This window comes from Oreochromis aureus, linkage group 13, assembly GCF_013358895.1.
Source record: "Oreochromis aureus strain Israel breed Guangdong linkage group 13, ZZ_aureus, whole genome shotgun sequence".
Taxonomy (NCBI): Eukaryota; Metazoa; Chordata; class Actinopteri; order Cichliformes; family Cichlidae; genus Oreochromis; species Oreochromis aureus.
The window spans coordinates 22,393,221-22,457,724 of record NC_052954.1 but is presented as its reverse complement, the minus strand read 5'-3'; the positions used below and the strand labels follow the sequence as shown (position 1 = coordinate 22,457,724).

Below are 64,504 nucleotides of genomic sequence, written 5' to 3'. Positions count from 1 at the left end.
TAGTATGTTGCTTTGTTTTTGTTTGTTTGTTTTTTTTTTTGCTTGTCTTCTCTTCTTTTCTCTCAACAGGTGATCCAGGATTTTTTTTTTTTTCTTTGTCTTTGTAAGTGCCCTTTCTCACTGTCTCTTTTCCTTCTGTTTTCTTTTCCTTCCTCTCTTTCTTTCTCCTTTCCTATCCCCCAGTCATGTCTGTCCCATCTGTAACAACTGAAAATAAAATAAATAATAACAGCAAAGTTTGATCAAATGGACCAATACGGCAATGCCATGATGATCCATTTGGCAAAATAAATCCATTTGGTATCCTTGTTGGTCTTCAGACAACAATTCTGACGACTAAAGAACCAAATGGGACAGACAAAAAAAAAAAAAAAAAAAAAAAAAAAATTTTGATTTTTTTTTTTTTTTTTTTTACCATAATGGATCATATGTCTCACATTATTTATTCCATATAATGCATATTTTCTTTTTAGTGTACTTTTAAAATAACACTCACTAAGCCAGATTAACAGAGCGACTCTGCAGACATCTCTGTAACATTTTAATGAGTCTTGAGGGTGTTATCATTGGAACAAGAACTATAAAATAACCCCACCTGTTCTGGGAAAAGAGCAAACACTTTTCAAATGTTCAAATACCTCTTTATGAGACAATGCGTATCATATTTTTTTATCTTAAAATTATTATCTGTGACTACAGTACAGAAAATCCGTCACACTCACACCTGATTCAACAGGACAAGGCACACTAGATTTTCTCAGTGGAGAGAACCATCATCAGGTCAAGTGTTTTACACTCCTGCTTTTATCTTTAACAAACACTGTGACAGCGTTAATGGGATAAGAAATTTTATTTGACCTTTCACTTCATGTAATGTTTATAACAGTGCGAAGGATTGTTCTTTTATTTGTCACTAATCTCAGACTAATACAGTATGTCTTTTCTAATATCACAGTCTCTGCAACATTCCTTTAAAATATCAAATAATTTTCAGTTCCATTCAGATATTTTTTTAAATAGTGCCTCAAGATGCTTTAAGCTACAACAATAGAAAGAAAATCCCAATAATCAGATGAACCCCTATGAGCAAGCACTTGGCAACAGTAGGAAGGAAAAACGTCTTTCTAACAAGCAGAACCAGACTCAAGGAGGTCCAGCTATCTGCTGCAACCATTTGGGGGTGAGGAGAAAGAGAAGAGACTCAAGGGAGACAGGACACGCTGTGGGAGACAAAGCCAGAGCTAAATAATGACACATGGAGAGTGAAAAGGAAGTAGAGAAGAAATGCTCAGTCCATCATAGCAGCCTAGGCCTATTGCGACATAACTATGGATGGTCTAACAGTAAGCTTTATTGTAAAGGAAAGTTTGGACTCTAATCTTAAGGTAGAGAGGGTGTCTGCCTCCTGAATCTGAACTGGAAGCTGGTTCCACAGCCGAGGGGCCTGAAAGCTGAAACTCTAGATCAACGAGTAAGCCAGCAGTCTGGGAGCAAAATGCTCTGTGAGGATAATATGATAATAAGATATGATGTGTCTTGATTATTGAAGACTTTGTATATGAGAGGGAGGATATTAAATTAAATTCTGAATTTAAAATGGAGCCAATGAAAAGAAGCCAGTAAGCTAGAAATTTGAGCTCTTTCTAGTCCCTGTCAGTGCTCTTGCAGCAGAATTTTGGGTTAACTGGAGGTATTGTTTTTTTTTTTCATGGCACAACCAATAATAATGAATTACAAACATCAAGCCTAGAAGTAATAAATCCATTAACTAGTTTTTCAGCATTGCACTCAGGCAGTAATGGCAGAAATCAGTCCCATATATTTGTTTAATGTGGACGTTAAATGACATATCCTGACCACACACACACACACACACACACACACACACACACACACACACACACACACACACATAACATACATATATATGTGCACACACTTACTGTATATAGTATGTGATGTGTTTTTATTCGAATCTTCAAATGCAATTTAACTTAACTTAATTAACTCCATGCCCTCCTGGGTTTTAAATGCACCTCACAACAGACATGCATCAACACTACATATGAGCGGGCGGAGGCAGGTTTGGAGTCTTCACACACCCCCATTCTCTGTTGCCTGTTGGGGCAGGGGGAGCTGGGAGGAGGAGTTGGCCGTCTGATTGGGGTCTGGAATGTGGGGCCTCCCTGCTGCTGCGGAGTCGGGGCGGTCTGCTTCTCTCCACCCCAGGGAAGAAGGTAACACCACCTGGGCCTGGGTGCAGTTTCCCCCCTCTAGGGGCAAGGGTACCCAGACCTGGGGTATAGAGTACGCTTGGGGAGTGTGATTGTGTGTACAGTGTCTATTTATGTCTGTCTCCATGTTGGGTGAGTGCTGACTATTTGCATATGAGAGCATGAGGGTGGAAATGGATTTTTGTATCTGTGTGTGCCTGTTTGTTTGTGTCTATATGTCAGGTCGGGTATCAGACGCCACCTCTCTAGGGTCATCTCAGGCCCTCCATGGTATGGAGGTCTATCTCCCCCCACCACTCCCCCTGCCAGTGGCAGACACCCTCAGACATCGGTGCAGATACCGTCCAGATACGCACCGGCTCACTCCTGGTGGCTGCTTGTCGGGGCCTGGAGCCTGGAGCTCCGCTGGCAGCCAGCTGTGCCAGAGTGACCGAGCCCCAGGCCCAGAGGCCAAGGGGTGGGCGCCCTTGGCTTCTGGGCCTGGGGCTCAGTCACTCTGGCACAGCTGGCTGCCAGCGGAGCTCACGGGCACGTCACTGCAACCCCCCCTGGCTTCTGCTCCGCGGGTGCTGAGTGACCCCTCATCTGGGGCTCTCCTCAGCTGTTTCCGGGAGAGTGGCGCGGCTGCCCCTCTGTTGGTCTTCCTTGGACGCTTGTTCTCTGGATGTCTGGAGCCTGGATCTCCTCCATACCTGCTTCATGCCCTGGAGGACAGGGCTATGGCCCCCCACACCCTCTAGCAGATCATTACATGAAGGAACCTTTTAAATACAAGTGCACCCTTTTTGGCTCCTACCTCAAAGCACACTGTGTGCTGTTGATCCTACGTGCTGCACAATAATATTCAGTATTTAGTATTTACTGTTATATTCACATAGATTATCGTGATGATGTTGTTTATTATATTACTCTCTTTCTTTTTGCTTGTTTTCTCTTTTTCTTTCTCAACAGGTGATCCAGGTGATTGATATATGGATTTTTTGTCTGTTTGTTTTGTTGGTTTTTGTTTTTTGCCCTTTATCACTGTTCCTCTTCCCCGCTGTTTTTCTTTCCCTACCTCTTTCTTTCTCCTGTTTCTTTCCCCCAGTCATGTCTGTCCCATGTGTAGTAAGTTAAAATAAAATAAAATAAACAATAAAAGCAAAGGTGAATCAAATAGACTAATACAGCAAGGCCGGGATGGTCCGTTTGGTAAAGTAAATCTGTTGGGCATCTTTCTTTGCCTTTAGATAATAATTCTGATGGCAAAAGAACCAAACGGGACAGGCAAAAAATGCAAAATGCAATTTAACTTTAATCTCTTAAACCCTGTTTAAAATTCTCATTTTAAAGTGAAAAACCCCTCCAGACTTTCTCAGCTCCTTCCCTTGAATCCAAATTTGAAAATAGTTACACCTTTATAACAGTTATTCAGCAAACACTGATGTTATTGAAGTTGATATTAGAAAAAAACTCAGCTTTATTATCAAGGTCCTGAAACTCTCATGTATATCTTAAGCAAATACATTAAAACATATCCTAAAACTAGACTGAAAAATATTTGCACACCTTTTATTATAATTAAACAAGTGTGTGGTTCTCATGGACAGGATTAATGGGTAATCTCATTAAACATTTGGTGATATCAGTAATTTTGTAGGTGCTAAAACAAAGTCTCTGAGTCGACTGTTGAGTATATAAGCTGCCATGCTCAGTACCTCTGACAAACTGGAAGGTGAACATACAAACATGTGGACTCTCTTGTTCCTTTGTGGTGTGCTCATCACACATCAAGTGCAAGGTACTTTCCATTCGTTTCTTATCATGCTTTTTTTCTTTTTGGATTTTCAAGCAAATTTGTTATTTTGTCATTTGATATTTTCAACAACATTTGCAAGTTGATGCCTTGTCGGTGCTGTCACATTTGTAGTCTAAAATTGATGTTATCTTTATGTCATTATCCATCAGGTGTAGATCGTGGCGACGCTGCTCGTTATTGGTGGACTACATGGGAAACTGCAACTCCTGGGGACCCTACAGCAGATTATTGGGAAACTGGGGACACTACAACAGATTATTGGGAAACTGTAACAGATGATTGGCAAACTACACCAGATTATTCAGGTAAAAGGAAAGATATATGGTGCTGTCTTTGTCTGCCTTTGTCTGTCTTAATATTGTTCATTTTTAATAGCTGTGGTCAACAGTTTACATCAAATAACAGTCATGAACAAAACAGAGTACTAGAGAGATTTTTTAAAATGGACATGAAAGCTAAATGTATAAAGGCTAATTTACACACTGAAACAGTTAATTTACACAAACTGACATAAATGTAACAGTGTAGCTGGAATTAAGAAATAAGTGCTACAAGTTAAAGTTTTTAAAACATGTTTAGCGCCATCTTTTCAGTACAGAACCTGAGTTGGTTGGTTGCAATCAACTGACTTACATTAGTTCATATACAGTGGCTTGCAAAAGTATTCGGCCCCCTTGAACTTTTCCACATTTTGTCACATTACAGCCACAAACATGAATCAATTCTATTGGAATTCCACGTGAAAGACCAATACAAAGTGGTGTACATGTGAGAAGTGGAACGAAAATCATACATGATTGGAAGCCAACTAATAACAGAACCAACTAAAAATCTGTTTTGTTGTAAACTGGTTGGATGTACTTGGGAGGAGAAAGATTATTTTATTGCGTAAAAAACACTGATAGCATCGGCTGATTCTGACTCCAGCTAGTAGATCCAGTGAACCACCTGTCACCTGACTCAAACAGGTTCTCCTCCACACTGGTCTCATTTATGAAGTGCTTTAGAAACCCGGAGATTACGGCTAACAGCTAGATTTTCCTGTGTCAGTGCAGCTAGCTAAACAACTAAGAGCCACTCACTGCTAAAGGTAATGAGACAACACCTACTTACAATTTTTTTAATGCACCCGTTGCAGATACAATATATGCAGATGGTGAAGTACATTCATCAAGTAAATTCTATGTACTAAAACAAATACTACAAAAAAAAGAAACATATGTTAGCTCATGATTCTGGCCCCATTTTTTTTGTTGAATTGGTATGACACATGCATATAAAGTTTATAAATAATATTATAGTTCTGAATATCTGTTTATGCTGTAGCAATTACAATCTCATACTTTAATACACTCAAACACATATAAAATGTTAAACTCACTGTCCACAAAACTTATTGTTAATTGATTAGCTTTTTAACATTTATTTAAGAGATTTTTTTTTAAATGATTCTGTGTTACTTCAGGCTGTGGTGGTTACCTGTATGGCAGCAGTGGCAGGTTTTACAGCCCCAACTATCCATACCAGTACCCAGACAATTCGGACTGTATATGGTACATCAGACCAGGCAGTCAGATTATTCAGCTGGAGCTGTTGGATGTAAGGTAAGCAAATATTTTTCCATACCTAGGATGAATGTGATCACTCTTTACCTTGGTTGTATTATGGTGACTTTTAATTCAAAGTTGTGTTCTTGTTTTGTGTTAATCACAGCACTGAGTGTGGATATGATTATGTTTACGTCTATGATGGCCCCAGTACTGGAAGCCGGCTTCTGGGAAAGACATGTAACAACACCGAAAACAACACTTTCTATTCCACCGGTTATTATTTGACTGTGCGCTTCAGGAGTGATAGCAGTGTAGGCCTCAAAGGATTTCATGCTTCTTACAGAGTTGTGTGTAAGTCACACCTGTTATGATACCTTTATAAATAAAGTTAGGTACCATGTCTCCAGTTTATTTATGGATTTTATTGTCAGTGAAAGAAAACAAACAAGCAAAAAAGAAGTAAAAATCATAATCTTGAGATTTTAATTAATGGGAATTTTTTTTGTCTTTTTTGTCTATCCTCCTTGAAGCTGGAGGTTCCTGCATTCACAACTGTGGTTACCAGGTTGGATATTGCTCTTGCTCTTCGAGCTGTGTGTACAGAGGGGACTGTTGTTATGACTACGAAGGTAAGCAATGCTGAAAAGTACCAAAATGCATTTATTCAGGGCCTGTATTTAATGACAATTTGCACAACTTGTACTTTATTTTGTGGAACAAGGTATACAAACTAAATAATTCATGAATAAGAAAATATAGTACCCAAGTATTTGAAAACAGCATGATCAGAGTATGTTTCTTTTTCTTCTTTCCTGACCCAACATGCCTGTTATGATACACACAAACATAAAAGAAACTAGATCTTAAAATCGAATCTCTTTATCCCACAGATCACTGCGGATCCACATCAGTAACAGATCCAACAGCAACAGCAGAAACAACAGGTAAATGAAAAGAATTAAGTAAAGATGCTGTTTAAAAAAAATTAGATTAAAAGCTATAAAGTAAATGTTCTCTTCCAGATCGGTACTCATGTCTTTACAACTGTGGCGCACACCTGGGAAGCTGTTCCTGTACTAGCTCTTGTGAATACTACGGCAACTGTTGTCATGACTACTACTGTAAGTATTCTGTCCTTCAAAGCTCAGCAGAAGGAGGCCCTGGTCACTATGATCACACTTTCCAATGAAAAGAATTTTTCCTCGCACTACAGGTGTGCTGCTACACTTCCAACAGTCTCACACTTACCCAGCCTATTAAACAATCACGCTTATTCAAAAACAAGGGGGCAAAGATGTTTGGAAAACTGTTTAGTTTTAATCTGTATGATTTGCTCCTTTGTTTCAGCTTACTGCCCAAGCACAGCAGATCCAGTCACAGGTATAAAAGTCTGTATGAGGAAACATTTTTAAAGCAGCAGCTCAGTAAAAGCCATCTTGTAGATTTTTTAAATACTTTGCTAAGACTGTATCTCTCTCTGTTTTTAAGATCAGCCATCATGTCGTTACAACTGTGGCGCGCACCTGGGAAGCTGTTCATGCAGAAGCTCTTGTCAATACAATGGTGACTGTTGCTATGACTACTATGGTAAGTGGCGAGTCTTACATATCAACGGTGTTAACAGTCTCTGCAGCCATCTCTTGCAGGAGCAAACAGTCTGTCAAATTCCAGTGTAATGGTTTTCTGAAAATGACACATGACATTGGGACTTTGTGTTTAAAGAGACAATTTTTCTTTGGCCTTCAGTGGGATTTACTCTATGCATCCAGATTGTTTTGGCTGCCCAGTTTTGGAGATATGTCTTCATGTTTTGAATATAATGAAACTAGATGGCATTTTCCTTGTCATTCTAAGAAAGCCAAATAAATGAGTAATAAACATAGTTTAAAAAAAGGAAAAGATCAGCCTTAATGTCTCTTTTCAGAAATTATGACTCATTATGCAATGCATCCACTAAACTTGTTATGAGCAGCTTTATCCACTGACCCATACCTGCTTGTGTCTGTGTGTGCATCCTGGTAGATCTGCTTTTCCTTCTGCAGAATGATATACTTGGTGGGTGCAATTTGGTAGAAGACAAACAAAAAAACCCAACAACAACCAACCGCTTACTCATTTTTGCTCATCTGAACTTGGGTTGCAGTGGCAACAACCTATGCGGGATATTCCAGACGTCCTTCTCCCCAGCCTCAATTTCCAATTCCTCCTGGGGGATCCTGAATCCAGGCCTTATTAGAAATATAATCTCTCCAACACATTCCCTGGGGTCTCTCCCAAGTTCAGTGTGCCCAGAACACCTCTGAAGATAGGCAGCTAGGAGTGATCCAAACCAGATCAGAATCACCTCAACTGGTTCCTTTTGACATGTTGGGGAAAAGAAAGTCCCTGCATGAAACTGCTCAAAACAAGGTTTTGGAATATTTCTTTGACAAACCTGGTCCTGATTTCTGAACAGAGACATTCCTGCTGAGTTTTCAAAAATATTTTAGTGCTTTACGCACCACAACACAATTACCATTTAGTTCCATTACATACTGTATAAGAGAAGGGAGACATCTGCACAGTTGACGTCTCCAAAACTGAACAATCCAGATAAATAAATGGCACTCCAGGCTGGAGGGAAAATGTGTGTTTGTAATTTTAAAGCTGCCCCCTTAAGACTGCAAAGCAACTATTTTTGTTATATTTTTTGGGGAGTGTGGGAATTATGTATGTAATTCCCACATCCACAATAATCCCCAATTATTTAAATACTATGTTTTATTTAGAAAACCTTTTCTTCTTTCTGTCAAATAGATTACTGCTCATCAACCACTACGTGGCCTGACGTTACAGGTGCAAACCCTTACTTAATTTAAAAAAAAAATCAATAGTTTGATATTTAATGATTTGCCTGTAGTCTCATGTCCCCATGTGTTTTCTAGCTCAGCCTTCGTGTCGATACAACTGTGGCTGGAACATGGGAAGCTGCTCCTGCTCAAGCTCTTGTGAATACTATGGAAATTGCTGTTATGACTACTACTGTAAGTGTTAAGCCCATCAAATTCATTAGTGCTCATATTAACATAATGTGAATAAGCAGTTTGTTAAACAAGCACATTAAAATAAGTAAGAAAAGGTTAAACTGGCAAAATGTCAAAATATTTTCTTTCCTCTGTCATGTAGCATACTGCCAAGGGACTACTGACATGCCCACTGCCGTTACAGGTATTAAAATCTCTCAACAGACTGAATGACAAAAAAGATTAAACATACCAATTATTCAAACACACTTTTACTCCCCACAGAACAGCCTTCATGTAGATACAACTGTGGCTGGAACATCGGAAACTGCTCCTGCTCAAGCTCTTGTCAATACTATGGAAACTGCTGCAATGACTACTACTGTAAGTAAAGCTCAGACGAGAATGTCACCGCAAATGGTCACACATCACAGTTCCTGCTTAACAGTATAGTGTATTGCTATAAAATTCACTGTATTCGCTGTATTATTTAAATCAGCTTACTATGATGCCCATGAAATAAGTAAATTGCTGACAGAAAGTAACTTGATCTAAGGTTGTAATTATTTTGTTCACTTCTTCTAGATTACTGCCAGTCTCCTGACTTTACCACAGGTACGAAAACCTCAGTGACCTCGAGTAAAACCAGAAACTGTTAATGCCTCTGGCGAGAAAGCTTACTGAAATGATTTCTGTGTCCCTCAGCTCAACCCTCATGTCGATACAACTGTGGCAGTTACATCGGAAGCTGTTCCTGCTCAAGCTCATGTGAATACTATGGCAACTGTTGTTATGACTACTACTGTGGGTATCTTGTCAAGCAATCTCAACATACATTGATTGCAATATTATCTAAAAAGAAAGTATCTAAAACCTTCATTTCTCCCTTTAAACAGCCTACTGCTTAGTCTCAACTAGGGAGCCAACAGGTAGGGTCCTCGATGTGCAGAATTAGTCTGGAGCAGTTTTGGTCATTGCAGTGACACTTTTTGCTATTTTATTAACATTCAACAGGGTCATGTGGAGGCAATCTGTTTGGCTCTGGCACCTTCTCTAGCCCTAACTATCCCAGCTACTATCACGACAATGCCTACTGCATGTGGCAACTAAGAGCTGCATACGACCAAAGAATCTTCCTGCAATTCACATTCCTGCAGTAAGTAAATAGAAAAATGAGCAGCATCGTTATGTGAGGCACAGATGGATCAATCATGCGAAGACCGAAGTTACATGCAGATCTTCTTTTTAAAAAAAATCTAGATCTATGTTTCAACTTTTAAGCTAATTTCTAATTTATGGCTTTTATTGTGTTTAAAAAAAACACAGGCTGCAAGACTGCTGTTCCTGTGACTACATTGAAATCTATGATGGGCCATATGTTTATTCACCATTTTTGGGCAAAGTCTGCAACAACAGTCTGAGCACTTTCTTCTCCACTTCCAACTATATGACTGTGGTCTTCCGGACTGATGGTGCTATGGTTGGTCGAGGTTTCAATGCCGAGTTCTCGAGCTCTTTGACACCAAGCTCAGGTATGCTTATTAGGAAGTAAAAGTCGGGCTATTTTGGCGTCTGCTTCTTTGATTATATCTTTTTTTAAAACATCATGCTTATCTGTACCAGTTTTCATACTGTGAAAAGTGGCTGTATAATAATTCAATAAGAACCAAAATGTGGGACCGACCAACCCTAAAAATAATTCAAGCTGCTGTACCAATCTTGTTAACAACATGCTATGTCAGGTCGAGTGGACTGCTCCTCAGACAACATGAACATCGTGATTGAGAGGTCTTACTTGAACTCTTTGGGTTATGATGGTCACAGCCTGTACCTGAATGACCCACACTGCAGACCCCAGATTTCCTATTACAATGTGGTCTTCAGTTTTCCTCTCAACACTTGTGGCAACATAAGAGAGGTAGGAACCCCCAAACCTTCTAAAAACAACAAAAAACCCCATTAACAACACACAGTATTTTATAATTTTCAAAACAACTGATCTTCTTCCCTGAACAGTTTGAGAATGGCAGAATTGTGTACACAAACAGTCTTCGTGCCTACAACTCCAACTACGGCGAGATCACACGCCAGTCTAACTTTAAGCTAAACGTCAACTGCCGAATGGAGCAAGACTCAGTATCTCAGATTTTATACGAGGTCCATGAACTAGACAACACCACCATAACAGGCACAGGCAGATACAATACCAGCATGGTTTTCTACCAATCCAGCAGCTTCTACTATCAGGTGTGTTTGGGCAGTAAAGGTTTGACTAGAGAGAAAACCCCTATCGTTATAGTTATATGATGCTGATAATTTTCTTTCACGCTCAGGTGACTGAATTTCCGTATGAGATAACACTAAACCAGAACTTGTTTATTGAAATCGATATGAGGAGAGGTGACAGCAGTCTGGTCCTCTTTATTGACACCTGTATAGCATCACCATCAGCCTTTGATTTCCAGTCGAGACCTTACTACTTGGTTCGCAATGGGTAAGATAATGAGTGGCCTCCACGGGTCAGATTAATTCGCTAACTACACTGGCTTTTTGTCCACATTGTCCACAATAAGAACAAAGGGATTTGTGTTGTAAATGCTAAAACTCCCAGTGAAAATAACTGAAAAATGTACAATATTTAATAAGCACTATAGTTTAGTATACTTTTGAGATATCTGTAGCTTATACTCCAGCTATGGTTACTTTAAATATTAGGATTTCACAGATACAATTTAAAAGATACAATGATCTCATAAAAAGACATTATTTTATAATAAATTGTTCCACCACTTTATCTAAACAATGGTCTCTTTTTGTAAACAAAAAACAAACCAGTAATGTGTGTATTTTCCGGTAACATCTCTTTCTTTATCATTCTCAGTTGTCCAGTAGATAACACCTACTATGCCTACACTACTGGCACCAGCCCGTTTGCTCGTTTCACATTTAAGGCCTTCCAGTTCTTGCGGGCCACAGAAGACGTGTACCTCCAGTGCAAGGTCCTAATATGTCCAGCCTCCGACTACAACTCCCGCTGCCGCCGCGGATGCACCAAGCGAGTGGCCAGAGACGTGGGGTCTGAACATGAGAGTGAAACTCTGGTTGTGGGTCCCATTCACCTCTTAGGTAAGTGTGACTTTGTACTTTGTTTTGAATTCTTGTGCTAGAAGAAAAAAAAGTGAACAAAGTATCTTACTTTTTTTAATTTCTAGCTCCTGAGACAAAGGAAGAGGCGACTGATGAGCAGAAAGAAACTTAAATCTTCTCTACTTCTTCTCCTTCTTCTTCACACTTTCACTCTAACACTGAATATTATCCACCCTTTTTTTCCTTTTCTTGCATTACATGAATAAAGGCATCATCAAAAGACAATATGTGTTTTTGTTCATTATGTCAGCTGTCATCGTCCTGTAATAAAAGGACAGTGGTTGATTTTTGTTCTTGAAAACAAAACAAATGAAAAAACAAAAAAACAAAAACAAGAAGACGTACCACAACTCAGTTAGAAAACACTTTACTTATAAATTAGTTAGATTAATCCATCTCACAATGATTCACCATCCCAGAGGGATGTCACCGCCAGAAGGCTTAAACATTCACGATTACCTACAAACCTACGACACAATGAGAGAACATAAGGCAGTCATTACTGGATGCCCCCATTACTGGTAAGTAAGGTAACAAGGTGGTCCTAAAAACAGATAACTATGTTCTTCACACATGTTGCTAAGCAACAGACAACAGTACCCAAGACACAGGACAATCTCGCTAAAGGAGCAGTCTTAACTGCGGCACGGTTTTGCTTGACACTGAACATCTATCCAACCATTCAGAATACAATACTCAGTAAATATTCAGAAAAATCACTGGGATCAATATGATGAATTGGAAATCTCAGCGTGTGTAAACACAGAGGCTAAAACGTGGCAACCCAGTGCTACGTGGCCATTCTGAATGTGTTCACATGAGACACAAGACTTTGTAATTCTGTCCTAAACATGGAGATACTGGATATTAAAGTGACTTCATACAATATTGAAAGGTCAGAAAGTGACATGATGCAGTTAAAAGGGTCCACAAAACCCTTCTGACAAAGTAAGTGGAGCTACTAGGATGGATTTCAGGAAACGGCACTGTTTGGAGGAACTTCAAAACAACACAACTTCAAATATGGTCTAGGTTGATAACTTAGCTGGCTGACCAAAAACCAGTGATACACAGTTTGGCCAGATTTTACTCTCAATGCCATCTTTATAGTACAGCTGGCACTGATTCTTACATTAGTTAGCAGCATTCATGTAGCAGAATTTTGGCAAAAAGTAAAAAATAAATCATGGCTACCATAGAAAACTACAATGGCCAAACGTTTTTTCCTAAGGTTCTGGGTCTGTTGGTTACAATAAGAAGAGACTAGTGTAACAATAAATGTATCCATCTTCAAAGTAACAGTCCTTTCTATCTACTCAAGAAAGTGACTATATCAGGCACTGCAAAGAAATTGTAAAAATGCACCAAGCACTGAAATAATTTCTACAAGGCGGCTTAACAAAGATACCTCAAGGCCAACAGTTTCACTCCTGAGTTAGTAATATTAGAGCAATACTTGGTTAAAGCTCCAGGAGTGTTGAGAATTTATTTGTGTGGAGTTTCTTTTTTACAACTTTCTAATTTTGGGAAAGGGACACGTTGTTAATGCAAATTTGATATTCTAGTAGACCTTCCCTCTTTCACTGTCTTGGCAAGCAAGCTAAAATTATGCAGTACTGTGTTTACAGAAATTTCAGTGAATACAACACTCATCCCCTCATCCTATAAGATGCATCTATGGCATCAATTTCAAGTTTTGAAACTTGACGTGCCACCATGACCTTAAGGTCAACGTCACTGGGATGGGAACTTGGATTTTTTGCAGATACACCCAATTTCAAAATCCTGTGTTGCCTCATTCTTGCAGTGTTTCACCTGTTCCATCCCCAAATGCAACATTAAAAGATGATCTACAAGAAACTGCCAAATAGCTGACAGTTATTCATTCAGCAGTCACTGGTTTTTATATAACTTGTAGAAAAAAATCTGATCTGTTTGCCTGTGGGGGAAGGTCCACTTTGAGCAAAGTCTTTTTTCTTTTATATACCAAAGGAAAAAGAAGAATTTAAACCAACATGGTAAATTTAGTAGCCTTAAATAAAGTGTCTTAGCTTGACTATGTAGTGAAATGTTTTTCCTGATCAATGACAGTAGGTGAATGTCACTGCAACTGATGTCACAAATAAATTCTCAACCTGTCAAAAACACTGACCATCCCTTTGTAATACACTTGAATGGGCACCTTTAACTATACAAAATTAATCTGAATGTTGATATTTTCCTGTTTAAGTACAACTTTCAAAGACAAGGCTACATAAAGGCCAAATGAAAGATAAATAAATAATATTACTATAGAAATAATAAAACATAGGAGTCCATTAAAAGTTCTTTTAAAGTTTTCCGCATTCATCCATTACTTGTGTTGCCCGCGTGCAAAGTGGCAGGCAAAGTCGTACTTGCTCTTGCACTTGTGGCCGCAGATGTTGCACTGGAATGGGTTCTCGTAGCCATGGCAGCCCATGTGAATGGTGTAAAGGATGTTGTCAGGGAAGTAGATATCACAGTGCTGGCAGTGATGCAGCATGTGGGGGTCCTGAAGTGGGGCGGACAGGCCGGGAGCTGGCGTACTGGGCTGGCTGTTGGAGATACTAGGGGTGCTGGTGCGCCCACTGTGCTCGCTGCACGGTCCCACTCCAGGACTGCAATTACTGTGGGGAGGAGCCCGGGGTTCTGGGGTGATTGGGGATGAGGAAGAAGCATGGGCCATATTGGCTGTGACAGCAACAGGAGCCGTGGCAGGGTGTGGCTGCTGGATGAGGAATGGCTTTTCATCAACGATAGACTCTGCTCCTGGAGACATCGAAGGCTGAGTCTGGGCCTGGGACTCTGAGGGGAGACTGGCCAACTGGCCTGCCAGAGTAGACAACTGGTTGAGGGGGTTATCCACGACCATATCATGATGATGGTGATTTTGGTTTGCGGAGAGAGCGTCCTCGCCTGCTCGACTTTGATTATCATAGGTTTCCTGGCGTAAGTGGGGCAACTCATGGGAGAAGTCGTTCACATTGTCAGCCTTGTGCACCACCATAGAAGGGGGGCTGAAATTGATAAGGAGCCTGCGGCCATAGCCCAACGAACTGGCTTTTTTCTGTAAAACACTCAGCATCTTCTTATGGGACAGTGAGCGGGCGCCTTTCATTGGCAGGAGTTTGTGACGTCTCCGGCGATGGTGTGACAAGTTGCTACGATCGCTGCAGCGGAACGAGCACAGCTCACACTTGTAAGGCTTCTCGCCAGTGTGCGATCTCATGTGGGCCTCCAGGTGACGCTCGTAGGCCGAAGCAAATGGGCAGAGGTGGCAGCGGTGAGGTTTCTCTCCTGTTCAAAAGAAAACAAGCTAAGCACCAAAATCTCATCAGTGTTACCTCCTGGAGATGAGCCATTATACACTTACCTGTGTGAATTCGAATGTGTTCAATGAGCCGTGCTGTGCCTCTGGTAGCATAGTTGCAGTAGCGGCACTTGAGCTTGCCATCATAGGTCCTCTCGAAACCATCTACCAGGATCCCTGAGTTGTCCTCCAATGACATGTCCACTGAGGGGTGATCCAGTCCATTCTGACTGCAGTCTGTTTACAGGAAAATTAAAAGGATTTTTCACATAGACCAAAAATAAATAAATAAATAAATACAAAATAATAATAATAACTTCCTGACCCCTGTTTGCCTGCAGCAGTTGTGGCATTAGGGTTTGGGTTGGGGTAGGGGGTTAGGGTCTTGTATTGGACTTCTAGTGTCAACAGCATCTTGGCTTTGCAAGACTACTTGAAATCAATTACTAATCCATCATAGTTGTTTTACAGATTTTACATTGGTACTTGCTGAGTTTATATAATTTAAACTTGAATGGGAAGACTCGTCCTTGTGCAGTAGGTCTTGAAAAAAAAATTGATATCAACATAATTCAACAAAATGACCTTGTCAGTTATACAGCACCATCTGGAAACGCAAAGATTTTGTTCTACATGGATAGTAACATCTACTGGTATTTTTTCAATCTTTTGTGGTACCTGTCATATTTGCTCAAACTAGAATTAAATTGAATGAAAAGAACATTTTTTAAATCTTTGTGATTGTGATTTTCTTGTTAAAAAGTGTATGGAACTTTTCTTCCCATATTTTAACAAGGCCATACTTAACCATTTTTGATGTATCTGTTCAAAATTACAGATCAGGATTCACTTTTATGGTAAGAGAAATTTACAGGCTACTTCAAGTCAGTCGGCCATATAAAAAAAATCTTCAAAACTATTTAATAAATGAAGCTAAAATTTCACAGCAATAATTGTATATATCCAATCCTTGAACCATAAGGTTTTTAGGCATATCTGAGATGGTCGAGCAGAAGGCCTACGGGGATTTGAGATGGATTCATCCTGATTCAAACTGCACCACAAAGCACACAAAATTAATCGAGCGTTACAAACACAGCCTCTTGTTACCTGCTGGCAGCTCATCCGCCTCCTTGACACCGCTGACAGAGCCTGATATCATGTTGACATGTTGAGTCTGCTGGCTCAGATACTCCTGAAAATCCTTCACAAAGTCCAGCGTGTCCGGTTTTTCCTCCCCCATCGAAAGAATGTGCGAGTGATGCAAAGGTCCAACACTAAAAAGACGTTCAGACACGTGTTACTGACCAGCAAAGATGAAGACACGTGAGGTCGGAGGAACAATTTAATAAATTGTTTAAGTAAAAGATTACAGGAAAACAACCAGATTTGAAAAAAGTCAAAGCATGACCATCATCAGCTAGCGGATTTTAAAAGAAGCACACCCACCTCTTCAAAGCTAAAACAGCGACTTAAATGTTTCGATGGGTTTGATCTGAAATTCTGTTTTGTGATAATCCAGACACACAGACAAGATAACCCTGGGATAATATGATTGACAAGCAGGAAATCGCCGCTTTCCGACGTCTGCTCCGTCTCTCCTACACGGCGCTCCTCATTTTCGCGATGTTGTTACCAAAGCTACGCTACGCTACATTAGCCGAAAAGCTAACTTTAGCTTATCTTGAAGAAAGCATCTCTGTTAAACAGCTACCCCGGATTTCTGGTCATCATTCACGCTTAACTAGATCCTCAATAATACCGGAGCGATTAAATGTTTCCCTCTGTCGACAAACTAGTAATTATTCACGCGAAAAAGAAGCCTACTAAATCAAAACAATAGCCCATTTTAACGGGGTTAAAGTTCACTCTGTGTCCGTCCGCAAAAACACTCCTGCCACAGCTACAGTGTAAAACGAGAGTTCCTACGAATAAAGCTCTAACAAACCCAGGAACGCGTTTAAAAGACTGTGCTATGTTCGTTACAGATACAAAAAGGCCACCGTAGTTTCTTGTCGTCTTGTCGAGCTAGTTGTACTTTTAAAGGAGAAAACAGCTTACGGTTTGACCTGACGTGCAGGCAGTATGATTCTGGCTCTCTGAGAATTAAAAAAAAAAAACCTTGGAAAATGTGAAATGTGTTCAGTAATTTACTGAATTAAGAGCAAACAGACGGAATTTGAGTATATAAGGCAAAAACAGAGTTTGTACAATTCTAACGAATTCTTGAACGTCAATCTTGAAAGTCAATATTTGGTATGACTAACTTCTTTCTTCACCATAGCTTGAACTTTCTTAGACCAGCTTTCTTGTAGTTTCTTTAAGTAGTCTCCAGGAATAGTTCTCCAGATTTCCTAAAAGACATTAAAAGTCTGTCTTTGGAACTTGGTTGCCTTTTGTTTCTTTGTTTCATTTTCTATCAAGATCATCCTACACTGCTTCAGTAATGTCGAGGTCCAGGCTCTGGGGAGGCCAAACCATGACTGAAAGTGTTCTTTTGTGCATGTGTGTGTTTTTTCTATGTAGATATGCTTTTACTGCATTATCAGCGTGTTTTGAATCATTGCTATGAAATGAATCCATTGCCAATCAGACTCTTTATAAATTGCATTGAAAGCTGGATGAAAATCTTATGCCACTGTATTCATAATTCCATCAATTTTGAGAAGATGCTCCAGACCACTGGCTTAAATGCAGCCCCAAACCACGACAGAATCTCTAGCATGTTTTACAGATGTCTGGAGGCCCTTGGTTTTGAAGGACACACACCATGCTAAGATATGCCAGGAAATGACCTTTTTGGTAGAAAAATACTATCTTATGCTTGTCAAACTGTGTTATCTTTGGCCTTTTGATAGATTCAACTAAAGAAATAGAAACAAATTATATGTTTTTTTTAACACCTTGCTGGTAGTAAGTACCTAAAGATAAAATTTAAAACTGGGTCATTACTAAGTTGTCTGTTATGTGAAGACCCAATACTATATTATCCCTTGAGGTAAATGGATTTTTATGAATGACTCATAGATCCGTTAGGTGGCTTAAACAAAAAAAAATGTCTTACTCATTAAAGTCTGGAAACTTGGAAGACAAATAAAAAGAAACTGGAGGTCACTGAAGACTTTTGCACAGTACTATAATATCTTGTTTTAGATATCTTGATAGGTACTTAAAATGTGTAGGATTAAAAAAAAAAATCATATAATTGTGTTATTATTTCCCAGTACAGTTGTTATTCAAGTACACTGTCATGTTTATATGGATATGAAACACCCATCTCTTGCTATAGCTAAAAAAAAAAAGTTAAAAGATAGCCTGTCCATTCAAATCCATGTCAAAGCACATTTTCACATGCACAGCTTGCAGTTATGCGCAAGAGGCAAATGAGGCACAGCAACTGCAATACTGTCAAAAGCTATCGACTCATTCATGTTTCATCACAATCAATAATTTACTAGTACACACGTAATGAAGATCACATTCCCCCATTTGTGTCAAAGTTGTAGAAGAACCACTGAAGAGAAGATAATAAATGACCAAAGTAGAGTGAGACCACTGTATCCTTTTACCATGTTGAAACTACTGTCAGACCATTAGTACTGCAGCAGTAATGTAAACCTGTTGCTGGTGAACCCTTTGTAACATGAGTTGCTCAGTACTGTATTCTTTATAAGGAGTATAGTGTGTCTGTGAGTCACTTTAGAGAAGTAAGTGTATTTAAACACGCTAATATAATGGTTTTTGATGTGCATTTGGTTGCATGTGCTATTGCCTGGCAACATGTAAATACAGTTTAACAATCTGGACACTAGGTGGTGCACATGCCTCAGTGGTGAAATAAGTTCTTTCCATTCTCATTTAACCGCATGCAGGTTTTAAACATAAGTACTCCACGTGACGCAACATACAAAGCAAACACAGGACTTCATAAGTCCAGAGTTCATTTTATTCGCCATGTTTACGCAGGTTACAGCTAAAAGCTGTGCACAGGCACGGGAAGCTCAGTGTACAGTACCCTACAGTGTGCGTCAGCTCCCAGTCCCAGGGACAGCACGAACAGGACCAGCGGAAGACATGACAGTCGACCTCATCAGTTGAACCATGACCACCGGAGCAGCCAATTACATCACCTTCTAACAGCCTGTCCACACTAATGTTATTTTATTGCAATTTAATTATGCTCAGGTTTCCTCTGGGGCCTGATCCTGTTGAATAATTTACGCGCAGCCACAATGATTTGTCGCCACGAAAAGACAAAGTGCGCACTTCTCTGTGCTCTCATTTGTTTCAGTAGTTTTGTTTTTAATTCCTGCCATATCAATTACTAAAGCAATAATCTTGTGTTGTACTTCCTGCTAAACATTTCCTGAAGTTAGAACCAATGAGGCCTTTCAGTTTGAAGGTGTTATTTATTAAGTCTAAAAATACTTAAGGCTCAAACTTAATTTTGCATTAATGACATGTTCAACAGTGAGCAATGTATTATAAGACTGACAGCAGGTACTACTCTAATAGAGTTTATGTGGACTTACATTTACACATGGTATGTGACTTTATATGACTTTCCTATGTAAAAGGATGTGCTGAAGCTTACTGTTAAACATAATATAAACAGACACATGGATTCTACTTCAAAATCTTGGTCTATTTGAATCACAATCACTCATATACTTAACATTTTCTAAAGGTCTGTCTTGAACTCAAAGCCTTTACATGACTAATCTAATTTATATGAGTGAGTTTGAATATACACAGGCTGCCACATGTAAAATGAGCGCCGGGATAACACCTGCCTTTGAGAAGACTGCAGTGTTATCCACTTGCTCTGATTCACATTTAAAAGGCCTGAATGAAAAGGTTCCCTTCTCCTCTTAACCGCTTGATTTACAGGCTGTTTGTGGTTTAATGCCACACGGGACAATTAATTTGCTCTTCCTCTCCTGAAAGAAATTGGAATTTAATTTAGAGAAGGCCTTGACCAGTTTTTTAAGACTTGGTGTCATTTGTTGGGCTTGTGTAAGAGCTGCATTAGAGATCACCCTTCTGGAAAAGCTTTTTAATCCTAGACAAGTGCAGCCATAGTAACGGTAGACGGGAGCCTCTTGGAGGGAGAAAGGTGAAGGGGGACTTTGACGAGATTTATTCTTCTTCTACTGAGACTGTTTCTTTCTTGAGGTCTCCCGCTCCACGTGGAGCATTTGAAAAAGAACTAAGAGGTGGGGGATAGGATAAAGGAGGTATATATTAAGCTTTTCTTTCCTCTCACCACTTAATTTCCTTGCAGGCGCGCCTTGCGCTGTTGTAATGAATGTAATTGCCGCCTTTGATGAGAATGCTATTATCTGGATCACACTTTACATGGGCAAACAAGACTGCCTCTCCCTCCACCTCCACCGCCCCATTTAACTCAGCAGTGAGACCCCCCAATTATGCAGGGAACAAGTGGCTTTTCATAAAACCAGCGTGTCGCTCTTGATTGGTGAGGCTTGGAGCTAGCTACATGTGGACAAAGGATAGATTAGATTTGATATAGGCACACCAAAAACCCCATTTCCTTGATTAATTTCCTGCATGCCTCACAGAAAGGCCCCACTTTCTCCTCACTGAATTCTATCTCTCCTTTAAAGACAAACTTTCATCTTTTGATAGATGTGGCAACTCAATGGACAGACAGACACTTTATTGACCCAAGTTTGACCACAGCTGCCTGGGCTGCAGGAGAGAATATGAACAAAAAGAGAAATGTTTCAGTTCAGTGGGGAGGATGGGCTTATTTTTCTTACAAAACCTCCAAAATCTTTGTGATCCTACAGTATTTTCGCCTTGAGCTGGGATCAACTCACGTTTTGTGCCGATCCTTTTGTGTCTTAATGTCATCACCCACAGCTCGCAGACACAATTGAGGCCGTTCACTCATTCTGGTGTTCTCTCTTTCACACACCCACACACAGGCACACAAAAGCACACTAAACACCCATTTGATAATAGTGGCGAACAGATATGATGGGACTTTATGAGGCGATGCGTGATAAAGCCGCTGCCACCTTAGGAAGTCTAAGCGTGTTCTTCTGACTCCCTTATTACCGTATTAAAGCACCTCTCAACAAATTCACACACATCTTAGCCCGAATCTCACAAACTGGAGTGATTCTGTCCAATATTCCACCGAGCTGAAATATCCAGAACAATCAAATAGACTGTCACAAGTGACAAATTATACTATTACTCCTCAAAGATTGTCATCCTTGAAATGTATTCATAGCCATTTCTTCTTTATCGCTGAGTGATTATTCCTCTAAGCAAGCAATTCCCCCAATGATAAATTGGTAATCAATTCATTTGACTGTTGTGCTCAAAGAAAGGCTGCAAGGGACTGGCAGCATTGGTCAGTCTCATTCACTTGCATATGTATCCGGCACTAACTCATGGTGTTGTTGAGTATGATGGATGCCATCATACCCACCACCTCACTCTTAAAGGTTTATACCATCAGAAACAGGTTGTCATCCGGACCCAGTCACGAAAGAGAAAGAATTGGCCAATATTTTTGACTGAAGTGGCATTTTAGCAGTATTTATTTGATGGTCCCACTACCAAAACCGTGGACCACAAATAAAGAAGATGGTATAATAGCTTTTGACTGGCCAGCTAGCTCCCAACTTGAAATGAAGTGTCCAGTTGTGAGTTATCGTGGCCAAACGTCATTTGTACAGCCTGAAAAGTGGGGACATTTTTCTAACTTGTCACTCTCTTGCTATAGCTCATTGTCCTGAATGATGCCTCTGAACGCACAGTTGCCCTAATACGAGCGTTTCACTCTTGCTGCAAGAAGACTGATAATGGATTAGCCTGTCCATAGGAAGATAATATAGTGCATCCACTGGCACATCCTTAAATACCTATGGGTAACACACAGTGTCAACTCTCAGCATGCCAGATACACTGCTTAAAAAGAGATTTCAGTTAACCTACGTCTTTAGCAATTAGTCCGCTAATTGTTTTCTAAAGTAATTAGGATATGAATTAATTTTGCTGTATTTAAAATTGAACATGAATGTTTCCTATAACTCAAAGTAAAGTTTTCATATTGGTTGTTTGACCTGATTAGTCATCAAAAGCTCAACGACAGTTAGTGAATAAGTCACGCAGCATATCCTGCATGTTTGCTCTAGAAACTACTTAAAAGATTATCTGATATAAAAAAGTAGCTTTATTATTCTTCTTTCAATTGTCAGTTAAATGATTTCTGTTTGACTTTTAGTATTTATGTTCAGTTTTGTTAGTTTTACCTCTCAATTTACAAATTGATGCTATTTTTTACATTTTCTTTTAAATACTATATTCATGTTATTTACCCGTTTCATTTATCACGTCTTAATGCTATGAAAACCCTTTCATCTCTTTAAGTAGAACACAAAGTCCCAGTGTAATGAAAAATAAAACATAACAAGAAAAATTGTCCTCTTTTTAATTCTGAGTGTATAAATACATAAATCTAAGAGAAATATTTTTTTTCACCCATTTCTGTTGTCCAAAAAACAAACAAACCCAAAACTGAGTAATGCTCTGTTATTATTTATTTCGATATCAAGTTGTTAACAAAGCAGGTCCCAGTATTCCTGGATCTGAGTGGCTATTGAGTTTGAGTAAAGAGTTGTCTGAATTGGACAGTTGTGCTAATGTGAAGGAAGTTTTAGATTAATGAGGCTTCTGCCCTTTGAGGATATTGATCAAATGCAATCTGGCCAGAAACGATTTCCCATGCTCCCCTTCTGTAATATTAATAATGTATCAACGTCACGAACAAAACTGGCCACAGTTTTCCTTCGGGCACCTACAGGATAAAAATCCCAAAGATCCCAGAAAGGTGAGGGACACTTAAAATATCAACTGAGTTTTAATGTTTGTAGAGCTGCTTCCTTATCTCTGCTGTGTAGAGCTTTGAAATGGACATCTCTAATAGGAGAGGACGTCCTAGATTATAAAAACGGCTTCAGCCGTTTTAAGGCAGATCTGTGATATGCTTTTATTTTTTAAATCTCACAGATACATAGTTGACACATACTTGAAAATAATTAGTGTACAAAACTTTACTTCTTGAAGTTGTTCATTGGCTTAAATGAAATTAAAAAAATATTTGAATAAAACATATTCAAATATATCTTGAATATGCAGTATGAAGCTGCACTAAAACCTCAGAAAGAGTGACAGCTAACACTGACAATCATTATTTTCTGCAATTAAATGCTCACAGGAATGTTTCAGTACTGAGGCAAAGAAAAAGGACTGAAGAAGTTGCACTCGTGTGTGTTATGTAACAACTGACACCCTATACAAAACCAAACAGATTAAACAGACAATATCAAAGTTCAACAGAACACACTAAAGGAAATGTTATTTGTTTCAGAAACAAATCCAATTTTAATATATTTATAATTCAGAGCTGGAAAAACAGTAAAGATGCCAGGATAAGAGGTAAGATTTTTTTATTCACTTAATTTAAATTTACAGCCATTAGCTTTGACAGTGTTCATCATTACATAAAGTGTAACGTAATGAGCAGAGTCAATAGGCTTAAAATTATTGATTAAACCAGTCTGACCAGTTTCCCATGATCCCCTGCTGTTTACTTTGTTCTTTTTTGACATTAGCCAGAGGCCATCTGATGGGCTGACAGGACTGTCTTTTGCCTCACGGCGGTGGTACATATTCAGTGCTTTATGTGTGTTTTTCAGCAAGATTACACAAAAACCACAAAGATAAATTAAATTGGTGGCACAGTGAAGCATTGGAAAAGGAAAAACTCTCAAAATTCTTTAACAGTGGGGAAATAAATGAGACAAGGATCCCATGATTCAATAGAAGCCAAAGAGTATGGTCTTTTATTTTATTATTTTTTTTTAGCAATATTGTAGTTTTTCTGTGTCATGCACATAAAAAAAATCCCTCATATTTTCTCACATAACACATTTAACATAAAGGAAACTGCATTCACTATGCAAACATAATTATTCCTGCTACCAGAAAGAAGCATCTTGGACCTGTACTTCTTAGTAACATAACATAAAAACTTGCCAAACATGGTGAAGCTTTTTAACAGTGCTAACAAATCTCGCAGGCAGGAAGTTGAAACCAAACCATTCTCAGTTTGATGCTCCAAAAGCTGCTCTCTGCAGCGACTCCATCGCTGGACCTCCTCCAGGCATCGTTAGCCAGACGATGATGGGAGCTACCTTGGCCATAATGGGAGGGTTGACTGACCCCTGACCCCGTATCGATCTGCTGGCTGTGTCCAGCTGGGCCTCCCCAAACGCAGTCAGCTGGAGAGGTGTTTAAAATCTAACACCCCAGCTCCTATCCAATCCACTACACCCTCATTAATTACATAATTTACCTGTGACAGTGACAAACCTGCTCAGCCACACCGCAGTTTATTAAGGTCGCTGTATAAAGCCCAGGCCAAGCCCAGATCAAAAGTGTGTGTGTGTGTGTGTGTGTGCGCGCCTGTGCTCAATGGGGAGTGAAAGACCCCATCTCATACAGTATGGGATTATGAGTATAGATGCATGCTCCTAAGGAGAGTGTGACTGCTTTGTCCTGCCCTGTCGAGCTCCTTAGTGGGGAAGTTTATTTTGATTCATTTGATATGTTGAAAAACAAAGATTACCAATTTTCTTGTATAGACAAGAATATGAGTACAGATTACAGAAACACAGGGGAGAAAAACACAAACAAAACGCCCCGGTAAAGTTTATCATTGTAGACCTTGTAAAACACTGTGCTTGGAATAGTATTTGACATGTTTTTGGATGAAGTATAAAAACTCCGAGATTTAAGACCACTTTCTTTTTATGTCTTTTCTGGTTTTACTTTCTTCAGTTTGCTGACTCAGTTCTTGTCCGGTCTTTGTTGTCTTTGCTGCTCCAGAGCAGAGCAGCTGGGTGTTTGTGTGGCATTCATTCCTCAGCTTTCGCCTTTGCATTGCCTCTTATTTCTGCAGGTGTCTCCAATTCTATATCTGCCTAAAATCACCCCCCCGCCCCCCATCCCGCTCTTACCCCTCTATCGTTTCACCTCCTTCAGTATCCCCCTTCCTTTTCTCTTTGCTATAGCCCCCTACACAATAAAAGACTATTGGTTTCCTCTTGCCATACCTTTCCCACTACACACTGGTATTTCAATCTCGACTCAATCGAGAAGGCTGACCTGCAGACATAAAGAATTGGCTTTAAGGCTTTCAAAATGGAACTAAATCTGCTGCAGGTCACACTGGGGGAAAATAAGCGGCAAATGTAAGTAAGCATGAAATAGTTTTTCATAAATAATCCAAATGACAGCAGGCTTTCTAATGGTGCCAGGGGGCTGTAAAAGAATATGTTGCCAATTTCTCCCCTATTAAAGTGAAATAGAAAGCCAAATACATAACGTGCTGACGGAAAAGTTGCATACTTGGGCCCATTGGATGGGAGATTGAGGACACAGTTGGGTATTAGAGGTGGTTGTAGTTGGAGGTAAGGTAGTGGAGTGATTGCTAGCCTTACAGTCAAGGTTTTTCCACTGTGGGGAAAAAGAATGCCCCTCCTTCACATCAAATCAATTGGTCAATAACTGCCCCCTTTTTCCAGCGAGTGCACAGGTAGGCAGTTCTCATCTGTCCCTATGCAATGTTGATTTGATTTGCACTTATGTTTTTACAAATAATCAATGTTCCATTTTGACTGATACAAGGCGTAATGACTGTATACACTGTCAAAGAGAGAAAAAGGAAAGAAGTAAGAAATATATATTTGTAACTGAAAAAAAAGGGATCAGTGTGGGAGTGCTCAGCCAAGAGCCTAAAATAGCACAGATTCAGCAAACAGGTTACGCAATTCCTTCAGGCCAACGAATGTTGACGCAAGCATTATCTTTTACTTATGTAAATACACAAATACTAAAATAAAAAATACAAAGAGAAATTTTTTTTTCATGTATGTTATTTATGTGAATTTATGCAACAGTTATTAGCAAAATCTATTTAAACATCTGAAAAGTTCACATAATTCCCACTTTGTCTTTTAATATTTTATGTTTCTGATGCATTCATTGATGACAAAAATGCATTTAATAATAAAAATAAAAATAAAACATTTATATGGATAACGGAAGTGTGATTTCTGCCCAAGTATTTAAATAAATTTGTGCAGTTACATGAAAGTAAGCTTTGTATATCAACAGCTTTTTTTCTTGTTGTCAATTTGCTTTTATGCCTCCCATCCAAATAACAGAGTGCATGATATTTAGCAATACAGTGCGTATTATAAACATGTCTTGTGTTGTTGTGTGCATAAATGGAGAAAAGATGTGTATGCTCTTCTATCTCAGTCATAAAACATTTGATTGAATTTTTTGGTGTTAAGCAGCTATGTGAGGCTACTCATTGTGTGTATGTGTCTAACAGAGAAAGTGATTTGAAGTCCCCTTGAGTCAGACTCTGTTATTTATTGCTATTAAATGGTTAATTTTCCCGGGTGCCCTGAGGACTTTGGCATGCGTTAAGATGTGAGGAAGATAGAGTTGTCAAGGCTTGGTCTGAATGCTTGACATATGAAGAGAGCAATTTTGAGAGGCCCATTAAAGATTGGTATAGGAAAAATGCAAAATTCCATTATCTACATTATATGATGAACCTGTATATGTATATATATATATATATATATATATATATATATATATATATATATATATATATATATATATATATATATATATATATATGTATATGTCTGTCTTTGCATAGACACTAAAGCCCTTATTTATCAACCTGCAAAAATTCTGCTTTTTAAATAAAGCAAAAACATTTTATAACCACTTAAAACTTCTTAAAAATGTATTTTATTTTGAAAATAAAAATTCTAACATTTTAAAAATTAGCCTTAAAAGAGGTCCAATTGGCTAATATTTCATTTGAGATACAATACAACAACACATGAAAGTAAAACAAACCCTTTGAGACTCGAACTGAGTGCAGAAAACAAAAAGGTGTTATAATGACTAAGTTAACTTATATGTTATACTTTTTTTTCATTTTCAAATGTATTTATGTATTTATGCATTTCTAATGTAAATCCAAACATTAAATGAGGTCCTTTTGTAGCAAAAGACAAGGGTGTCCACATTAATAGATTTTTATTTATTGACTTAATACAAGAATAACTATGAGAAGAATATATTGAAAGTACATAAGCTTACTCTGCATATGTTTAAATTAGTATATGTGTATGTGCAGACCTCTCTTGTCTTTGTTAAAATTTCCTCTCATTAGACAGTCCTGAAAGCTGCTGTAAAAGGCAGAGGAGACATACTAATCAGATGACAGCAATAGCACTCGTTACCAACACATGACATGAGAGAGGGCAAACAAACACCAATTACTGTCTGTTGTGGGGAGGGGGAATTTTGTATTTGAGCTCTGTTCGTGATCATATACTCCTTGCTATACTCACAAACCAACCAAGAGGGTCAGCAAAGCTGCGCCCACAGGGAGGATATGAGCATTAGTGTCTAGTAGAAAAACACGTTTTTTTGTTCTTTGACCTGGAAAAGTGAGATTTTCGTTGAGTTTAACAGTCTTGCTCCTGTTCTGTTTTTGTTATTTCCCCAGTTATCCTCTTCAGTTTTGGAGCATCCATCCCCCTATGTGTCAGAGAGCTGCAGGTTTTCCACTAGAGCTGATGGAAAAGCAGAGACAAAGAGGCAGTTAAACTGCTGTTAGTTTTGATTGGTTAGTAATGGGCTTTTATTCATTACCCAATTTATTGATCCATCAGTAATCAATTCTGGCTCATTCCCAACCCATGAGCTGAATCTCAATCCATTTTCTGAAGTGCCTCCTTAATTCTACGAAGAAGCTCTGGCGAGTCTTTAATGCGGCGGTCTCTCTCATTACACTGGAGCGCACACATCAGTTACATGTATTTCTTACGGGCCACTGGCTTCTGTGGCAGTCTGACTGAAGTCGTGGGGAGATAGTCAGCTATCTCTGGCCTGTGAGTGCACCCTGTCTGTGTTTCTGGGCTCACTTGAGGTGGTTCCGCTGCTCTGCTTGTCGAGGTCTAAGGTGACACTTTCTCATCCCTGTCAGGATCACATCCTTGATACCAACAACTCTTCAATTATGCAGTGACACAGAGATCAGCTGTCTCTGTGGATGGGGACAAGATAATATGGTGACGCTGAGAGTGCATTACACAAGTTCCCTGGGTGTGTAGCCAAGCTCTTTAGAGGACAGTACAGCCAGTTAACCTTATCTGCATATGTCTCTGCTATCTGATGCTCACTGTAGAGGTAGGCTTTTTGAATTAAGCCACTGATTCACAGACTTCCAGAAAGCTACTCTTTCAGTAAATGACAAGGATAACTCAGTACAATTGCTTCAGTTAAGATTTTGCAGTAAAGGTTTGCGCTAGTATCTGCTGAATTACTCAATCGGTCTACTAATATTAAAAAGTTGCTGAACATATAGTCATCAGGCAGACTATGTGTACAAAATGCCCCATAACCTCCCAGTGACTGTATAAACTGGAAAAGTTTGGCATAACCTGCTCCAAATTTCTTTAGATTACATCTGAAGCTGGAGCAAGAAGCAAATCCTTCTCCTTACATTCAACATCTTGAATAATCAGGCCCATCTTATCTTGAAGAACGAATAGTACCAGATGATCCCAACAGAGCACTCTCTGACTACTGGTTTACTTGTGGTTCCAGTAGAGTATTTAAAAGTAGAATGGGAGGCAGAGTCTTCACCTTTCAGGTCCCTCTGCTGTGGAACCAGCAGGGGGACACCCTCTCTGCTTTCAAGATTAGCCTTAAACCTTCTTTTCTGATAAAGCTTATAGTTAGGCCTGGATTAAGTAACAGTGAATCAGTCTTTAGTTGGAGTGTTTCTTTTTCCCTCACTATGTGTTTACACGCCACTGTGCATTTAATCATTAGTTATTATTCATCTCTGGCTCTCCTCCAAAGTGTCGCTTTTGACCCTCCTTCATCCCCTCACCCACAACCGGTCGGGAGATGGCGACCCCTCCCTGTGCCTGGTTCTGTTAAATGTTTCTTTGTGTTAAAAGGGAGTTTTTTCTTCCCACTGTCGCCAAGTGGTTGCTCAAAGGAGGTCAGTTTGGCTGTTGGGGGTTTCTCTCTATTATAGCAGGGTCTTTACCTTACAATATAAAACATCTTGAGGTTCTTGAAATGGTTGTTGTTGTGATTTGGTATGTAATTAAAATATAAAATGTAAATAAAACTAAATTGAACTGAAACTGTTCATATTTACTCCACAACAAAATTACAGTTAATTAGTTTTACTGGAGATCAAACTATGTCTAGTCAGGAAATAGCAAATTACTGAAGCCTCATGGAGCAGTTAACAAATATGTTTTACTGAATTATATAGATTCCCACAAATTTCCTTTTTCTTTTTAGGTGTTGAGCATTTTCAATGTAATCTGTTTTATGAATTTTAGAGGGTTTTTGTTTTAACCTTTGGAGAAAGCCAGCCTAGCTTTTTCTCTGTGTTCTCTTGCAGACACGCGAGTGTTGCATAAATGCTTTTTTATTGAACTCTCAGCAAGAATGTAAAGAAGCATATTTCACATAATGTCTAACTAATCTTTTACCATATTTTGCAATCAATCAATTACGTGATTAATAAGATATGAGACAAACAAGTTCCTTTTTTTTAAAAACTACATTCTTGGTTGAGTGGGTCGCCCGGGCCACATTTAGATATTGTTAAGTGGCTTTCAATAGCTCCCTTGATTTCACAGTTCCAAATGACCCGCGATAATCAGGTCATTAAAATGAGCCCATTCTCCACATCTGACACACTTCCACTCCCGCCTCATCTGAATAACAAATCAGCTCTGCTGTGCTTTCTCAAACAGAAAGGGGCAGAAAAAAGAGGGAAAACCAACTTTGTCTTAAATTCCAGGTTAACCTTATCTCTATACTCAGAAGTAAAGGTTGTAAGTAAACTAGAGGGGTAAAAGGTTCTGTCAAAAGTGCCTGTGCCTGTGTGAAAGTACCCAGTTTTCTTAATTCATCCCTTAGGACTGGATAAGTCTATCAATCTGTTAAATTGGAAAGCCATTAGGTGCCCTGGTTTATGTGTTTCAAGCTGTTAACTATAGGCTGATTGATTGTTGTTCCTTTGATGGGATATGCTGATCTAATCTCACTGTGTGCACGTTTGCAATAAATTACACAATTCATTTCCCCCATTTAGGGAGGGGGCGGGTGGGGGGAATCACACCTCCAGGCATGCCTACGCTCTGCAGGCAAAAGAGCAGGGAACCTATTTTATGGTGCCATTTAGCCGGCAAGCTTTTAGCAATCCCAGCCTTCTTTCTAACCCCCTCTCTCACCCTCTACCCTTCCAAAAAATCGAAGCATAATCAAGGTGTATGTTTAGAAAATTTATTGTTATAATTTTCCCCCATAATCTCTTCCATTCTCCTGCAGCCGCGCTGACATAGATCATCATCTAAAAAGAGAAAATGGATAGCAGTTTAAAATTTATCGGTCTTTGATTCTCAATTATACGTGTTTATGACTTCATCTGTCTTCAGTGACTTCAACCTTTTCCATTATGGTGGAATATTATTTGTACGGAATCCATTAAATTCACAAGGCAGGACTCTAATGGTGGGGCTGCAGCGATTTGCAGAGGGAAAAGTTTTGAAAGGTTGGCTTTAGGAAAAGCGTGGCTGTTATGACACAAGAAATTGCTTTATTGATGGTCTGCTCTGCTGCCTGAGCATTTGGCCATTTGTTACCCGGCCCATATCTATATCTCAGGCTGACACTGATGAGAACTTTTTTGCTACCCTCTCCAGATTACCGAGTTGTAATGACACATACAGGCTGCCTAGGTAAAAGCTTACAATCCAGGGCAGAGTTTTTGGAGGTACAGAGGATGGACATTGAGCCTGTGTGCCTGGAGGGCTCAGATGAAGCTGCTCATAATGGAGAAAAAGGACTACATCACTCCTATGACTGTTTCCATCCAAACCTTACAGAGGTCATCATCTCTGCTGAGGAACAATAAAGAAAGGGAAAGGGTGATAAAATGTAGATAAAATGATAGCAGCAAGGATAAAAAGGAGAATATATCTTCTGTATCCCCACATCTGTTCATAAGGTGCTAAGCAACATGCTTTTTGATTATTTCTAAAAGAGAGTCGACACACACATATCGAATATTATGGCCTCGTGTGACATAAAAACATTTGCCAAAAGAGCTGTCATCTTCATACGTGTTGTGTTCTGTTTACACAAGAAGCAACAAGATTCTGCCCAGCCAAGTGCCGGCTGAATGACATTGAGCTCCTTCCACTAGCTGGTGCAAGGAGCCAAGTAAAAGCTAATCAGGCTGTAATTCAAGATTTGCCTGGCCACTTGCAATCAATACCTGCACAATCCCAATTAAAGCTTGCCGGGTCAGTGGACGGCCACCAATTCCTTTACAAGTTAAATGCAATACTTAAATCTAAGCAATCTCAGTGTGGCCTTCATTGGTTTAATGGCTCGTTCCAAGTGGAGTGGACAGCTAAAAGTGCAAGGAGGACACAGGTTGGGCAGGTTTCAGTGATCAATGGCGTCGTCTGCGTGGATGCAGTTTGACTCTAAGATCTCGTTGTCCTTCAGGGTTCTGTATAAACTCTGTTTCAGTATGATGTTTCGTCAGCTGGCATGTGCAAGTCATTTGTACTGTTGGGCTTCAGTTACAGTCCAAAGTACAGCAAAATATTACTATATTATTTTAATATTAAATAAGGCTGTTATCATTTTAATTGCACTGAACACTGAACTCCTTAACAAGTACACAATCTCATAACCTCAGAACCCGTGGTGGAAAGTAACAAGCCTCCTTTTTGGAGTACTTCTGAGGTACCTATACATAGAGTCCATGTATAGTTTTCACAGGACTCTGCAGTCCTTGAAAAACTGAGAACACTCCATGATTTTTCAGCTTGCAGAACCCCATTTAGCAACAATAACTTGAATTAAATTGAAATAACTGTTTTCTCTATGACTTTATCAGTCCCTTCCAAAGACGGGTTGCCAAGGCATACTGACAATTTAAGTTTACTGTCATGAACTTTAAGATTTAACATGCTGACTGAGGCCTGTAGCTCTTGGATTTCTTGTAATTTCTTTGAGCATTGCATGGTTTGACCTTGGGGTGAATTTGCTAAGACATGCACTCCTGAGAAGAATGGCAGCTGTTTTGAATGTTTTCCACTTTCCCACTGAAGAATGATGAAATTCCCACTGTTTGGAAATACCCTGTTAACCCTTCCCAGACTGATGGGCAGCAGCGATTGCTTCTGAACACTCCAGACCAAAACACTGGGTTATTGAGGTGCCCACACTTGCTGATGATCAGTCAATCAAATGTTTGATTAGCAATACCTGGCTGCTACTTATCCACTTAATTCCTATGAAAGCAGTAAAGGTGTACAATGTTTCACAAGACTGCATAAAAACCTGTTAAATTGTTCCTTTCTCACATGACTGTAAATTAAATTATTCTAGTCTGTATCTGGGGTGGCTGTAGCTCAGGGTCTAGAGCAGGACAACGACAAACTGGAAGGTTGGTGGTTCAACCTTGACTGCTCCAGTTTCCAGTTTGCCTATATCTTGTCCAAAGTATTACTGGCCAAGATACCAAATCTAAACTAGCTCTTGGATGTGTTCATCAGAGTATGAATGTTAAAACATACATGCTTGTATGAATGGGTGTAAATGGATGAATGAAGCATTATGTCTAACGCACTTCAAGTGCTCAAGTAGAGAAGAAAGAAACCAGTACATTTTAGTTTTACTTTTTTCTACACTGCATTAACAACGAATTTGATTTTTAAATATAACCACCTTCAATGCTTTTTCATGCTTTAAGTACATTTTGCAATTATAACATATCATTTTCTATGTTTACTTGTAATGGAGTAATTTTACTTTAAAGATCAGGATTTTTACAAAAACAAATGTACAGTTTAAAATGTAAAAATGAAAGATGAAACAACAAAACAGTATAAATGTGCTGAATTAGTTTCACCTTAACAAACAGCAATGGTAAAAATACTTGCTAGAAATTGGAACTGACAATAATAATAAAACACAGGAGCATTGTTTTACATTATGATTATACTTTTTATACTTTAGTAAAAGTAGAAAAACAGAAAATATACTTAAAGTGGCATTTGTAGTGTTTCACTGGTAAGAGGGTGTTTTTATATAGCAGTACTACTATTTTTACTCATTTAAAGGATCTGAAAACTTCCTCCACAGCTGCTCACATCTCCAAAAACCAAACCCACAATTCTACTGTCAAAATCTCTTACCCACCTATTTTTCCCCCATTCTCTTTCTAGTTTTCTTTCTCCGAGCTTTAGCCTCTGCAGCCATGTCTTTTATCACAGTTTTTACCCACAGAAAGGAATTCTCACAAGATATCAAAACAAAAATCTATATTTAATATGGGCGCAATTACAAAGCAAAGTTGGCTGCACAAGGCTGTTGTCACCAGAGCGCGTGTTTTTCATCAAATAGGTCATTAGATGATGATGGATGTAAACCTATAAAGTATCTAAACTGGACCTTTTAACAAACCACGAGCAACACTATCATTTCTCTAATAGAACCTGCTGACCGTGTCATTCCCTCCTGCCATTTGTCATTTTTCCTTGTGAAATAATCAATATCTGGGCGCTTTGAAATAAATAATATAAAAGTCATAGTAACCTACCCGAGGAGCAACAAAAATAGACTTATGGAGCATTCAGAAGGCCTATATGGCTTCTGGGCAATGTCTACTGCATGTTTCTAATCAATGCATAATATGAACTGTACTTTTTTTAAAAACCAGACTACGGGATCTGAGTTTGTACAGTTTGTTTTCAATATAAGCATTAGTTGCATTCCTTCTTCTTCCCACTTAAGCATGGTTGTGTTTATGGGGTAAATATTACTTGTCAGTCAATTCTGTTGAGGCACATCACAATAAATAGGTACAAGAGTCAATGTTATGCAGGGGTTAGAAGATTAATCCAGACTGGTGTTGTGACTCCAGTTTGTATTAATACATGCAGTTTTCAAATTACACAGGTTATCACATAGATGCTTATTAGGAATTAAATACTTTACACCCTCCATTTGCTTGACTGTGTGTGTGAATGACACTTTTAGTATACAATAGGGTTTTGCTTAACTGATACAACATCTTTAATGTATCTATGAAACTGTAACTGGACCGGTACTTTATATAGCACCTTTCTACTCTATTTGAGCACACAAAGCACTTTCTTACTACAAGCTTGAAAAGAAGATGACTTGTTTAAATTTTTTAACGCTTTGATTTTTTTTTAATATTCAACACTAAGCTATATGTATGACAGTAAAGAGACTCGTAAAAAACAGCAAAAAGAAAAAAAATGTCAGTGAACTTGACATTTACTTAATGAAGAAAATACACTAAAATTGAACCATTTGTACAAAAATGCCTCGTTTTATAAGCTAGCCGTCATATGATGCACAAATGTGTGTGGCGAACACTAATTACAGAGCTAAATTTGGCAATTCAATATTTAGTAGCTACACAAAGTAAGCCCTTTGATGTGAACCAATTTAGACTTATTAAAAAGTAGTTCAGGATCTGAGGCTATTGTCATGAAATGGCTCAGTGCTGGCTTACAGAATGATCACTTGTAGTCTCTGTGTTCAGTAGTGTTGCAAAGTGTTGTGTATAACACAAAACTTGCCCCCCCCAAAAAAAACAAAAAAACAAAAAAATAAAACAAATGATATTTGAAAGATATATATGGTTAGAATGATGGGGTTTTACAGTGGAAGTGTACACAATCTCCATCTCAGCCTTTGGAGTGTTAAACACATGCAATGCTGCCTATGTAAGGAAATGCTGTAATTACATCCCTCTACCAGGATATCTCCACTTGCAGAGCTCACTAAATGAATTACACGTGGTAATTGCACAGACATGCCAGTGCATAGGAACTCTGATGCTGATGTAGAAAATGAACTATAATGCCGACTATAACCTTCATATCCCTCCTTATCTCTGCATATTATAGGGCTAATGAATGTCTTCAGGAAGCAGGTGATGATGATGATGAGGATTGATAGCAAAAATTAGTGCATCAGTCAGGCCACACATGTAATGAAACTGTGTTATAGGGCGAATAATCCATGTTTGTGCTGAATTCAAACAAACTTTTTGGTCTCTTTGGGAGAATTTTACCATAAGTATTACAGAGCTGCACATAAGCATAACTAAAATCCTCAACTTCAACCCAAATTATAGTTGTTCCCTTGTATACTGCAATATTTGTCTCCCAGTTTCCTTAATACCACATTATGATAACACTGTTGCCACCTTACCGTGCTTAACTTAAACACACACATATTTTCCAATATGCCGCACACATGTATTTTCTCCTTTTGGCCCACAGAGGACGCTGTCTCCTCGTTCTTCTTCTTCTACAGCAGCTTCCAACCAATGGACTTTTTTTCTTTTTTAAACAAGTCAATTAATATCAATGAGTGAATATACATAGCACATTTACAAAGAGTGCAATCTGAGGGATGAATTAACCAAATCGATTAGGGAGGAAAAAATGACCGTGCGACCCGCAGACATTGTGGAAGTGGCCCTCGCTGAAAATCAATGAATTAGAAATATGAATCTAATCGCCCATTGGTGACACGTTGAGCAGCTGCAGCCTGATCTCACGCCTTTTTCATATCGTGTCGCAGAGAGCCAAACAAAAATTGAGGAACTAAAAACTTGCGCTATTTAGCAGTTGCAGTGCTGGCATGGAGGCCACAGCACCTTAGTGATAGGCAAATGTAAGTGCTTTTTGTCAAGTAAATATGGAAATGTTAAAGATTATATGGGCAGGAGATTTATAAACTGAAAAACGTCGCTGAGGTTTTGCATTATTTTTTGTTTTTATTAAGGTTATTTTACGAGTGGAAGTAGAAGGCCTTATATTATCTTGACCTGATACTCTATCATGACTGGATTTTATTTATTTATTTATTTATGTATTTATTATGCTCGTTTTACACAATTCGCTTCTCATTAACAGCGATTTGTTTGAACGGACTCCAAATAAAAGCATCACATTTAGGCCTCAGATATTTGACGATAAGTTTGGATGTACTTTAGCCAGCAGGTCACCGAGTTATTCTTCAGAATAGGCCTCGACTTTTTTTGATGATCATTTAAAAAGTCATATGTAAAACGGTGTTTCGTTGGGATATATTATTCAAACAATTTCCAAAAACATGCGGGACGTGATTTGAAATACATAATTTAAAAAAAGGACTGGATTTAGAGTAACCTCGCGCAGTAAATCTGGGTCTCGTTGTAATGTCAGCTGTATGATGGGGCGCTTGTTCTGATGGTCCAAACCTCCCTTTTTGGCGGTAACAGTCCCGTGTTCATTTGCTGCTAATTGGACTATATGAGACCAATAACAACCGAGCGCACACAGCCTGCAGCTAGAGAGCACAGAGAGGGGAGGACTCTCTCTCTCTCCCCCCCCCCCTCTCGCTCTCTCTCTCTCTCTCTAGTCACCGTCTCTCCCTTAATCCCATTTGCCATTGTACATGCCCAATCGCCTATACTTTCCGCATTTAACTTGGATGACATTTTTATTTCATCATTAGCATCAGACACCAGACTGACTGACACGGTGGACCCAGTTCTTGCGTTTTAACGGAAGAGCCCGGGATGAGGCATCTCCATGTTTGTAAGCGCGTGTGCTCTTTTTGCCTCTCGAACAGTTTATTTCATTATTTTCTAGCCTAGACGGACGCGTTTCTTTTTGGTGAGCTTTTCGGCTGTGAAATCAAGTTTCAGAGAATAAAACAGGAACTCCTCGTAGCCAGGATAACGACAGCCTGTAAGTCAACATTGCCTTCCCCCCCCCTTTAAAAAAAATAAAAAATTCCTGCTTCCGTGGTCCCCTCGCGCTCAGACCACAACAACAGCGATGCCAGAGACAACGCAAGAGACGTGCGCTTCGGCCAAGGACTCTCCTTTCTTCATTAAGAACCTGCTGAACTGTGATAGCAAACCGTCCAAGCCCAAGCCCGTACTGGCGGCCACCAAGGCAGCTTTAGAGGGAGGATTTTCCCTTTCCCAGGTTGGTGACTTCAACTTTCCACGCTTCGACCTGCCCGCACAGAGATTCAGTCTACCCGCTCACTACTTGGAGCGCACCTCAGCGTGGTGGTACCCTTACACCCTCAACTCAGCCGCCCATCTACACAGAACTGAAGGTAAGCAAACAACTGTTGCGCAATTATCCAACGAATCCACTGTTTTTGTATGAGATCCTTCTAATGAGTAAGTAGGGTAAAGCAAATTTCTAAATTGAAAGGGAAGATTTGTGCGGTTTCCTGATAGGCATCATGCACACATAGCCTCACACCACAGTGTATGATTTAACACCTTGTCCTCCGAAGGCCTATTTTGTTATGCCACGACGTGGGATAATAGATCAATAAAGAAACACACATAAAATGAAGTAGACATCATGAAATCATTGGAGGAGGGTGACGATGCGCAGCGTGCTTTTGATTTGTCTATTGGCGCACATCTTACCTCTGAGGCTTGGCTACTGGGAGCCTTTTATCTGCCTTTTTCTGTGATTTATTCACCTGGGATAAAAAAAAGACCAATGTGGATGGCATTATGATATCCTAATACAAAGAAAGTGATATTATTTTATGCTTGTATAGTTATTTAGGCTGTAGTATAGGCTGATAAAAATAATAAATAAAATAGGTGTAAATAGTTTGAAGAGTTTATATCTTAGGTCTATTCAAATGACTGTTTAGTGGGGTAAAAAATGACATTTCATCATTTTTGAACATGGTGTTTACAGTTATGTCTACCTCTGAAATGGTTTATGTCATGACGCAACGCATTTTCTTCTGCCACTATTTATTAGCAACCATACTTTTCCCAAAACCCACTGACTGTCCAATATCAACAGGCTGTAATAAATGCCCGATAGACTCCAATATTTATGACTACGTCTCCCTGCATGTATCCCCATTTCAGTCACCGAGAAACCAGGAGCCAGAGACTCCTCTCCAACTTCGGGCACGGACAGAGACTCGCCGGACCTGGCGCTCAAATCCGAGCCAGACACCAAAGATGACGACGAGGACGAGGAGCACAACAACAACAAAAGCAGTGACGAGATAATCCTGGAGGAAAGCGACACGGAAGAGGCCAAAAAAGATGAGCTGGAGGAGTGGAAGAAAAGGGACGATGACAAGAAGCCGTGCCGCAAGAAGAAGACGCGCACGGTGTTCTCACGGAGCCAGGTGTTCCAGCTGGAGTCCACCTTCGACATGAAGCGATACCTGAGCAGCTCGGAGCGGGCCGGCCTGGCCGCTTCCCTTCACCTGACGGAGACTCAAGTGAAGATCTGGTTTCAGAACAGGAGGAACAAGTGGAAAAGGCAGCTGGCCGCGGAGCTGGAGGCTGCCAACCTGAGCCACGCTGCGGCGCAGAGGATAGTCCGGGTGCCCATCCTCTACCACGAGAACTCGGCCTCGGAGAGCGGAGGCGCCACTGCCAACGTGCCCGTGAGCCAACCGCTCCTCACTTTCCCGCACCCCGGCGTCTACTACTCCCATCCCATCGTCACATCTGTGCCGCTGCTCAGACCAGTTTGAAAATAGTTGAGTTTTTAGGCACAGCTTGGTGTCTGTTTCCTATATCAACTCATTAAAAAAAAGAAAGAAATCAAAAATAAAAAGGACAAAATATTTTTATACAACCGAGTGAATGAAAAAAAAGAAAAATGAGAGACTGTCACTGTCAGGCTTTCATGGACCTATTTTTGGCAAATAGATTGTTTCATTTTTCATAAAGATGCCGTTTACACGTGATCTGACAATTTGAATCCCATTATTATTATTATTATTATTATTATTATTATTATTATTATTATTATTATTATTATTATTATTACCTCAGGAGTCCACTTGCTTACACTGCCTGATGAGTGTCTTTATTATTTTTTTCCTCCCAGACTTTACACTGCGTTTGTATCTGGACACGTCAGCTGTGTGACTAAAAAAAAAAAAATCACCATGTTTACAAAAAGTGTCGGCCTGAAGGCGACACCTGCTCATCATTTAGCATTTGATTTTATTCACATTTCAAGAATTGATATCACGATGTGCAATACACGGCATGCTGTGAATGAGTGAAACAGGAAACATACGTTTTGTCATCTGCTCATGTTAAAATATTGACAAGGATTTGATGTAATTATTATTATTATTATTTTTATTATTATTATTATTTTGCTTTCTAAAGCGTTTGCCGGGGGACAATCAAGACACTCTGAGCTGTAAAATACCCATGTAGCTTTATGTTTAGTTTTAGTAATTCTCACTCTAGCCCCCTCTTCATGGACACGTCTTTGAAGCACAAGTGTGAGGTCCAGTGTCTCCTGAGCTTTGTGTTTTTTGAGCAGGAACGGCAAAAATATCGACTACCCTGGTGTACAAAATATGTAAATGTATATATTTAATGAGGCGCGGGGAAAGGCGATTCCTCATACGGCTTCTTCTTTGTACAGTTAAAACATCGTTTTGATATTGTATTGCTGAACCATGTTGTGAAATAAATGGAGAATATTCCGTACATTTTATCACATTTTTTGTCGTCTAAAAAAATAACAGGGTGTTAAATAGAGCTATGTTAAGCTTGTTTTCTATATTTTATGCAGAAAATGTAATTATGATAAAACAAACCCCAACAACTCTACAGTCGTGCACGCGTGCGTATGCGTGAATAAGCTCTCTAAGCTTGAGCAGGTGGGTTTCTGTAATCATCTTAGTGTTATGCACTTTGAAGCGTGATTTTACATAAAAAGTGGCTCGGTCAATTAGATGCGTAATTGCCACCATCTTGTCAAAATTATGGATAATGTATTCAGAAGTGGAAATTACTCCCTGAGCATGAGCTGCTGTCTTTTAACATTTTTCTCTCTCGTGACCGCGTGTTTTTGTGGCTGTGTGTGTTGGGTTGTGTTAGTGTGCGTGTAAGGATGTCGGGATCTATGAAAAGTATCCCCACCTGATGTTGCTAAACGCCGCGGCCTTAACCGTTCCTTTTCATTATATATATATATATATATATATATATATATATATATATATATATATATATATATATATATATATATATATATATATATATATATATATATATATATATATATATATATGTATGTGCACATGTACACACACACACACACACACACACACACAAAGGAATGCTTTTAATAAATAATAAACTGTGCAAATTGCAAAAGGAAGAAGAAAAAAACTATATAGAGGGAAATAAAAAGAAAGAGATCATATGTACAGATGTTTTTTTGTTTTTTACTTCCTCACAGCGTTTTCAGTTGAAGCATATTACTCTGCAATGCTCCACATTGTCGGTACTTTCTAACGCATACAATCCTACAGGTGTCACTGGACATTGAAAAGCCACGCATGGTTTCTGTATAGACCTACATTTTTCAAGATTATATATATACATATATATAAAATAAATGTAGACAGTTCTTCCGGTTTATATAGCAAATGATCAGCCTGTAAGTTTTCTCGGAACAGGAACACAACTTCTGAGCAAAAGTGGAGATATTTAAACTGCCTTCTAATTTTATTGCGTCATTTCAGAGAATCAGCGGAAATGTGGACACTGCTGGAGCTTTATGAAAGACAATCAGAATCGCATTTTTCTATATTAATATTTTTGTTTGTTTGTTTCATCAGATTACACATTATACCAAGTCTAAATGAACCATGACTGATTTTTGAAAATCTAATTACATATTTTCGTTTTTAAAATGTACATTATTATTAATATTATTATTAATAATAACAATAATAAATATGAACGTACCTATAAGAATTTATGCGAAAGCAACACCGACCTGGGGGAGGAGGCTATGAAAAGAGGGAGGGAACACTCGTCATCCTCTGTTTAGCTGAGCACCAGTCAGGCCGTAAATAGCAACGATAACTGATAATAATTTACTGCAAAAATAAATCCTGGTTTAGACAAGAAATAGGATACAATATGTTATGTCGACGTGATTCTATTCTTTTTCTAATGAATCTGAGCAGAATCCACCTCTAGACCGTGATTAGGGATCAGGTGGATCTGATGCAGGATCCAGAAACGACATACAGAAACTACAGCTTGCTTTTTCACAGTCCATTTAATTAAAACACGATCTCTCAGCAAGGCTTCATTCGCTGTGGTGTATTCATAGTGTCTGAGGCGCGGGAAGACAAACTGCTTCTAGCCTCACAGTTTGAAGACAGTTTTAGGAGCCTCTGCAGTTTTAGCCTGCAGTAGAGTGGATGGCAAATCTAATAAAAGACTACTCTCTGGTGTATTTGCATTCCCCAAACACTGAAAACATTACCATAAAGAATATTTTTGAAATTCAAAATCCAGCTAACAGAAGCGTTTTCCTACATCACAACAACCTTTTCATCAAAGGCCATTTTCCGCTTCCATTTGCAGGCTAACACAGTTATTGGAAATGAATCAGTCAGCTCTAAACTCCATATGATGACCTCATCGTGAGACAAAGGGTTCATTCAAATATCGTCAGATCATAGAAGTATTGACGTGCAACTACTGTGCACGCGCAACATGGCCCCATTACTGCAAATTAATAGATTGTTATGGCATTATTGTTCTGGCGCATATTGATCCGTAAACGTCTGCAGCATATTGCGTCAAGTAAGAGCAACGTTCACACGCCGCCTGGCTCGGCTTATGACCTTGATTTGCGCGCATAAATTGAAAAAATTACCACTCAATAATTTCCATTTGTGCGACATCTTTATGTAAAGGAGAAAGGGGAGCGAGCGGGGCCAAAATCAGATAAAGTAGCTGCATTTGTAGGAACTGGGACAAACGGACGTGACCGGGGACTGCGCTTAGTGTATTACATTAAAATGGAGCGCTGAATGGGTAATTTTGAGCCCTATCATAGGTTTTAGTGCCAGTTTGGAAACACACAAGTGGCCCGACCACCTTGCATAATGCTAGCCTCTTCTTTGCAGCCACTGGCATCGCCTCACATGTGTTACATATCGTTATAGCTGGACTTAAAGGCTTGATATTAAAGCATTTATTTTGACAGCAATAAGCAGTGTTTTATTGTCTTTAAAAAATATATATGTATGTGTGACAAAAAAGAAAGATTAAATAAGGTCCCCGAGATCTTTGGGGAATTTGGCGTTTTCATACCAAAACAAAAATCACAGGAGTCCCAGTCCGAATCCACGTTTGTCCTCAAACCCTGACCTCTAAAGTTTTCGATATCTTTGAAAAGTCATATCCAACAACAAACATCCTCTTTCCTGGCTTCTTCTGGCAAAATGAGCCAAATTGTTGTGATTGTGGGTACAGAAACGTTTAAGCAAACCTTCTTATAAAGGATCTTCGGCTCTTTGCTGCTAAAAAAAAACAGCATACAGTCATATACAAATCATATACCAGTGAATTCCCGTAATCTGCGTGCAGATAAAAGCGACGTCGACACCTCAAGTTGCCAAAGTCATGCGTTTGAACAACTCTTTTGACACTTCTCAAAGAGGAAATCTTGTTTTAAACCCATCCCATTTGCTTTCCTGATTGAATGCGAGCATCAGATTTTCATCAAAGTTCTATTAAGTGAAACATAGGTTGCGGGGCACCGTCTGATTGGAACAGTTTAAATTTTAATTGTGTTTTTAATTTGACATATAGTTGCTGTGAAGAATGACACTGAAACGCCGAGGGGCGGTCGATTTTCTTAATTTCTCCCTGAGGAATTGATGAGTCTATCAGGGCAGTAGATTGGAAAGCCATTAAAACTCAATGGTTAGGTTGTTAATTGGAACTTGATGGATAGGAGCCCTTGGATAGGCTGTACTGATCCAATCTTCCTGACTTTGTGTTTTCCAATAAATTACCCAGTTCATTTCCACACTCAGATTACATAAATTGTACACCTCCAGGGCTTGGGTGCTCTGCTTGCGTTTACAACTCTCTCTCTCTCCCTCTCCCTCTCTCTCTCTCTCTCAGGCGCGCACACCCTCATACACACAAAATGTGCGCGCACGGAGGCACCCAAACGCCTCCTGAAAAAAGAGCAGGCCCCGCTTTCTTGAATGAAAATCGAAACATAATCAACGTTTATACTTAGAAAATTTATTGATATCATTTTCTCTGGTAATTTCCTTATTCTAGACTTGGACACGCCATATATCATAATACACACGTGTAACGGGTCTTTGTTTAATATTTATCGAAGCTTGATTCCCAGATCAAAGCGCCTCATAACTTCATCTGTCTTTCTCAGACCGTTCTCTCTTGCTAAAGATCTTGTTCTGTTATTGCGGTAGGGCGGCCATACACCACCTATCATTGTGATAGAGCGCGGACTTAGGCCCACTCCTTGCTGTTTGGGCTTCGCCGGGCCTTGAAACGTATGTAACATAGGTAAGGGATGAACATTTCCATTCCATTAGAAGGACCTATACTGCTCAGCCTGTACTGCTGGCCTATAAACACCACTTTGACATTAAATAAAAAAAATAAAAACATGCTTAATTTATTCTCTGCAGCACAATGGCAGTCTGTTATGTCCACTATCTCCGTGATGAACCAATCTCACTTTGCAAAAGTCGTCTGAAAGTGATGAAGGCGCCTGCGCCGACAAAGGTCTTTGTTTGAAAGGAGCGGCATATAAAATAAACCCATTTAACTGTCATTGCAGATTTCACGCCTTATGTGTAACCACCATAAATTCAGCATCCACCCTGGCTGCCCTCATATATTTGCCCCCCTTCAGTAAAAGCCTCCCCTGCGTAAGCGTTTTAGTAAGATCATTTAGCAGCTGCTGGTCCCACTGCCAGTTCAGGATATTTACGCGTGGATCCAAATGCATCCATCTGACTGCCGTGATGCAGCTGCTGACAGAATCGGCCGTCAGCAGCAGCATCAGGAGCAGCATCACGTCCACAGCCACCGTCTTCTCCCTTTTCCAAGCTGTCTTAACACCGAACGCCGCTTGGGTTGCTACCAAGAAGGGCGCTGACATAATGATTAAAGCTGACCATTTGTAATGTGTCTGGGGCTTCCTCACAAAGCAGTAAAAGAGGGATAATGTGCCCGAACCTCGAGCTCAAGCCCCGCAGCTGTCCCGCATCCACACACAACCAGGGAGAGGCACGGAAAGAGCATGGGCGGTGAAGGTGGGAGATGGGCGGTGGTGGGAAGCACATCCCCTCTTCACACACACACACACACACACATGTCTGGTTTGCTATCCTGGTGGGGACATCCCATTGACATAATGGTTTCCCTAGCCCCTTACCCTAACCCTAACCATTAAAAATGAATGCCTAACCCTAACCCTTACCCTAAACCTAACCATAACCTAATTGTAACCCTGACACTAAAACCCCATTTTCAGTGTGAAAATTGCTTTCAACCCCGAGGGGACCTGGATTTTGGTCCCCACGGTGCAGAAAGTCCCCACCAGTATAGTAAATGTCAGATTTTGGTCCCCACCAGGATAGTACGAACCCGTACACACATACACACACACACACACACACACACACACACACACACACACACACACACACACACACACACACACACACACACACAGCCCCCACCACCTTCAATCAATTAGTCAATCAATTAGCCGGCCTCCACTCCACGCGCGGTCATCACGAGGCAGATTAGCTCAGTAATGATCAAATTAATTCTTAATCGTAGATAATGGACGCGGAATGAGTTTATTATTTTCAGGAAAAATGAGTTAGGCCTTTGTCTTAGTTCCAAGACTGTGTGTGCGTTGCCGTCACGCCAGCCAGTTTTATCATAATCGGAAAAAGCCGACAGGACAGTTCCTCTTTTCTTGGATGGGTATTATACATTTCCATAACTAATAAATTGAGATATACTATCTGAAGTTATGGAAGGCAACGCAGTTTAGACGCACTTACGCAAGCTGTTGTAAGCGTTAAAGCGAAATACTTTAACACACTTGTAAGCAATAAAAATACAGGAAAAGAAGTCAAAGTTCGGTGACTCTTCTGAGTCATACAGAACATAGTCTGCCTATTAGGGCGCCTAGTCTAAATGTTTTAAATGAAGGCCAATACTCCTCTTCGGCTTTCTCCTTCTTCTCATCATATCTGAAAAAAAGAAAGAAAAAAAAACTAGACAGGAGTTTGAAATTTCCGGGCTCATGCTGGAGGCTGCCATTGGCTCACGAGGAGCTTACCTACATGCAAATGAAGCAACGCAGCCTTGCTGCCTCTGATCCAGAGCGTGAGGAGGAGGACCAGGAATACACTCATGTACCTCGAGCTCTAGAAAAAACACCTCCAACTCCTTCAATGTTGAAACTCCACAATTAAACCGGATTGTGTTGACAAAAGCCGACAAAAGGCGCTTTCGTAATTTTTTGCGCACCAACCCCGTAGAAAGCAATAACGGAATACAAGGGGACAGACCGATTCAGTCAATACTTCAATACTGTTATGAAGCGAGAATGAGTAGCGCAGAAGACAGCGGGAGCAAGTGCTCGTCGGGCCCGATTTCCAGCTTTACTATCCAGTCTATTTTAGGCACGCCATCCGATGAGCCGCGCTCCGGGACCAAGGAGCTCTCCAAGGGGCCGCCGCCAGCGCCGCGGAGGCGCTCACTGTCGGTGTCGTCCGAGGAGGAGTGCAGCGGCGGGGAGGACTCAGCAGACTGCTTCTGCTCCGACACGGGTCACAGCGAGCCGTGCACCCAGCACCAACCCCATAACTTTTCCTGTTTAGGTAAGGATCATTATTATTATTATTAAAATTAAAAACCCAAAGTACCAAAGAAGTATTAAAACAATATTATTACCCACAGATACACTTTCAAACTTATTCAGCTGAGTTTCTTTTTTCACAGAAATAACAGGTTTAATGCTTTGTTTGCACTTTGATTCACTTTTCACTAGCTTGTGTTTGAGACTGTTACACTGACACGCAGACCATCCGCTGCCACTTGTACGTTCTGCGCAGACTATCGCATCAGCAGCGGAAGAGTGGAAGGTCGAATAATTAGCCCTCTGTCTTTCCTCTCATTTCAAATTTAATTGAGCCTCCTAATTGACGAAACATGTTTCCAAAATGGCTGCACTACACGTCGTCAATTGAGCGTTAAATAGAGCTGGATTTAATTAATAGCTTACTGTACACCGTGCACACTCACGCTGAATTGTTTATTTAAAAAGTCACAGGCTTTCAGCAGTCGATTTAACAAGTCAGAGTTCACACTTGACGAACTCTCAAACTGAGTATGTCTAAAAAAATGTAAAACATATTTTTTTCAGTCGTTTAAAAAGCACGCTTAAATCATAGACCGCTTATGATAGCCTACTCATCACGTCCTTCTCCCCCTGCTGCGTTTAGGTCCCGCTAAAGGACTTCTGTCTGGAAATGACGGGCTCGCACGGCGGCCGCACCTGTCACAGCCTCTGCTGCAGGATTATAAGGAGGAGCAGGAGAGGCCGTGCCATCAAATGTCACCTCTGTCGGAGGAGAGACAAACAGACGGTGCGGACAAGCAGGGCAGCTCGGCCAAAAAGAAAACGCGCACGGTTTTCTCCCGGAGTCAGGTGTACCAGCTGGAGTCCACCTTCGACATGAAGAGGTACCTGAGCAGCTCGGAGCGGGCCTGCTTAGCCTCCAGCTTACAGCTGACGGAGACTCAAGTCAAGACGTGGTTTCAGAACAGGAGGAACAAATGGAAACGACAGCTCTCTGCTGAACTGGAGGCGGCCAACATGGCACACGCCTCCGCACAGACACTAGTGGGGATGCCGCTGGTTTTCAGAGATAATTCCTTACTGCGTGTTCCCGTCCCTAGGTCTATCGCCTTTCCGACGCCCCTGTACTACCCGGGAAGCAACCTGCCAGCGTTACCTTTATACAACCTGTATAACAAAATCGAGTACTGATTGACTCTGCTGTATGTTCACTGCAGTCCACGAAAAAAAAAGAAAAGCATTACAAAACAATACGACATTCTAGGTGTCTCATAAGCCTTGTATATCAACTGTATCACTTTTTTGTTGAGAAAACTCTTATTATGCAGTCATTGTATGTCTCACAAGAAAGCAATCAAGCTTCCCTATATGTATAAAATACACCATGTGTATAATTAATTATAACGATTTTGTATTTTTATTTTAACTTCTTCTTTAAGTGATAAAATACTGGATTTAATCCTTCATATCACATTTGAGAAATATGTTAAAAAAGGCCGACTTTTACACTGTTTTTTATTCCGAATTGGTTTGTCAAAGATATTTTAAGTTTCACTCCACCTGACGCAAAACTGACAGGAAACACTCAATTCTTCCATTTAAGGAAAAATATCATTGTTTCTATTGTAATCTAGACCTTCAATAATAACCTTCTCATTCAATAAATTTTCTATTTCAGTGAAAAATTTGGTTTGCTTGGTTTTATTTGTAAACTTTGCCACTGGTACATCCCCCTCAGCACACAGGGCTAAGAATTATTGTAAATAAGAAAACCAAAATTATTTTCAGCTGTTCTGAGATTCCTGAAGACCACAATAGCAACCATCTTTTTATGTTAATGAGTATTAATTTAATATATTTTTTTCTCGTTGTATTCTTGAATTAACTGTTTTATTATATGTAAGATTTAACCACAACTAAAATGTGTGTCAGGGAAAAAAAGGGAAGACACTGCAGTAAATTCACAAACACTAGACGACTATTGACTCTCACATTTCACTAAAACATATTAGTTATTTTATAATGCTAAAGGTTGTGAGCTTCTTGTGATGTGCATTTTAATCGGACTACATTTTTAAGAAATACAAATGTACTTATAGGGAATGCGGTGTGAAGTATTGATTGCTAAGTACACTAGCCTGCAAATATTCTAAAATACCAAACTCTGTCTAAATCTATTGAGTTCATCAGAGAGATACAGCTAAATCTGATTTGTTAGCCATTTTTAGTAATATTTTTGTATACGCTAGTGACCAGCGAACTCCTCTGTAAATTAAGAGATTGGTGACCAGAGCACACTGCTTTATAAGAAGCAGATAAAGCACATTTCAGGCTGGAAAAGAGTTGCTTACTATCACTGGCCAATCATGCCTCTGGGCGGGATCTTCTCTCATTTGAAGTCTGCCTTCTGTGGCTCTGAAGCATCAGGACTTGTAGGGGGAAACCTAAGAAGGAGGCGTTTTGTCAAACTTTAAGACTGGCTGTCATTAGACTGTGCTCTTTATCTGTCTGTGTAGTTAATTATTTTATCAGCTCCCTTTTGAATTCTGGACACCACATGTTTGTGTGTCTGGTTAATGCAGGAGCTTGTTTAGGTTTTCAAGAGGCCTGTTGCACTAAATCAGCTCATGCTGTCAGTGTTTACTATCTAATAACAATTCACTACATGTAAATATTAACCATAAACCTGAACATAATCTCAGACACATACACGCACTGACACACAAGCACATACACTTGCACATGTCCTGTGGTTGATGGGGAGCGATAAAATTGTGTCATTTGCCAGCTTTTCTTGGGTGTCACATCATGTACAAGCCCCCCCCCCCCCCACCCAACCAAGCCCTTCTACCCATCCCACCAATCTCTCACTGTGTGCTAATGGCTACATTACCTAGCAGAATCATGACTAGCCAGGCTCTGCTGCCCTGCAGATTATGCCTGACCCAATTTCTGCAACAGCCGCCCTGTGTTTCTGGGAAAATGGATAGCGTTAGACAACAGCAGTGATTTATGGGCAACTCCAGCAGCAGCGAAGAGGTGAGGTGCAGGAGGATGAATTTGTGACAGATAGGAGAGAGAGTGAAAAGAGAGATAGAGAGAGGGATGGGGGACAGTAACGCTTATGAAAAGGAGCAATAGCTTTGGTTGAATGAAGCTGTTTATTAGTTTCCAAGTGGTCATTATGTCATCAGGTGTGACGGTAATGTGCTGCTCTTTTGGATGGATGTTTGCACCCCACTGACTTCTGGGAAATCTGCATGACCTGTCACCTGAAGTTGTTTGATTTACAAGACAAGGAGAGAGGGAGAGAGATGTGTGGAGATGTTGTGAAGAGAAAATAAGAGCCAAAGTGAAAGAGAGGAATAGGTGGGTGGGTGGGTGGGGGGGGGGTGTTCGATGTAACTATGTATCACTGCAATGGCAGGCGTGAATTACAAATTTTAATAGCAAGGCAATGAAAATGATTTGAAGTGGTTTAAACTGCAAAGAGACAGCGACTGGCATGGTGATGAAGATTTGTTGAGATGATATGTTGTGCCTTAGGATTCATCAAACCTGCCTGGTAAGGTGAAAAGCAAGTGTAATTCACTCTGTGGTATAATTTATGATGGGAGTAATGGAAACTGTGGGCTACACACAGTGTGGAGAGGGAGAAGCAAAGACAGCGTGCACCCGGCAAATTGATTCTCAGGATAGTTTTTATAGCATATTTACAGAATCGTAATGAATTAAAACCCCCAGATATCACCTCTTTTACATCTTGAGATAAAATGAAGATCAAAACTAAATAATTTGAGTCCACGTTAAATTGATATAGGCTGCAAAAACACTATCTAACACTTTACTTTTTCATTAATAATGTTCTCTTCTAACATCTGAAGATTTCTTCTTCTTTTTTTTTTTTAAAAATATCCCTTCCTTTCATCATTTATTTGGATGAGGGCTTTTCAACTACCTCCCAACATATTTACAGCACCAATTTGATTTAAAGAGCGTATGTGTGGCTTCATATTAGAGTGGAAGGTTATGAAGTATAACACCACGAGCAGATGCAGAGCCCCGGGTCTGCCTCAAGACAAGAGTTTTAAAAGCGATCGCAATGCATTAAGCCAGACAACTCTCAAGACCTGTTTGCTCCCTAAATGAATTTGAGAGGAGCGTAACAAGATTTTTGAGGCAGGCCCTGTCATCCGCTGGCTTTAACCAGCTTCTGTATTTATGGGCTAATGGTTAAAAAGGAGAGCTTGGAGCAGAAGTGATTTTTCATGATTCTGTTTTATATCAACTGGAAATGAAGGAGCTGAAGGGAAATTGTGTTTGTCCCCCCTCCACAGCCTCTACCCCTTCGCCTTAACAGGGGAGGAATATGCTACCAGGCAAATGGCTGCAGTAAATGCAACATATGGACTAAGTTTATTAAATGAAATAAGGTAAAGTTACGGCTTTATAAATTACTTTAAACCAAAATTATAATGAAAACCTGTAATGGGGGCTATATCTTTAAAATATATAAATACGCCTTTCAATAAAAGTTTAAGTCTGTTGTTTGATTAAAAATAAAAAAATGGTGTTCAGTCTCAAAATCAGTTTACATAAACTCGTGATATTGTGACTGTCTAGATTAATATATTGTATATTTTGAGATGTTTAAAAACTGAAGGTCAAATAAAAGAATCTCTTTTATTTGAACCATAATGAAAACCTTTCCATGCCTAAGTCAAACTACTCAAGAACAATATTTACCCAGTAATGTGGACTAGTGCTTTAATGGCAAAATGCACTGTGCGTCATTGTAAAATTACCGACCATTTCTTGAAACTCCGATTCTGAAGTGCCCTTCTCTGGTCAATATGCATCAAACTATTATAGACTACAGTATGTGCAGAGAATTCGGCTATTACTTTAGAGATAAGTCCATTAGCATTACCTTTGACACAATAATGGATGTGAGATATAATTTTGTGCACTCCATTTTGTATTTGTAAGGATAATAGGGGGATTATCTTGAAGGCCTTATGCTACACACTCAAGCATGAGACCTCAGAGACAGAGAGCTCTGCAACAGTTGTTTTCACATCCTCCCCTCTCTCCCTCGGCCCTCCCCTCTGCTCCAAGACCCTCTCGGAGAGAGGCAGGGAAGATAAAGCATGTCATTATTCTATTAAAGACCTACAATTTTTGTAATGGGACTTGCAGTGGTCGGCAGAAGTGCAGGCAGCTTCTTCAATATCCTGGACATTATTTGCTCGTTTAGTTAAATGATGTTTCTAATTCCCTCATAATTACTTGTAATGAGGCTGTCTCCCTCGTTTTGATGCGGCTACATCTTAATACAGCATGGCATTCTTTTTTAGGGATAATTACCTCTCATGAGGCTGTGGAGCAAGGCTGGGGTTTGTTGTGCGCTGCACACGTGGCAAATTGGCTTGTTTCCTGCCATCTTGTCTTCCTGCAAATTGGTAAATTAAGTTTCTCGGCTGGAGCATTAGAACTGTTAAGTTTGCTTTCTCGGCTCCTTCAAATGATTGGATTCACTGACAGAGAGATGGCCGCATATTCTCTGTTTTGTCTCATTAACTTTGTACGCTTTACAGAGCTGAATATTGGAGCATTAACAAAACTGTTACAAACACGGTTTTAAAATAATCTGGGCATGTAACCCAGATCACAGGGGAACACAAAGCATGCTAATTCCTTAAGGCTAAATTTTACATTCATGCTTTATTTTTATGCCAGTGAGTCTAAACTTTAATCCAGTTTTACTGAGAGACAAATCCCAACATTGTTTTGGGAAAAAAAGAAGAAGCTGGAATCCAAATTAGGTCAATTTGTTATAGTGCTAAAAGACAACAGTGGTGCCATAAAATGTATCTGCACTGCTACTGTGTCAAAAAAACAAAAAGGTACTGAACCAGTTCTGTAATTTTCCTCTTGATAACATTATCAGGAGAGCTGTGCATTACCTTATATTGTGGGTAATAATTAACTATTTTATATTCAAGAGTTTAAACATGCTATAGATATGCAGAATTTAAGCTCACGATGGATTTTCCCTTCCTGTTTCCCATCAGTTAGTAGACCTGTCTGTGCTATCCCTCTGAAATGATCCAGCTGCCGTACTCCAACCGCAGCCATTGCAGGGTTGGGTGAGGGGTTTTTATTTCTAAGTGCTGATGTGTCGCAGACAGTTTGGCTCTACAAGGGCCTGTTACACGCCGATTAAAGAGAGGGAAGGAGTGCTCCCGCAGGGCGGCCTTGTACATTTACCCTGACCACAAAAAGGTCTAACGTTTACGCCCTGGTGCTGACATGACCTTCAAACAAGGTCCCTCTGCTGCCTGGGTGGATACTGGAACTGTCTGGAGCCCTGCAGTGGACCTAACAGACAGACAGGAAGAAATCATATCTTTTATATCAGGAATGCCCTGTCATATCCTGGGAAGTGAGAAGATATGGCTTTTATTGGAAAATACAAGAAAGGATAGTTATTTTTTGCACTTTTATGGCAATATGTGATTGTGATTTTATAAAAGCCTTTGTCAGATTCACTGAATGTTGGAACATGATATGACAATATTCTCGCCATTAAAATCCCCTACACTGAACAAACTGACGCACATAAAAGACACTAAATACTTCAGATCCAAATCCAGTCCACAGTCATCTATTGGTGGATGATAAACACATCACTGCTTATTGTTTTTATTAGTGAGAGCACAGGCATATTCTCAAGTGATCCCTTTGTCTTTTCTGGGCCAGTGATCCATTTGTTATGAGATATGATATTGAGGTCTTCTTAACACGGAGAGTTGTGATCTCTTTGTAAGGACCAAGTGGTCTCTTTCAGCTGCAGGGGTCTCATGTATAGAGAGATGATCTATCACTTCAGTCTGAGACTGACTGCTGATCACATAGCCTGCAGTGCAGCAGCAGGCAGTACAATGAAAGCAGCACACTATCACCTGACAGCTAATTAGGGATCACTCCCCTGGAAGGGAATACATTGTCTTTGAGGGAATGAGGGAAAGAAAGCAAGAGGTCACTGAAATCTGTGTGAAGTGTCAGTCAAAGCCACAAGACACCTGCAATTTCGAAAGGGAATTTATCAAAGAGTGGACTTCCTGATGTCTGGTTATCTTTGTTCTAAACAGTGAATAATACCTAAATTATAGGCCGTTTTAGTTCTTCTGTCCTGTTCCCCACACGCATGAACTCAAGTAAGAACTTCATACTGTATCTAGACATTCATACAGTCCTTTTTAAATCTCAGAGTTCAGCAACAACAATTCTCCCCAATTTTGTCTGCTAGTATGGCCATATTCATGGCAGTGAGTGTGTGTGCGTCCATATGCACAGCCAGGAGTGTCAGTCTATGGCTTATATGAGAGACCTGGGATTTCTTTGAAAACACATTTGTAACCATTAGTTGAGTGTAAGGTTTCATGTGCAGAGTGCATCCTCTGGACTGGTGTCAGAGTTTCTGTGAGGCTCTGTGGCAGCCTCTCTTGGAGGGACTGCACTGAGAGAAGGAGGATGGAGGTGGTGGCTGGGGGGGGGGGAGAGGAGGAGGAGGTGGGGGGATCACTGGAGCCTACGCGTCCCACCAACAATGCATCACGGCAGGCAGGGTGTAACCCGAGCCCCCCCTCTGGCCCTGGTGTGGCCTGCCACCGTGCACTCCCTCTCGGCCTCTTTTGCACCCCCAAGATGCTTTTAAAGAGATTTGGCCAGTGAGAGACTGGTTCTTCAAAAGAATCGTCATCACATTAGAAAGGAATTAGCCAGTCCTAAGGCCAAGGATTCCCTGACCTGACTAATTCTGCACCTCTAAGCAATCCGTCTCATGCCTAGGCGGCTGGCGAGGCACGTTCCTGGTGTACAGAGGAGGAGGTGCTTTAGCAGGGGAGATTCCAGTTGTCCTGCAGGTGGGCAAACTTTGCATAGGTGCTCGGGAAAGGTTACTGGATAATCCATCAGAATAACATCTGCAGGTAGACTTGAAAGATGTCTAATGAAATATGTGAAACTATAACTATATGTAAAACGGCATTCTAAGGATTTGTAATGAAACAAAGTCTTATTGCCGATTGAAGCAAACAAACAGATTTATTAATTCAATGTATTTATTTAAGAATTTCATTCAAAAAAATTCTGAATCTACTTTGAAATTAATGGATAGTACGATCTAATTTATTTGCTAAAATCTTTCTGAAATCTTGGATGCAGGCCTCCATTAACATAATTTCTTCAGTTCAGTCCAGAGAAACCATTTCAGCACTTGGCCACCTGTTCTTCTAAGCCTGAAGGGCTCACTGGCAACAACCTTCCCTCTCACTATTTAGACAAACTAATCTGATTGGGGAAAAGAAGGAGGTGGGGAGGGGCAGAAACTTACAAACCACATGCTGCAGGGTGGGACTCGACACCACCTCTTTTCCAGGGTCTCTGATCATTAAGGAGCTACCATAGCCATTAGCATGATCAAGCTAACACACAGTAGGAGGACCGGCGAAACAGACAAAAGAGAGAAAACACGTAATACTCCCAGTGGCATACGCAAACTGATTTCAACACATTTTAAAAGCCTGATTGGGTTACAAATGTACAAATGTAATTACTATTTTGTTTCAAATGCAAGTGAGGCCGTAAGTCTTTTATTCTTACATCTCTTGTAGAACTTCACTATTTGATCCTTTTCCATACATCAAGCGTGTATGATTCTATATGGTAGCTCAAAAGACACACTTTAAAACCACTGATCTGGAAAGACACTGGAGAGTGTGTGAAGTAAAACATACACTTGTTAAACCAGCATGACCCAAGCAACTTGCCAGTTAGGAAGTGGTCCATCATGTCAAACTCATTTGCAAAGAAAGGGATTAACCCTTAAGGTTCGAAGGTCGAGATCAAAGGGTGTCCCCCTTGGGACCGCACGGAGAGCCTTGGAGAAACGCAGATCCCAAGCTTTTGTAAAGGAATCTTCTAATTACAATAAATCTCCACTGCAAGGTAAAGCCAGAAGTGCTTGGTACAGTGGCTATATGATATCTCTTTCCTGAGGGCCTGCAGGTAGTCTATAGATGTTTGGATAGAAGACTGATAGGAGAGAATGGTTGCCACCAGGGTAGTGGCCTCTCATTTGCCCAGGTCAGAACCTCAGAGAGTGATCACAGGTTTCACAGCTCAGGCTGACCAGCACCTCTGAACTTTTATAGCCTCTGGTGTGTAACTGGGTCTTTGACCTTGCCCACAGATTAGTATCAGTATCAGTCCTCGTACTGGATTTAACTCTTAGTTATCCTTCTTTTATTGTTTTGTTTTCACATGAAGGCATGTCATGGTTGGGTTCCTTTCCATAAGAACCCAACTCTGAAGTTGGGACTTTAGGTCTCTAATGTGAGCTCTTGTTATTTGGTTCCATGTTGCACTCTGATCTCTTCGGTCACGCTGTGTGATATTCCAGGAGACACGATTTTAAAATCGGTGCCTCATGACAACCCCATGTGCATATGTTTAGGCTTAAGAAATGTTTGATTTTTTTTATCTAATTATAGCTAAAACAAAACAATATTTTGCACTATATGGCATAAAAGGGGACCACACAGCATCCTACCTGGCAAAGTAAAGTTAAAGCTATGTCCTGAAGATTTATATTGATTTTTCTATGAGATGGCTGTGGGGAACTCATAGGCTGTATGTTCGACTGTTTTCCCCTCTACATATTGAATATCGCTTGCAGAACAACCTTCTTTGTTCCCTCTTCATGTAAAGTTGTCTGACACTCTCTGTGCTTTCCAATGAGCACTACTGTTGGCCAAAGGGGTGGAGAGAGGAAAAGGAGGGGAGAATAGTAGTTTGTTCTTCCTGCAATTAGCATTCACGGTTAGCTAAGCAGAACTAATGCAGCGAATCTTTGAGTCTCACATTACCTGTCCTCCACTGCTGGAGTACCTGCAGGCCAGATTAAACTGTAGCAAGACGACAAACCCCTGTGTATCCATTACAAGTCTTTTATTATTAGCTGTGTTATTGGTAATTCCTTTTGAATTGCCATGACAAAAACTATGCGATGGCTAAGACGGGCTACAAAAAATAGGATACTGCATGGGTGTGGATAACGTGCTAGTGATACTGTAATTTTGAAAACAAACTGAGAGTAAGAGTTACGCCTGCACTGCTGTGGTATTGTTTGGCAGCGCTGACGGAAGGCGTAACTCCCAGCGGCGCATTTTGATCTGGCCTGTTTTAAGTGATGGGCTTCCCATGACAACAGTTAGCCCTGTCACATGTCAGGACAAGAGGCATCTGCCCTCAAACGTCAACCCCTCCTCGACTTCATTCATATTTTATGGCCCTGTCTTTCTCATCTAATTTTTTTAATCTTCAACCCATCTCCATTCAGAGATCAATTGGGTCAATTACTTTTTACTCATGAAAGCAGCAATTTGCATTTTCTCATGCAACATAAATATAAAAGTTGGTGAATTCAATCAGTTCAGTAAATATTATGTTGCAGAAGAAAATGAGAAATGAAGACAATGGGCTCGTACACAGTACGTTCTTTATCATGTAGGTCAAAACCAAATGATCTCATGACTCCCTTTTCATGTGGGGCAGGATCAGGGAATGGGCTCTGCGTGTCAACATTATGGGATATGGATAAAACTGTGGTGATCTCATGAGTCTTCAGTGACACAATAAAATAGTGACTTAGTACACCTTGTCACGCAAGAAAATATCACAATGCAGTTTTCAGCTCAAGGATTTGTGTTCTTGTTGGGCATTATAGTTAACACACAAACAAAAGAACAAGCTTTTATTATTTGTCACATACAGTATCATACAGAGTACAACATGCAGTGAAATGTTTTTGTGTCCGTGCTGCGGACAGGCTGCAGACGTAGCCGCGCCATTCCAGGGCTTGGTTTTTAGAATGGGATGTCTAGCCAGGACCCTTACTGGGTGGGAATCGAACTTGTGACTCCTGCTCCAAAGGTGTGTAGTCTTACCACTACACACCGTGTGTGTGTCTGTGTAGCAAAATAGCGAGAAAACCAAAAAGAAGTACTACAATCGATGTTGCAGGCTAATGCTCTTCCATATTTTTCTTCATTTGCTCCTCCTGAGTATCTTGATTTGCTCTGTTTATCCTCAGCTAATCATTATCAGTTCTCTGAAGTGCTGTCTTATCAGTTACAAACAGGTACAAGCAGCACAAGTGCTCCCAATTGATTCACTAAAGGCCCCCAATGTGACGAGGCCACTGTCTAGTCGCACGGAGCCCAAGAAGAGACACTGCTCAAAATCAATAATTCTTCTTGTGTCACTGACTCTGCTAAAGTCCACACTTCTTGTAGCCCAGCATTGATGATATTAACTGCATAAGTTGTTTTATGCAATATGAAACCCAAGTGATGTAAATATAGTTTGAGTGCACTTTGAAAAACCGGTGTTATGCTGGGATACTGGAATTGATTTGGATATATGCTTGATTTTATTTTCCACTTTTCTTTTTGGTCATGACTTCTACAAATGTCTCCTCTTTGGCTTTACCTGTGCTATATTGCAGTTCTCTCGTCTATTATTGTAAGGGACTAAAATATGCTTTTCAGTTAAAAAAAAAAAAAGTAATAGTTGTTGCAACAATCAATGGGCAGTAATTTCTGGAAAAGGTTATGGCACATTCTACCAAATGGTTAGAGGCAGTTTCATTTAATTAATGTTGTAGTCTGTGTTTGACGTACATGGTTTTAGCAGAAAATTGATAATGCTGCTGGACAGCCAGGCTCAGAAACCTGGTGCTATTTGCAGGGGCATTACAGGGGAATCTTGTTGCAGCATATGGATTTAAAAAATAATAATCGCATTTCACTTTGATTGCCTGGTGGACACAGCTTATATTTGACTCAGTGATTTAGTTTTAACCAGAACCCGGCCAAATTTGACTAAACACAGAGATCTGACGGGTTTTCCGAAATATTCCGTGAATATGTTTTGAAGATTGAGGTACAACTCCAAGTGCTTCTGTGTCTCACTTACATATTTCTGTTTGTATCACCATGTCTCCTTGTTGAACCACAGCTACTTCCCTCTACTTGATGTGCAATCTAAATAAAAAAGATTGTAATATAATAAAGGACCCATAGTCCCTACTTATACGGTGCTTATTGAGTGGAACATTGAGATTTATATAACTCCTCTCAATGAGAGAGAAAAGGAGAGAAAGAGGGAAAGAGTATTTCTCCATGATTGCGAGGGGGGTTTAAGGTTACCAACTAATTTCCCAGTCGTTACTGCCGACAGTGCCACATCCGGCTTCCTCAGTGTTTTTCAACGGGGAACAGTACAATCTGTTATACTGGAGGGATCATCAGCTCTTCCTCAACCAATGATTACAAGTAATTACCTGTTTTTCGCTCCCTCCCTCCATCCATCCCCCCTCCTCCTCTATCTCTCTGTCTCTCTCTCTTCTCCTTTCTCCCTTGAGCTATTACCCTAACTGGCTGTTGTGGAGCAAAGAGGAGGTGTGTTGAGAACAAGGCAGGCTTTTATGGACTCCCCACCAGCGCCACTCCACACCGCTCCATTTTGAAATTATCGGGTCCCCTTGCTTTTGAAGTCTCTGTAAGCGCACCCTCCTATTTACGAGATGGCTGTGTACTTAAAGGTCACAGATTGATCAAGAGGTCCTAAAGATGGCCTTTTCACTGAAAGCACTGCAATACTGTGGCTTCCACGGGCCACATCTGTAGGGAAAAAAGGAAAATAAAATGTATCACTCCCCCAAAGTCAGGCATATTCAGACTTTAATGTACAATTCCATTTACCCTGGAAAATGCCACAATTGAGTATGGAATTCACAATGAGCACAGCAATTTATCAGTGCTTTTTTGTCCATTTCTGCTGGCTCGGGCTTAAGAATATTTTACTTACTGATTACCTGCAGGTCATTTCATAAATGTGTCAGACTCTAACTTTGTTTGAACAGGAGACCTTCACTCCATTGTTTTGTCCATTTTAAAAAATGCATTTGACACACTCACAGGAAACAGCAGCATCAATATATTTGACAGTGTCTCTGCTAAAAAACAACAACGATCCGCCAGCGGTATACTGAATTTTATAACCCAGTATGATTTTATTGTAAAATCCCCAGTTAGATCATTTTACACCTTCCGGGGTATCTATACCTTTTTTTGTCTTCTTCTTATTTTTAAATTAATCAAGAATTATCTCTAATTCCTAAATCTATGATGAGTTTGTTTCAGTTTTCTTAAAGTATTTTATGCAATATGAACATGTTTTAAGTACAATGCATTAACAAAAAACAGGTGCAACATTTTTTATTCATTACAATATTTTTTGGTCATTAACCAAAGCATGTTGTAATTTTCACAACATAAATAAACGTATCATTTCTAAGAATAATGACAAAGCACCGTATTGAGACTGAAAAAAACCCTTCAGATTTGTGAATTTGTTCATTTTTTTGCTTTTTTCTAGGCTGTCAGTTTATGTTTTTAAACTCGGGTCTGTGTTACAGATACAAAATAATGCTCAGTGAAGAAACGTCACTGACTTTAATTTATGAAGCTTTTTATTTTTCTGGTAAAAGCCCCCAAAAGGTCAAGGAAAGGATTTTTTCTAAGACTCTTGTGTTACCTGACAAAAACGCTTACTTTACTGCCTTTTGGATTACCACACAATACACTTTATGTTCCTTCTGATGCATAAAAAAACATTAATATGTTCATCCAGTCATTGTATACTGCCAGTTGAGAGAACCCCCTCCCCCTGGAATAAATAGGGTAAAGGAAAGATGATGTGTCACTTTATGTGATGCATTTTGTACTCATTGCTCATTTTAAAAGGCTGAGAACAGCATCCAGCTCTTGGTTTTGATCACACTCTGCCTGCCTGTGACAGGCGATGTTAGTTGTGTCTCAATCTATGGTGTTATAATCTGAACCTGTGATAAGGCGCACCAGTTCAAGATCGGGCAGCATCATATAGTCAGTATAAAACTTATTAAAACAACCCATTAACTTAACTCAGGTTTAAGAGAAACTATCAAAGCCACGGGCCAACATCCCATCCTAAAAGTTGCATTCATAATAGGTCCTACAGTCGGTCTTAATTTAGATTTGTGCACATTCAGCCACAGCTGAGGGTGTACTGATTATCTCTGTATTCACAACCACTGGTGGTGTCTTTTGTCCCTTCTGCTTCCCCTCACCCCTAACCGGTTGCTGCAGATGGCTTCCCCCTCCCTGAGGCTAGTTCTGCTGGACGTTTGTTCCTGGTATAAGGGAGTTTTTCTTTCCTACTGTCACCAAGTGCATGCTGATAGGGTGTTGTCTCATTGTTGGGGTTTTCTCTGTATTACTGAATACAAATGATATTTCAAGAAAAAAAAATCACCCAAACTCCCGATCTGATCAGAGATAATCTCGCTAATAGGGGACCAATCAAAAAAAAAAAAATCTATAGTGTTTCCTTTTAAATGTATTTATCTAGTAATAACTAGTAATAACTAATAACTAATTTACCCACTCTCATCACAAGCAAGAAATGAACCAGTTCCAGGCTCCAACTATTTAAATCGCAATGGGATGGGTTTTTATTTTTTATTATACCAACAGTTATTACCTCATATGAAAATTTCTTGCTATAAAAAAATGAACAACTGTGTTACCTCAGTGGGAAGATGGCATTTTAAGACAACAAAGTTAATTAACCAGTAATGTATATGATTATTATATTTCAGCAGAGTTTTAGGATAGATGGACTGAGGCAGAGACCATGGCTGATCCCAGTTGTATTTTTGTTTTATTAATGTAATTCCCTGAATCAGAGTGTTTGTCTAAGACTTACTCGCCCAGAACATCAACATGTCAGCACTAAAAACAAAAAACAAAAAGCTGTTCAAAGGCATGCAAGCTTTGTTCATCATAACAGCCTCAAACTTAACTCACTCTGTTATTATTATTGATAGTCAGTGCCTTCAGCATGTCTTATTAGCCCACTGGGGATGAATGAGAAACAGCCAGGCAGCACCATGCCAATTTAACTCTGTTTTAAAATATGCAAGCAGGATGGGTACCTTGGCAGCGGCGCTGACTCTGAAATGTTATTGATCGTATCACTCGTTGATAATATGACGCATGTCACACTCGACAACGATATAAGAAGAGGGGTCAGAGCTGTAGGACTAATGAAACTGTTTTGCGAGGGGAGAACGGAGAGATGGATGTTGTTTTCTACAACATTAACCTTGCAAATGGCTGCCAGAGAGCAGCTATGTCTCACGCCACACACGCGCGCACACTCACGCTGTCAACTCTGGCAACTTCCTGATGGTTGACATTAACACCACGCCAAAAATCTCAAACCATTAAAAACACCTGTACTCATGCAGGGAGCTAAAATGAAGCCATATATTTCCAAATAAATGAAAATCTTATTAGCATCACAACAACGCTCGTGGCAAAATACTGGGTGATTTGAAAAGTGTCTCCTGCTGTCTGCTAGCGGGGATGACAGATGAGGTGAGGACGATGTAAAGGGATTGGTGTGGAAAAGGGTTGGGGTTGGGGTGTTTGGAGTGGCTGCAGAGAAACAGACCCTGAGTTAAACCCCTTCAAAATGAGTAATCTTACATAATAATATCCTCATGTGTCTTGATAAGAGCAAACCCTGAACAAGCCGACAGCATCCATCAGCATATCTATGAAAACCCACTAACAATGTTATGGATCCTGAAGGCAGCTATATCCATGGCAAACATGCTCTGTGAACCTCTGATTTGGAAAGTATATCTTTAACGACACCATTACCAGTGGCTATCACGATTACTGCATCCACAGCAACAATCCTCACAAAATCCATGATGTGAAACCACATTAACGCTGCTCCCATTGGCTCAGGATGTTGCTGTGCTGTTACACAGATGTACAGGCTACAAAGTCAAACAACCAAAGGCATTAAATGGTCTCTACAGACTGCACGGGCTATCCACTATTGTTTTAACAGGGAGGTAATTAACTGACTTTGTCAATAGGTGGGATGGAGAGCCAGTCTGCAAGGTGTTTATAGGTCCCAAGAGTCATTTCTGGGGTGAGGGGGCAAAGCAGAGCTCATCTATCCAAACTCAATGACCTGACAGATCCTCAACTAAAGGCTCACACTCATATCAATTATTGATGAGATAAAAGAGACTTTATTTAGGGACAAAAAAAACCCACTGCTGTCACCACTGCGCAATTTGAATGATACAGATTTGTCTGTGTGCTTGACTGACTGTGCCCATGTACGATACATGTTTGTTGGAGGACGTGTTTGAATGTGCACAACTGTGTGGGTGTGTGTTAATCAGACATACTGAATGTGCACCCTTTTTATTTTCTAACACTCTGTATGGAAAGGTGCTGCGAATCAGTAAATGGCTCCCTTTGCTAATCATCTCTGCTGTAGCAAGGGAAAAAGGGAGAGATAAATGTTTGAGTGGAGAGGTTGAGGGCGTCTCTTTCAGACCTGCCCCTGCTGTCTGTGAATAAAAGCCTGAAAAGGAGCTACGACGACAGGCTAGAAGTGAGTCCAACTGGGCTTTGAAAATGCTGCCTCTTCTCCAGGCCTTGGTGCTAATGCATCTGACTCAAAGGCTGTAAGCCAGCGAGAGAGAGAAAGGCGGGAAGAAAGAAAAAGAGGAAGAAAGGGGTTGAGAGACAGGGAACTGGTGCTACAAAGGACAAAGAACTCCAAGGTGTGCACTCGGTATTCAGTAATTGGTAAAAGAAGCTTCATTTCTTACAGTGATTTCCTGTCTTTTTACCGTCTCTGACAACCGTGATGCTTTTAATAGGGGTATGAGTAGGGGCTATTCTGTGCGTCCACACCCCCCTCCCCTCGAGTCCCCTCGAACACCAACCTGTCTGGCTGCTCGGTGCTCAGCCTGACCACCCCTCCCGTCTCCTTCTCTCCTCACAAAATAGAAAAAGAAAAAAGCATTAACCATATTCTTTCTGTCATTCTCTCTTTTTGAATACCTCAAACCCCTTTAGCTTTAATCATTTCTGGATCAGGCTCAGTCCAAATAAGCCAAGCCATTTTCTGCACTCAATTACTCCCTTAACAGCATCAAAAAGAGAAAGGATTCAGGTATAGTGAGGAGAGAAAGAGGGTGAGAGGGAGAAAATTGTGAAGCATCTTCATCCGCCGAAATGCTTTGAATGCTTCGAAAGGCTTTCTTTTTTAATGAAAAACCAGTAATAAGAGATGGTTCTGACTATAACAAAATGTTTACTGTCTGTTCGCTAGCTGTGAGCTCTTCACTCTCCCCAGATAAATTGTTGAAGAGGGAGAGGGGGAATAAAGGCTTGAAGAAATGGGCCTCCAAATTACTACATTTCCACCGAATCCTACTTTCATTACCAAGGAAAATATATCAGAAGGTACTTCACTCCGAAAGGTATTTTAATAATACATTACTTTTCTCATAACTACTCTTAACCTTTAGATACAATGCATTTTGGATGAATGCATCTGTCACAGCTTGGTGTTCAGATAATGAGACATCCAAATCTTATTTACTGTTGTCTGCCTGAGCAAGATATTTCACACATTGTACCGTGTGGCTGGCCCTTATCCAACCATATATGGCATATGTATATATATATATATATATATAACAACTCAGCCCAAACTATAGGCCTGAATGAACTGAATGAAGGGGCAGTTCCATCCATTGCTTCGGGGTATTTCATGAAATGTATGCAGAAAGTGCATCTAAATAGGTTCCTCTTTTTCATGAAGTAGCACTCAATCTATAAGCATGGGCTCCGGGCTTGAAAATGCTGCCCTGTTTTTCCTCATTGCCCAAATTGCCCACATTGTTCTAAATGCCCGCCAGTAGATACAAATCAAGTATGAAATGTGTGAACACCAACAGAGGTCAATAAAGCATGTCCACAGTAATATAATGTGATTGATTTTTCTCTGAAGCTCTTTCTATACTGGATTCTGCAGTGTGCACATTGCCGATGATAACACAAAAACTGCTGATGGTTAATCATAATGGCTCAGGGTGAGCACTTTACTTTCATACTCCCTCCTTCTCATACCCCGCGCTCATTTCCCCTCTCAGCCAGCTGATGGCCAGTAAGGTCAACATGACATGCATGCATCCCAGAACGCCATCCATACAGGCAAGAGCGGAAGCTGCTGTTTGGGTGCCTCACAAAGAGCCTCTACTGGCACTGGTAGTTTCTCTCTACAGTCTCTCATTATATCAGTAGTGATGCAATGGGGGCTGAGGTCGCACACTGAGCGCAGGGTGGCCGCTTTTCTAGGGTCCTCAACGGAAAAATAATATCTTTGCCTGCCAGAGGAATGCAAACAGTAAACAGAGAAAGTAAACAGGCAGATGTGAACCTCTTGTGCTGCAATCAATACCCCGCTCTGGACCACCAAAGGAACAATTCCATCAAGTGCCCACATGTTCTATTTTAAGTTACT

At 40.0% G+C, this 64,504-nt stretch overlaps 4 protein-coding genes across 4 annotated transcripts; 3 read left to right on the top strand and 1 right to left on the bottom strand.

The window, feature by feature from the left end:
* Positions 1-3,949: 3,949 nt before the first annotated feature.
* Positions 3,950-11,962, top strand: cuzd1.2 (CUB and zona pellucida-like domains 1, tandem duplicate 2). The gene is made up of 23 exons (XM_039621954.1): positions 3,950-4,014; positions 4,182-4,337; positions 5,498-5,636; positions 5,746-5,933; positions 6,113-6,211; positions 6,473-6,526; positions 6,605-6,703; positions 6,930-6,962; positions 7,071-7,169; positions 8,379-8,417; positions 8,507-8,605; positions 8,748-8,789; positions 8,870-8,968; positions 9,170-9,199; positions 9,290-9,388; positions 9,481-9,513; positions 9,599-9,740; positions 9,911-10,116; positions 10,327-10,502; positions 10,601-10,831; positions 10,918-11,078; positions 11,466-11,710; positions 11,797-11,962. The coding sequence occupies exons 1-23, from the start codon at positions 3,963-3,965 to the stop codon at positions 11,841-11,843; spliced, it is 2,568 nt and encodes an 855-aa protein (XP_039477888.1). The 5' UTR covers positions 3,950-3,962; the 3' UTR covers positions 11,844-11,962.
* A 120-nt stretch (positions 11,963-12,082) lies between these two features.
* On the bottom strand, positions 12,083-16,995 carry ikzf5 (IKAROS family zinc finger 5). The gene is made up of 4 exons (XM_031742272.2): positions 16,512-16,995; positions 16,173-16,339; positions 15,126-15,299; positions 12,083-15,049 (listed from the first exon to the last, which is right to left on the bottom strand). The coding sequence occupies exons 2-4, from the start codon at positions 16,303-16,305 to the stop codon at positions 14,085-14,087; spliced, it is 1,272 nt and encodes a 423-aa protein (XP_031598132.1). The 5' UTR covers positions 16,306-16,339; positions 16,512-16,995; the 3' UTR covers positions 12,083-14,084.
* Positions 16,996-36,744: 19,749 nt separating this feature from the next.
* Positions 36,745-39,787, top strand: hmx3a (H6 family homeobox 3a). Its single transcript, XM_031742258.2, has 2 exons — positions 36,745-37,406; positions 38,194-39,787. The coding sequence occupies exons 1-2, from the start codon at positions 37,118-37,120 to the stop codon at positions 38,814-38,816; spliced, it is 912 nt and encodes a 303-aa protein (XP_031598118.1). The 5' UTR covers positions 36,745-37,117; the 3' UTR covers positions 38,817-39,787.
* A 5,701-nt stretch (positions 39,788-45,488) lies between these two features.
* hmx2 (H6 family homeobox 2) lies at positions 45,489-47,660 on the top strand. Its single transcript, XM_031742262.2, has 2 exons — positions 45,489-46,007; positions 46,632-47,660. Exons 1-2 carry the CDS (start codon positions 45,734-45,736, stop codon positions 47,177-47,179), a joined length of 822 nt encoding a protein of 273 aa, XP_031598122.1. The 5' UTR covers positions 45,489-45,733; the 3' UTR covers positions 47,180-47,660.
* Positions 47,661-64,504: the final 16,844 nt, after the last annotated feature.

Excerpts from the sequence above, each read along its gene's own strand:
- hmx3a (XM_031742258.2), top strand. The coding sequence starts at position 37,118 with ATGCCAGAGACAACGCAAGAGACGTGCGCTTCGGCCAAGGACTCTCCT. Across the intron at positions 37,407-38,193 it reads CCATCTACACAGAACTGAAG|TCACCGAGAAACCAGGAGCC; the intron begins GTAAGCAAACAA and ends TCCCCATTTCAG.
- cuzd1.2 (XM_039621954.1), top strand. The coding sequence starts at position 3,963 with ATGTGGACTCTCTTGTTCCTTTGTGGTGTGCTCATCACACATCAAGTG. Across the intron at positions 8,418-8,506 it reads TACGTGGCCTGACGTTACAG|CTCAGCCTTCGTGTCGATAC; the intron begins GTGCAAACCCTT and ends TGTGTTTTCTAG. Across the intron at positions 8,606-8,747 it reads TTGCTGTTATGACTACTACT|CATACTGCCAAGGGACTACT; the intron begins GTAAGTGTTAAG and ends TCTGTCATGTAG.
- ikzf5 (XM_031742272.2), bottom strand. The coding sequence starts at position 16,305 with ATGGGGGAGGAAAAACCGGACACGCTGGACTTTGTGAAGGATTTTCAG. Across the intron at positions 15,300-16,172 it reads GGCGGATGAGCTGCCAGCAG|ACTGCAGTCAGAATGGACTG; the intron begins GTAACAAGAGGC and ends TCCTGTAAACAG. Across the intron at positions 15,050-15,125 it reads ACACATTCGAATTCACACAG|GAGAGAAACCTCACCGCTGC; the intron begins GTAAGTGTATAA and ends TCTTTTGAACAG.
- hmx2 (XM_031742262.2), top strand. The coding sequence starts at position 45,734 with ATGAGTAGCGCAGAAGACAGCGGGAGCAAGTGCTCGTCGGGCCCGATT. Across the intron at positions 46,008-46,631 it reads CCATAACTTTTCCTGTTTAG|GTCCCGCTAAAGGACTTCTG; the intron begins GTAAGGATCATT and ends TGCTGCGTTTAG.